This window comes from Phoca vitulina, unplaced genomic scaffold (assembly GCF_004348235.1).
Source record: "Phoca vitulina isolate PV1807 unplaced genomic scaffold, GSC_HSeal_1.0 scaffold36, whole genome shotgun sequence".
Lineage (NCBI taxonomy): Eukaryota > Metazoa > Chordata > Mammalia > Carnivora > Phocidae > Phoca > Phoca vitulina.
Genome location: NW_022589739.1, coordinates 10,608,114 through 10,680,202, shown reverse-complemented (window position 1 = coordinate 10,680,202; position 72,089 = coordinate 10,608,114). Strand labels below are relative to the sequence as shown.

The 72,089-nt window shown below is 39.1% G+C and overlaps 5 protein-coding genes across 5 annotated transcripts in view; 1 reads left to right on the top strand and 4 right to left on the bottom strand.

The window, feature by feature from the left end:
• Positions 1-9,481: 9,481 nt before the first annotated feature.
• On the bottom strand, positions 9,482-10,425 carry LOC116646243 (olfactory receptor 56A1-like). Its single transcript, XM_032426835.1, is given in 2 exon segments — positions 9,482-9,654; positions 9,657-10,425. Coding segments are annotated over 2 exon segments (942 nt in total).
• Positions 10,426-22,587: 12,162 nt separating this feature from the next.
• LOC116646564 (olfactory receptor 56A1-like) lies at positions 22,588-23,531 on the bottom strand. The gene is given in 2 exon segments (XM_032427401.1): positions 22,588-22,760; positions 22,763-23,531. Coding segments are annotated over 2 exon segments (942 nt in total).
• A 15,857-nt stretch (positions 23,532-39,388) lies between these two features.
• On the bottom strand, positions 39,389-40,348 carry LOC116646323 (olfactory receptor 52L1-like). Its single transcript, XM_032426927.1, has one exon. The coding sequence runs from the start codon at positions 40,346-40,348 to the stop codon at positions 39,389-39,391; it is 960 nt and encodes a 319-aa protein (XP_032282818.1).
• Positions 40,349-52,773: 12,425 nt separating this feature from the next.
• On the bottom strand, positions 52,774-53,726 carry LOC116646465 (olfactory receptor 52K1-like). Its single transcript, XM_032427226.1, is given in 2 exon segments — positions 52,774-53,634; positions 53,637-53,726. Coding segments are annotated over 2 exon segments (951 nt in total).
• A 17,930-nt stretch (positions 53,727-71,656) lies between these two features.
• Positions 71,657-72,089, top strand: part of LOC116646242 (olfactory receptor 56B4-like) — a 1,928-nt gene continuing 1,495 nt past the window's right edge. Inside the window, 1 exon segment of the mRNA XM_032426834.1 lies at positions 71,657-71,712. Coding sequence (XP_032282725.1) covers positions 71,657-71,712 — 56 coding nt within the window.

Below are 72,089 nucleotides of genomic sequence, written 5' to 3'. Positions count from 1 at the left end.
TACTCAGCCATCAGAAAGGATGAATACCCAACTTTTACATTAACATGGATGGGACTGGAGGACATTATGCTAAGTGAAATAAGTCAAGCAGAGAAAGTCAATTATCATATGGTTTCACTTATTTGTGGAACGTAAGGAATAGCATGGAGGACATAAGGAGAAGGAAGGGAAAAATGAGGAGGGGGGAATTGGAGGGAGAGATGAACCGTGAGAGACTATGGACTCTGAGAAACAAACAGGGTTTTAGAGGGGAGCGGGGAGGGGGGATGGGTTAGCCCGGTGATGGGTATTAAGGAGGGCACGTACTGCATGGAGCACTGGGTGTTATACGAAAACAATGGATCATGGATCACCACATCAAAAACTAATGATGTATTGTATGGTGACTAACATAACATAATAAAATTTAAAAAATAAATAAATAAATAAAAATGGGCAGAGGCTCTGCAGACACTTTTCCAAAGAAGACATATAGATAACCAACAGACACATAAGAGATGCTCGACATTACTAATTATCAAGAAAATACAAATCAGAACCACAATGAGGTATCACTTCACACCAGCCACAATGGCTAGTATCAAAAAAGACAAGAAGTAACAAATGTCAGAAAGAAAATGGAGAAAAAGGAACCCTCATGCACTGTTGGTGGGAATGTAAATTGGCACAGCCACTGTACAAAAGAGTATATGGAAGGTCCTCAAAAAACTCAAAAAAGAAATACCATATAATCTAATAATTCCACTTCTGCATATTTACTCAAGGAAAACAAAAACACTAATTCAAAAAGATAGATGCACCCCTATGTTTATTGCAGCATTACTTACAACGGACAAGATAGGAAGCAACCTAAATGTCCTCTGATAGACAAATGGTTAAAGAAGATGTGGTATATATCTACACAATGGAATATTACTTGGCCATAAGAAAGAATGAAATCTTGCCATTTGTGACAACACAGATGGACTTAGAGAGTATTATGCTAAGTGAAATGAGTCAGACAGGGAAAGATAAATACCATATGATTTCATTCATATGTGGAATCTAAAAAAACAAAACGAATGAACAAATAAGCAACAACAACAAAAGAGAAACAGACTCAAATATGGAGAAAAAACTAGTGGTTGCAGGATGAGGAGGGGGATAGATGAACTATGTAATACATTTGGCTGAGAAAAAAGATGATGGTGCAAAAGGAAAGTGAAGGTGGTGATACTAACCAAAGCAGTATTTGCCCCACAACAGGAAAAAGACATGTAGAGAAGTGTGATCTTACAGTCTCCAAAATATGTTTTAGCGGATAGTAGTTGGCTGGATAAACATATGGTACAGATTTCCTCCAGATTACTCCTCCAAAGGCAGCAGCATACCTGGGAAGTCGAGGAAACTGCTCTCACCCAGCTCTGAGGAAGCACAGCACATGGACCCATAAACAGACCTCTTTTGGCTCCATTTATAGACAAATCAATATTTACTTTTTCAGGAGCAAGCATAGGTCGAAGGAAACTCACAGCCTCTTTCTCAAACAGGACACAGTTCTTAATTCTATTATAAACATCGAAGTGAAGGCAATAAATTCAGTGACTTTGTGGAGGAAATCCAACAAGGTCTGTCCTTCCCTGGAATATTAACTCATCAGGTCCCCCACCCACTGTGTCCTAACAGCAACGTCTCTTGACCACAAGAGCTCTGCACAAACGCAAGGACTGAGCAGAGAATGCACTGCTCATTTAAATCCCATGTCAGACTCCTGATGTCATCCTAGCAAATCTTAAGGCAGCCTTCAGGAATGTATTTGGACAGTCCTGGGCTACAGACTGGGTCTGGAGGGGAGGGCATTCTGATCCCTGTACCCGTCCACTAAGATGCAGCATACCAATGTCCCTCTCTTCATCTTTACCACTGATGGGGGGATGACTGGAAAACATGGAAGGGACTCAGAAAGTCTCCTTTGCTTCTCTCTTATGAGTCTAAAATAAAATCTGATGATCTACTTAATAAGGCTTCTGAAAGAGGCAAACAAGCAGCAGGTCAGGCTGGAGGGCTCACTGTCTCAAAGAGACCAGGGGAGCCACAAAATCTCCAGAGGTCTCCTACAACTTCTCACCCTTCCCACTGCAAAGCTTGGAGTTCAGCTGACAATCAATGTGTATAAATGACAGAGATAAGGCTAAGTTTACTAAACTGAGTTCTTCCTCCTCCTAGACACACAGATAAATTTACATTTTCCAGGCTCACCTATAGTCAGATGGGGCTATAAGACTGAGTCTGGCCAAGGAGATGGCACATACCTCTTCTAGGCAAATCTCCACAGCCTACTTGATGTCCTCTACTCTCTCTACCCACCACTCTGGCCAGTTGCGCTTAATCCACTGAAGACACGAAGCCCTAGAAATGATGGAAATACACAATGGAAGAAGTTAGGTTTTTTAAAAGACAGCATGGAGGAGAACCTCCTCTTCTACATGCATTGGATGGATATCCTCAAAACATAAAGTTGTATGTGTTAAACCCCTAACATATTGGAATTGTTTGTTTCAACAGCCAGCAAGTTATCCTGACTAATGCTGCAGACACTGAGAAAATTAACAACAAATCTCAGAAAGATCACACAACAAGGAAACCTGACATGTCTACTAAATAATAAGTCTAGGGGAAATGGTTGGTTACAGTTGAAAATAATTGTGTGTGTTTGTGATTGTTGATTCCATTGACAAGTTATTATGATAAGTAGATGAGCTTAGCAGAAAGTTGGCTGGTCTTCAAGCAGAAATTAATGATAATAGAGAAAGTCCATAAATGTGGGGTCTTGAAAAACTGTCCTACTGCTTGGGAGGTCAAAGGTTAAGAGAAAGTTTTAGATTGTCTTTGAAAAACACAGACTCACAGAAACCAGCCCTGAGAAGAGTAGATTATGTGTATAGTTGTCTTACTCAAGTCCAGTGGCCTTAGACACCATTACTTAAAAAGGAGTGGCATGGTGAACTGGAAAAGACAATAAAGAAATGAAAGAAAAATTCTAAAATTATGCTTAAGAACATATGTGCATGTGATTACTAGTGCATGGAACTGCCCTGATAGAAATAGATCAGAAACCTGTTTGGTTTTTTTTTTTTTTTTAAGATTTTATTTATTTATTTGACAGAGAGATACACAGCGAGAGAGGGAACACAAGCAGGGGGAGTGGGAGAGGGAGAAGCAGGCTCCCCGCAGAGCAGGGAGCCCGATGTGGGACTCGATCCCAGGACCCTGGGATCATGACCTGAGCCGAAGGCAGTCGCTTAACCGACTGAGCCACCCAGGCGCCCAAACCTGTTTGGTTTTTGAGGGTGTTTATTGACAAAGACACCTGAGCTTGGCTTTTAAAGGAAGTTTTTGATTAAGGATTAAAGCAATTATTGATCTTAATATTTTATGAGCTGGAACAGGCTCCAAATGCAGTAATGCAAAAGAAGTCACATGTTCCAGTGTCTGCATGACATAATGTCGTGGGGGACAATGAAGAAGACATACACCCCCAAAGGCAGAACAAGGGGTCATAGAAACAATGGCAAGTCCCTCCCAGAGAACATAACCAGTGTCAGTTCAGGGAACTTCCACCACTTCAGTGGGTAAAAATGTGGCAGTGCCTGTCCCCCAGAGTATTCCAGCATTACCATGGAAAAGCTCCTGCTGAACAAATTCCATGCCTCACCTCCAAATGGGAATCTGAATGACGGATACCAGTATCTGCTCCACCGTTACCTATGTGGTGAGAGGAGGAAAATGGTCCACGAGGAATCACATCAGGACCTGACGGAGAAGACACTCACTGCTCGAGATCTTGGACTTTGCGAGAGCCTGGGTGGTCTCCCTTGGGAAGAGGGTAAGTATATTTTACATGCAAGAGTCTCTCTTGTATCATTTCTCTTAAGAAATAAATATTCAGTGACCCAGCCTCACCTGTAGGCAGCTGGATTTATGTGAGCACTGTGGCAAGTGGAATGATAGAAAAAGTGATGTAAATCTCTCTCAGATTGAGCCACTAAAGTCTCCTATAAGATCCGGAACAATGGGTGCCTGGGTGGCTCAGACAGTTAAGGCTTTGGCTCAGGTCATGATCCCCGAGTCTTGGGATTGAGTCCCACATCGGGCTCCTTGCTCAGCGGTGAGCCTGCTTCTCCCTCTGCCTGCCGCTCCCCTTGCTTGTGCTTTCTCCCTCTCTCTCTCTCTGACAAATAAATAAATAAAATCTTTAAATGAAAAAAAAATATGCTTGTACATCAGCCAGATTCAGAAATATCTGTCGGATCCCTAAGGGCTTAATACATGGAGGATCCACATATGGAAGAAGCTTGGTTCCCTAAGAGTTGACATGAAGTAAAGCCCCCATACACTGGAATGGGTTTGGATGAGAAGTAAACTAGCATTGTGTAGTTACCGCAATATCTTTGTTGTAGTAACTAACTTTACTCTTGAATTGACTAATTCAATATATGATGGGTTTTGATGTGCATTGCCTCTGCTATCTATAATCTGGAGCACAAAAACTTCAGAAAACTACAAAGCTGTCCAGGTGAAGTCTAAAAATGTACTCAATCCCTAGACAACATGATAGGAAAAATGGATTTAGTTAGCAAACATGTCTGATTTCTCTATTGATTCTGGTCTGTTAGCTGAATGACTATTAGTATTTTACCTTTTTTTTCAATTGCCTAATCTGCAAAATTGGGAATAATGATATTTCATGGGCTATTTTGAGCATAATTTATCTAAAAGTAGTTTATCTCTTGGTAACTATCTATACTAATCATTAATGTGGTGGGCGCCTGGGTGGCTCAGTTGGTTAAAGCAACTGCCTTCGGCTCAGGTCATGATCCTGGAGTCCCTGGATCGAGTCCCACATCGGGCTCCCTGCTCGGCAGGGAGTCTGCTTCTCCCTCTGACCCTCCCCCCTCTCATGTGCTCTCTCTCATTCTCTCTCTCTCAAATAAATAAATAAAATCTTTAAAAAAAAAAAATCATTAATCTGGTAACCACACATAAAGCACTCAACTAACTTTTGGTTGAGGAGATGAATAAATGAATAAACGTTATTACTATATATAGTCCTTAGTCAATACTGCTAATGTAACATCTTACTAAATACCAAGATACATTCTACCCTTATGAATTCCAGACTCATGTCATTGATTTGATATTGATTTTGGATGTCACTGAAGAAAAGGAAATCAGATTATAATTGTTATATCCTTTTCTTTTTTTAATTAATCATTAAATTCCCATGTGCCTTATGAGCAGGAAGTACAGTATCTTCTTGAAGCCACTCACTACTTCTTGCCTAAGTGTTGGAGATCCCAGGAGTTTCATAACAGACTTTTCATAAGAGAGTTTCTGTGAGAAACTGTGAGAAGCTGAGCAAGGAGCCCAATGTGGGACTCAATCCCAAGACCCGGGGATCATGACCTGAGCCAAAGCCTTAACTGTCTGAGCCACCCAGGCAACTCTGTTATTTCATAACAGTCACCTTTCAAACATCAAGCAGAGGTTGAGAACTGACTTCACCCCAATATTGCTATTCCTGTTAGTAGCCACAAGAGAGCAGTGTTGACTTGCTGGCTATGAAGCATTTATTTACTCTTGGCAATAACTCCAGGCTTTATAGACTCCCTGGCTGCACAGTTTGATGTCCCACACGGGGCCTCTGAGGTCACAGCTCTCATGCTAACACCCATTGGCTTAGAATATATCTGAAGAACAAGAGCATATCTGAATGACTATGTACTACAAGGCTCCCAAACTTCACTTTATTATATGTGGAAAATATAGTTTTGCTCCTTCAACAATATTTAGGTCTTTGCTTCGAGCATTGGTCACCAGCATAAACTCCCTTTTTCCTCCAGATAATTTAATTCCAGGAGATTTGGTGCTCTTTCTTGCTACTGGCTCTTCATTTAAATCTGTGCTGGTCCTGAATAGCAGTGTTCAATGATATTCTTCAAAGATACTCTTTTCCAAAAGGCTCTGTGTTCCTCTTGCAAATGTGAGTAACGTGCAAACCAGGGAGTGAGGTGAGTGGCTCTTGGCTGGCCTCTCCCCTCCCCCTTCTCATATTTTTAATACACTCCCTTCCAGTACAATTGGACCACAGTCATGCTGTGTTAGCAAAGTGACTCCACAGATTTTCACTTAAACTGACAAAATATTTTATTTTTTTTCCAGCTTATTGAGATATAATTGACATACAGGAGGATAGAAGTCGAAGGTGTACAGCATAATGGCTTGACTTATATACATATTGTAAAATGATTACCACAACAAGTTTAGTTAATATCTAGTACCTCATATATACACAAAAAAAGAAGAAGAAAATTTTTTCCATGTGATAAGAACTTTTAGGATCTAGTCTCTTAGCAACTTTCAAATATACCATACAGCAGTATCAACTACAGTCATCATGTTGTACATTACATCCCCAGTACTTACTCTTAAAACTGGAGGTTTGTACTTTTAAAATGTCAATTTAAAATGCCTTTAGTTTCTGCTACTTCATTCTATCCATTCAAGACATGTTCAAAGACTGTACTAAGAGGACATTTTTTTGCAATGGGAACTTCACGGCAAAGGTGTGCTTACCCTTCAAGATCTGGCTCTTTGGGTAATCCTGTCCCTCTATCCCCTTTATCTGTATGAGGACTCACCCCAAATCTGTCTTAGAACCACTGTGTCCAGTTCCTTGAGCCACCTGCACTGGGCTTGACAATTCTGTGAGAAACTGTCATCATCTTAACTTGTCTCCCAAGGACCAAAGTGGAGAGCCAACCTCAAGTACATGTCATGCCTGTTCTTATACTTAGGGCTCTACTACTTGGAAGGAAAGATGCATTGTAGACATTACTGGTTAACTCTTAGTCACTTCAATATCATAAGCAAGGGGATGTTTGCTGAGCCCCCTGATGTGCCAGAAGCTGTGCTTGTCACTCTGAGGGATGACAACAGGCATGCTGGCCTCTACATCCCTTACAAATCCCTAACACAAGCTGTAGTTTCTACAACCATGTACTCAGCATCCCTGAGCAAATTTGAGTCAAACTTCTCATAATTATGGTGGCTGTTTGCACTGATCTAGAGAAGCCTAATGCAGGAATTAAGATCTGAATATGACCAACTAACAGGGATTCCTCTTGGAGTCCCTTCTGGATTTGCACCTGGGAGAAGCATAGCAGAGGTGGAGAAAACACTCCTAGAGAGACCAACAGAGTGGACTAAGTGCTGGGCAATATCACCTGACAATATGTATCCTATTCCTATGGATTGCATCCTTTCTGTTAGATGTTTTTAAAACTAATTTTTGTAATCATCCACACAAAGGTCTTATGAAAATTAATGTTATCGTGCACAGATACTGGTATATTGCAAGTGCTCAAAACATTTGAGCTTTTGCTTTCATTGTCATTACCATCACTGTTATCAGTATGGAAGGACGTTGAGATTATTGGTATCATTTTTGGTCATCAGTGTTGAAGTTGGCCCTTCTGTCCTCTGACGGACAGGAGGAAGGTGGTGGTGGATAAACTCTTCCAGCAGCCATGAGATGGAGGGGAGCCCTGTGAGAGAATTCTCCTGTGGAAAATGACAAATGCTGAGTCGCACCTGTGGCTCTGGCTTGAGGAAATGAGAGCCAAGCCTGAGGGTAGTAAGAGCCCCTTCTTGTAGGCAAATGGATGTCATTTTCCTTTCCTGCTGTTACTGAGTGTGGCTTTGGAAGAGTCTGCCCTGGAGCCCACACAGTCCTGAGCTGCACTTACTGTGGGGAATCCCTGCAGTGTGATGTGGTCATTCTGTATTCCAGCTCAGAGCTAACTCCAGACTCTCCCATAGCTATGAAAGCTGGCCCTGTGACATTATGTTATGATGCCATGTCTCTTTGCATACCCGCACAGGAGGACTTGAGTCTGTGTCCAGTCCCCGGGAGCCAGTGTGCACTGCAGGGTGCTGCCTCAGTTGTCCCTCATGTGGTCACAAGCCCTCAGACTCAAAACTGACAGGAGCTGCACAGTCATTAACTCTTGTCTCTCAGCCCCAGACTTACCATCCAGATCTGCTTGGGATGCTGGGACTTGGACTCTGGAACTCTTCTTTGTCAGCTGGCTCCCTTTAATTTCCACCCACAGAGAACAGCTGGAAAAGACTAGAAGGCTAAAGCAGGGCAGGGGATACTTGCTTCTTCCTATCCCTGTCTTGTCAGTATCCCTGAGCAATGACTCTTCATCTGGCAGTGGAGTTGATTCTAGTCTCCGGGATTTGTTGGTTGATTCGTTGGGTGTTGGGTTTGAGTTTGATTTGGGTTTGGGTGTGGAACTCCCAGGATCCAATCAGCCTCACTGAACTTCCTCTGAGGTACCAGCAGCAGCAGGATAGAGATCTTAGTCTCAGCTCTGAAGGCACCTCCTCTGAGCTCCAGGGACAGCAGTACCAGTTGAAGGCAGCACCCAGTCCCGCTCCCATAGCCCCATCTCCAACCTTCTGCGGTCCAATGACCAAATTCTTCCCAAGTGTGATTCTTCCCACAGGTGCGACCTCTGCAATTACTTCAGCATCCCCTGTTTTAGTTTCAAGTTTCCATCATCCATTAAACCATTTGTTTTACATTAAATCTCTGAAAATAACCGGTACAATTTCTTTTCTCTTCTCCTGACTAGACTCACTATTATCCAGAAACCTGACCCTTTGCTATGTCTTCTCACCTCCAACTAGAGCTCTTAAGCAAAGTCAACAGATCAAGTAAGACCTGATTTTCAGTTCACTGGATGTGTAGCTTAAACATTTAGGAGAAGTGGCCAAACCACTGCCCCAGTTTCCCCATTTTCTGAGAAATGGCCTCTCTTCTCCCCACCTCTCTCTCAACCTATCCTCATTTCTAAGACTCTTCTCCTGAACACTCTTCTCCTGTAGGCCTGCAGATGCTTTGTCAGGCAGGAGTCTACCTTATCTGAGAACCTGCTGGTTCTCAAGGAAGTAGGTATAGGCAGGAAATAGATATCCAGAAGGACAAAACACAAGCAAAGTAGATAGAGGCCTGGTATCCAGCTTCAATTGCACTTGAAGGGGCATTTCCGTGGAAGGAGCCCAGGCTCTGGAGTCTGAATTTCCTTCTCCGCCACTTTCCAGAGAATGTGGTCTTTGGCATTTTCCACTCTTGAAAAGCATCTTTTTTTCTACTATGTAAAATGGAAGTAATAACACCTACAGAAATGTTGCAAAAGATTAAATTTACTTAAATAAAGTTGCCTATACTCAAAGTAGTTACTCAAGAAATATGAGTCTCTTCCTCTACCTTCACCCAAACCAGGCGAGGAGAATAAAGGAAGAAATCTGGGTCAATTATGAAGTGAGCTTCAGAGTGTATAATAAATACTCACCGAGATTTTGTCCAATTCACTGCCTAGACAAAATCACTGAGGAGAAGGAAGAAAAGGAATTAGAAATCTATTTTACATATTCACATCCCTCTCCACAGTAATTTCTTAATTCCTTGTTTTATCTCTTTGGTCTGAACCCCATATACAATAGGGTTCAAGGCAGGAGGTATGAGGTGATGAAGGACATTGAGCAAGTTGAAGATGTCCATGGGGACCCTCTTTCTGGCCACATTTCTCAACACAACAACCAGAGGATGGTGCTGAAGAATAGGATGAGGATGAAGTGAGAGCCACATGTGCTCAGGGCTTTAACAGCAGCCCCCTCAGTCTTGAACCTAAGCACAGCTCTTAGGATGAAGGTGTAAGAGAGGAAGATGAGGATGAAATCTGACCCCAGTAAAGTCCAACCAGCCACAAATTGGTAGATTCTGTTAAGGGTGAAATTGTCACAGGAGAGCCTGGACACGGACAAGTTGGCACAGATGCAGTTCTCAATGACATTTTTCCCACAATAATGGAGCTGGGCAGAGAGAATGGGGACAGGTGAAAGCAGCAAAGCATTCTGAGCCACAATGAAAGCACTAGCTTTGACCACGAATCGGTTAGTGATGATGGTTGGATATTGTAGTGGGTGGCAGATGGCCACATAGCGGTCATAGGCCATGACCATGAATGTACAGGACTCCATGGGGAGGAAACTGTTCATGATGAACATCTGGAGGAAGCAGGCTGAGAAGCTGATGGACCTGAGATCAAACCAGAAGATGGCCAGGACCTTGGGGATGACAGCCAGGCAGAGCACAATGTCCAACAGGGAGAGTAGGCTGAGCAGGTGGTACATGGGCTCATGCAGAGAGACCTCCAGCCAGATGGTGATCAAGAGGGTGGCATTGACCCCCATGGCCAGGAGGAAGAGGAGGCTGAGGGGCAGGGACAGCCAGTGCTGCCAACTCTGGTAGTTAGGGAAGCAGCAGAGGAGGAATTCAGAGACTGGAGCAGTGGAGTAGTTGCTGGGTAAGGCCATGGAATGAATCTTGAGGCTTCTCTTGACTATTTGTATGGGCAGATACAAGAGGCAATTTTGTTTTTTTTTTTTTTTTTTTTTTTTTTTAGTTCACTTCAAAAGTGTGCTTCTCACTCTTTAGGAAGCTAATGATATATAGGAGACTCATCCCAAAAGGCAAATCCCAGTCAATATCATAAAGACAGAATGGTGAGATTTGACAAATAATGCTATGGTCTATAAAGGAAAAATGAATCAGTGAAAAAACTAAGATTTTAAAGGTGAATAATGCTAGGGAATAACCTCCCAACATTAAAAATGTGCAACAAATTATGTCAGCATGGTACTAGTAAGGAAAATAAAATGTTAATAGTATAAAAAGATAGGCCAGAAACACACCTAGTTTTTATAATCATCCAGTACTAATATGAAGGAGGCATGAGAAGAAGAATCTTTAATAGGTGTTTTTGAGATAATTATTGACATTGATGTGGGTTGGAAAACTTTTAATTAGGTACTCACCTACTATCATATCCAATATAATTTTAGATGAATGATTTTGTTATATCCCTTCCCCAAACTCATGGTATACTAGAAGAAAATGGAATACAAAATTGTTTAAATCAGTCATTTGCTAAAACTCCAGTCCTATTTGAATACAACCATTCATTTTCCAGGGCCTGCACCTGGTCATACCAAGTCTTCTTAGAATAAGTCTAAAACTACAGAAATGGCTGCTTTTACTATAAGTTTATAGTTACCAACTTTAAATGAGTCCTCAATGCTGCCTGTCCATCCTACAAAGCTTGCCTGATCAACTTTCCCTTCTTCCAAAGCCTTTTTCAAGTCTTCTTCATTCTTTTCAAACCTTGAACTCCACTTCTCCTCTTGGAAGATGGCATCAAACACTACCTTGCAGAGGAAAGAAGTGTCCAGTGATATTTTCTTCAACTTCCCAAGATAAAATTTACCAACCTACTTGTACATTCTCCCATCCTTTCCTTGTTTCCAACCACTGAAACAGAATCTGCCCATCCTCAAAATGTCAAACCTTCCATCTCCTACACTGAATCGTAGCCCTCCTAGCCTTGTAGTTCCACTATCAATTATTTGTTCTAGTTCCCTAACTTGGAGTCATATTTCCTTCTTCACTGGATCTGCCTTGTCTTTCAAACATTGAAACCTTGGAAAATAGCAACACCAAAAGGGTGAAAAAAGAAAAAAAGAGACATAAATGGAGGGTCTGTAAGAGTATGAAAAAAATCAGAAGACTATGGTGACCTAGGAAAAATTGGGGGGAAAACTTCAAGGAGTATATGGCCAACTTGTCAGTTAAGCAGAAGTTCAATAACATGAGAATATGAATAGCCATTAAATTTTACAGTGACCTGGACAAGAGTAATTCACTGGACTGGTGCCAACAGAAACCAGAACGAGGGTGATGAAGTTAGTAAAGGAGGACATGTAAACAGAGAGTGTTGACTACATAGCTAAAGAGCCTCATTTCAAGTTCATAAGTGAAGAGAAAAGCAAGACAGGAATGAAACATACTGCAGCATGCTTATTTGTTTATGGAAAGGTTAAAATTCAGAAGGAAAGTAAGATGATAACTGAAGTAGTTAGTTCATTGAGAAAGTTATTATTATTATTATTATTATTATTTTCTCTGTAACACTTAACACAGATTTTGTACTTCTTTGTCTCCCTCCACCCTCCTGTGAAATATTTGAAGACAGACAAAGTACACTTTTCCATTTATACACATCAACATTATCTAACACCCCACAGATTCTTCATAAAAATCTGTTGAAAAGATTTTTGAATTATTGGGCCTTGATGTTCTACATTGATGGAAAATTCCAAGGAGGGAAAGTGAGAGAGGAGAGTTAGCCAGAGTTTCAATGTGCTGAAGGGGACACTGAGGAAGGGAGAGAAGTCCTGATCCATACTACAGATGGTGGTCACCGAGGGGGCAGGGCAGGACACAAAATGCATGTTGGAACTTGGGGGCTTCTTCATGCCACTGTTTACAGGTGCTCCTCAAGAGCCTGCTCCTGTTAGTGGTAAAACCCTGGGCTAGGTCTCTAACTTAAGAAATCTCTTGCCCTTGCCCTAATTAATACAAACACAAAACAACCCTATTTCTCCTAACATGTTGGTTAGAATTTTCTTGAATTTCCTCCAGTCTGGTCATTACCAACTTATCCATACAAAAATCTATCTCCCTGTACCTGTCTTTCCTCTCCTCCTTGACCCTTATCCTCTCTATATCCTATTTTCTCATCCCTATTGAATGACCTTCTTAGCACTTTGTCCTCTTGTAGCATTGTTTGATATAATCTTCATACCTGTTTATGCTTCTTCTCAAAGGCCACTCACTGATCAATTCTCCTATGTCTCTGCTTCTGTTCTTCACATGTTGGTCATTAACTTGTGGAAAAGCCAAACTTCTATTGCCCAAAACTCATCAAGCCCAGGACACTTGCCTCCAGCCACCCAGTGTTACCACTTCAGCCCAGAGTCTATTCAACTCCATTTCTTCACTGCTTAACATTGGAGAATGGGACAGGGGGAGGGAGGGAGAAATCTGGAATAGGAGAGAAGGAAAAAAGAACAGATTCCTAGATGTCCTGAATGGTAGAAGTACACATAGGAACATAAGTCAGTGATGTGGTACATAGAGTAAACATTGATTTAGGACTCTAAAACTGGATAGACAGTATTAGCTGAAAAATACCAAGTGTCTAGTATGTACCAGGCATTCTTCTAAGTGTTATATGTGAGTGTGTGTGTGTGTGTATACACATATATAAATTTATTTCATAGACATACAATCTCAAGAGCAAAGTAGTTGAGAATCTTTCTCAGCCCTATTCTGGTTACTTCACCTGGAGTATCCTACCCAATTCAGTACATTGTATTAAGTCATATGAGTTACAAGATGATAAAAGTTACAGGATGATAAAAATCTACAAATTATAGATGTGTGGACTGCCAAAAATAAGAACATTAGTGATAACTTCAAAATATAGGAATGGCTATCTTGAGGGAGAGGGCAAAACTAGGACCATCAGAGAGAAATCAGAGAAATGGAGCCTGTTTGAATCTGAAAGAGAGCTTTCTATCAATCTAAAGAAAGTTAGCTCTCTGCAGTTTAAATTGCTCTACTGAGAAAAAGTTGGGGGGAAGCTTCTTCATCAACATTTTTTCCTGAATCTCCATGCCAGGTACCTGGTGACATACTAAAGTCAGCATACCTTCACCCCCTATCCCATTGTAGAATTTATAGATCTCCTTTTTTTCCTGGTCAGGCAAGACGAAGTCCAACTCTCTACATGCACTAGGTCTCCTAACCAAGCAAGGAAATGGGATCCTCTTTTAGAAAGGCAGAGGGAAGAAAGAAAACCTAGCATGCTCCTTACAGAGATGCTTAGGATTTCTGGATGCTAATGCATCCAGAGCCACCACATCTCCCACCACCTCATTGTCTTTTCTTCCTGCTAATTGGAGGTTGCCTATTAGAAAAGATCCCTGCCTGCCTTGTCACTCTTCCCATCTAGAGACAATTCAGTCTGTGCTACCTACCCTCCCTTGACCCTGGAACTTACAGAAGATGTCAAAGGATGAGTCCTTTATGATGTATCAGCTGTATTGGTAACCATGCTGGGACTTAGATGAATAAATATGAAGAGTTTTATGAGCTCCTATTCCTCTCCTACCCTCCCATTTATGGACCCAGATGGGAAAAGGTGGCTTGGGAAACAGACTTAAGGGATGAAGAGCTGAGTCCTTTGGGAACTGTCTTATGGTGCTCCTGCAGGTAGGGAGTTGGGATTAAAGAATGGAGTGGTTTGAAGCTAAGGTAAGAAATTGCCCAGAAGCCAGAAGTCAATGATCTGGTGCACAAACCTGACATGCAAACATGGTCAAATGTGTAGGAAAAGAGACTATAGAGCAACCTCCTTTATTATAATAGTAATTCCTAAAGTTTTGAGGGACCTTTCTGAGAGACCTAAACTACTTAAGTTCTTTTACATTTTTTCTCATTGAATCATCTCCCTTAGATATGAACGGGCAACTCTTTTAAGTAGGAACTATTATCCCCACTCTATAGGGGATAAATAGAAAGATAAAGCCTTGCCCCAAATTCACCGCAATTAGCCTACATTCATAGCCCTATCAATCTGATTCCAATGTCTGTGTTCTAAATGACCCTTCTCTTTACTGATAAATGTGACCATAGTTATTGATATCCTAAACAAAATCCTAGCAAGTCGAGTTTAGCAAACTGTTAACATTTTTTAATATATTTATCTTTTGAAGAATGCAAAGAGAGTTCAATATAAGGAAATCTGTCACCTAACACATCAAAGTTGTGGATAAGGTCGTGGGAATAAAACCATTCAAATCACAAACGGATTTGAATACTAGCCCTGGCATTTGCTATTTGTGTGACCCATCCATTAAACAAATACTAACTACCACCGTATGCCCCACAAACTGTATTAGGCACTGTATACAATGGTGAATAAGGCAAACATGGTTCCTATCTCACCAAGAGCTCACTCTAATTATGTGGTTGTTGAAAGAAAATAGGCATCTCTAAATGTACTTATTTGAATAATTTCTAAGATATATGATTTAGCAAAGAAGCAAGAGGCAAAAACAGTGCATAGAATGCTACACAACATTATTTTAATGCTATAAAAAGAATACATATAAATAAGTGTATATATAAATACATACATTATCATCTATATTCTTATATATAATCAAATTACCTCTGGAAGGATATACAAGAAACTTATAAGAGTAGTTGCTTCTGGGAAGGAAAATTCTGTGCTTGGCAGATAGAATAGAATGGTATCTTAGAGATTGCTGGTTATGTACCCAATGCCCCATTCTTCCTTATTAACAAAAACCATAATTTTATTTGGGTACCCATCTATACTGCCAAAATACTATTCCTCTCAGATTCTGAATGTCATTTGGTGGGGTTTCCAAGAAGACTCTAACGTGAACTAACTCAGTTGAGAAATGAAGGTCATTAGCCCTCACTCCTTTCTCATGGAACGGACACAGGATTGACACCTGAATTTCTAGCTAAAAGCATCAGCAACTTTGAGGACAGAAGTCAGTTTTTAAGTATGATAAAGAATATAGAAACTGGTGAAGCTCTGGTTTCAGCCCTGGATGTCCACCTCTGAAACCCTTCTATATGAAAGGAAAAGAATTCTCTAATTTGTTGGTTACCATATTTGGAGTTTCTATTATATGCAATCAGATATATACTAACTGAAACAAAGAATGAATTACTTTTACTGAATACCTTTTTTAATTTTCAAAATTTTGAACCATGTACATAAGTTACTTTTTTTAAAATTTAAATTCAATTAGCCAAGGTATAGTACATCATTGGTTTTTGATATAATGTTCAGTGATTCATCAGTACTTTTTAATTAAATATTTTTAAAAGGTATTCTTTTGGTAATACAGATAAAAATATAAAACAAATAAGTGTTAAAAGTTTTGGTAATTATACAAAAGAAAATATACAAAATCCTCTCGTGTACCATCATGGAGCATTACTATGGGAGCATTAGGTTAGGTAAGGCAGATCAAAAAGGTCTTAACAAAGAGAGGTATGAATAGGAAGGAAAACAAGGGTAGAAGCAGAAAAGGCAGGAGAAGACTATTATCTGGTCCAGGCAAGCGATGGTGGTGGCATGGACCAGATTAGTGGCAGAGGAAATGACTCTGAATAAACAAATTTTGGAAGAATAGTCAAGTCAATATAATGATGAATTACAAATGAGAAATGAGGTATTCAATGTAGAAATCAAATATGAATCAGGATTCTTTCTTAGACAACTTGGTGGATATGGGCTCATTTACTGTAATGACATCACACATTAAGATTTCTGGGTATTGTTGAGTGTACATCTGAAGTTTGTAATAATAAATTTAATGTGGGTTCCTGGATGGCTCAGTCAGTTAAGAGTTTGCCTTCAGCTCAGGTCATGATCCCAGAGTCCTGAGGTGGAGCCCTGTGTAAGGTTCCCTGCTCAGTGGGGAGTCTGCTTCTCCCTCTCCCTCTGCCCCTCCCCCCTGCTCATGCTCTCTCTCTCTTTGTCTCTCTCTCTCTCAAATAAATAAATAAAATATTTAATTAATTAATTTAATGTGAAATCAGTATGTTTATTTATGGGATTTTTTCCTAGCAAATTTCAATCTTTCACAGAGGAGACAGATATTTAGATTTAAACAGAGTTTGGGTTTTTTCAAGCAACGAAATGGAGGGAGAGAACAAAAGAGGTTAGATTATTTCCAAAAATATAATTAAATTATGGGCTATAGAATCTAAGGCTACACAAAAAATAAAATCAGACAAGAAAGGAATGAATGACAGTATAAAGAGGATTCCACCAATGGCCTGTGACACTAGATGTTCAACAATTGTGACTATACTAAGGATAGTTGAAAATTTGAGCCTGATGGTCAAAGGTGATAGAAAGCAGATGCTTCAAGTCTATATGTTAGAGGTAGATCAACCACAAAAATGAAATAAGTCAAAATTGGACGTGTAAACAAAAAAGTTTAAGTTTTGAGTACAGGCTGATCTAAGTACTCAAATATTTCATTTTCCCAGCAATAAGACTCCACTGAAAAATAAATGCATATACATAAAGTAATTAACAATTATAGGAGAAGATACATACAGTATAGTTACTTAAAGATACATCTGAGAGGAGTTTAGGAAAGGCTTAGACTTCAAGCAAAGAATATGTTCAAGAGAGAAATAATTTGAGATGTGAATTTTTAGCCCATAGTATCTCCCACTGATTTTAGACAAGTTAGGTAATAAATCATTTATTTAATTTTCTTGTTGTCTCATCTGAGCCACCTGTAAACATAATTCACCTGGCAGCTACCTTACATTAGAAAATGGGCAGAAACTTATCTCCTGCTGCCCTTTATAAATTTGTTTGGGATCGGTGTAATTGTAGCAGTCTGGAGCTTCCTGCTGCTTTATATTGCACAGGAGGATTGAGCCCATCTGAAATAGATACAATGAGGAGAACAGATAACCACTCAGCTGGCAAGCAGGGCATGAGCTGTTTCTGCTGGGAATCCACTAACACAGCTCTATTCACTTGCGCTGGGAAGTACACACCTGGAACACAACAGGGCCGTGCAAAGATAGCACCAGAACAGACTGATGGCCAAAACTGAAATTCAAAAGGGATGATACAATCAAGCCAATAAAAAGTGAAAGAGCTGCTTTGTAGTTCCCACTTCTCCCACACTTATTTTTTACTGTTTCTCCACAAGTTCCTAACTAGAGACCTTTAAATGCATCCCCCTTAGTTCACTGACTTCTTACTTTTGTTTTCTACTTATGTAAACTGGTAGTTTTTCTCCCCAGTCTGATACTCATCCTTTGAATTCTCACTCTGAAGAATACAGCCCACCAATGGCAGTTTTTAATCTCCTCTGATAATACACTAACATTCTAACATTCAAATTATATAACATTGTGTATCATTTAAAGTCCAGCAAAATGTCACCCACCAGAAATAACTATATAAGCAATCTGTTGTGTATTTTTCACCTATGTTTTTCTATGTGTATATTAAAGTTATATACATGTAAATGATCTTATATCATATCAATTTAACTTAAATACATGAGCCTGTTATAAACTCTTTATTATATCCCATGCTGTTGCACTAGGCACAACCATTAGATATACAATGAGTTTGTAGTATGTTTTATTATCTGGTAAGGTGTGACAAATCTTTTTAAAAACTCTCTTCCATTTGGTGAAACTTTTACCTTACATATACACTTTACATTTTAGAATAACTGCACCAAACGTCCTCTGAAAATCTTTGCTGGAATGTTTCTTGAAATTGCATTGACTTTACGAATTAATTTGAGGAGAACAGACATCTTTAAAATGCTCATGTGTCCTTTCCATGTACATGGTTTATCTCTACATTTAATCAGGTCTTCATTTAAATACTTTTAAGCATAATTTTAAAATAGAATCCTTAAAGGTCTTGTGTATTTATTATGATGCCAATTTCTACATATTAATAAGTTTTCTATTACTGTAAATGGTATGTTAACTTTATTATTTTTAGATGATTTCTGTTGGTATAAAGAAAACTATTGATTTTTTAAAGTTTATTATATCTGAGCATCTAACTGAACATTAACAGCAAGTTAATTATGTTTGGCTCTAGGGAACCCAGTCGCTGTATTTACTCTTAAGAAGAGAACCTTATGCCAATATTCCTTGAATCACCAAAGACAAAATCCACACAAATATCAGCATGAAAGTACAGTCATCTTTCTCTCCCTCCCACACAACCAACTTGATGAGGGAGCAGAAGGCTAATAATAAACCCTGTTTATTATGTTTACTGATTATATCACATAAAAATAATGATAGTTTAACCATTTCTACTCTGATCCTTAAAACTCTTCTTTCTTCCTTGACTTACTGTGTTGGCCAGGACTTCCTTTTTCGCACTGAACAGTAACAATGATGAGGGCAGGACATTCAGCTATGTTCTTCTAGGGGCATTGCCTTTGGCAAAAGGGAGGTATCTCCTCCAAGGTTTTGCTCTCTCCCTGGGTCAATCCTATCCAAAGACTAGCTGATAAGAGGAAAAAAGGGTCTGTATGGCACACACATCTCTCAACTTAGACAATTCTAAAAAGCCATCCAGAGATCCCTACGTAATTGAGTCTTGTTTTTGTTTTTTGTTTCCTCAAATATTTTTGGATTGTTTCTACACATGCATGTACCCATCTGCTGAATACTTTAGGGGGCCCTCTGTAGATCTTTGGAATTCTCTTTCTATGCAGTTCTCTCTCCTCTCATACTCTACCCTGTGAACTCTGGCTACCTTGGCCTTCCCTGATTCCCATGTCCTTCTCAACACAGGAAGACTGCCAGGCTACACCTAAGTTCACCCTTCCTTCAACATGGCTTGGAATCTCTCTCCAATAAGTTGTAACAATCTTTCTCCAGTAAACAGGACTCACCGCTTTTGTTTCCTATCTCTTAGGGATCATTGTCCTCCATTATCTCAGGCCCAGTGTCCTCAGAACCATTATTTTGTATATTTTGTCCAATGTTTTGTTGTTGTTTTATTGAGAGGCTAAATCTAGTCCTTGTTGCTCATCTTGACAAGCTAAAGCTCCTCTCCAGTGGGTAAAATTATGCTGGACAAGCAGAGGAAAGCACCATCTAAAGTCTGACCCTTCCCTGGGCTCAGGGTAAGATATGTTACTATATAAGCCCCCTACCCTCCCCACAAATCAGGAGAGATCTGTTTTACAGCTGAAGCCTTAGTATCTTAGGAGGACTAAAAGGAAATGCACCTCTAGGGGAACCTGAGGTCAGAGTGATTTGGGGACTTCAAAATTTGCCTAAGGAATTTGCAGAAAATGGATTTTAGGACTGCAGGAAGGACAGTGGTGTACAGAAATGGAAAGTCACACGAGATGTGACTAATTCAGGACCTTAAAGATTAAACATGGCACTTAGATTTATTTTTAAGGGAAGAGTCTATCAAAATGTTCTTCCTTGTGTGTGGAGACAATAGGATGTGTACTCAGAATTAATATGAGCATCTCAGGAAAGACCACATAACTAGGAATCTTTTTTTCACCCTTTAAGCAAGGACAGCTGCATGACCAGGCCACCAAGTTAATTATGTTTTGCTCTAGGGAACACAGTCGCTGTCTTTACTCTTAAGAAGAGAACCTTATGCCAATATTCCTTGAATCACCAAAGACAAAATCCACACAAGTATCAGCATGAAAATACAGTCATCTTTCTCTCCCTCCCACACAACCAACTTGATGAGGGAGCAGAAGGCTAGCTGAAGACGAAGCATAAGCTGACACCCTGCAACCTCCCCCTCTACGGCCACTCCTGGGTGGGATGTGTGACATTCTTCCAGGAATCTCCCAACTATCTTAATGTTAAAACCTTGCTAGAGGGGAAAACAACCTTAACTTGACAATGGCAAGGCCTCTGATATCTTGTAGGTCCTCTTTAGCATTATCTTATAGGTCCTCTTTAGCATATGAAAGCTCTTTTGAAACCTCCCTTTTCCTTACTTCCCCCAACACCTGTGTATATAATCAGCCACTCCTCAAAATCCTGGTGCTGCAACTCTTTCTGCCCACGGGTCCTGTCCCTGTGATTTAATAAAACCAGCATTTTGCACCAAAGACGTCTCAAGAATTCTTTCTTGGTTGTAGGCTCTGGACCTCACCCCACCAAACCTCACCTATATTCCAAAACCACATCAAACTGATAATCAAGTTCTTCTCATTGTTTAAAGACATTCCTCTAAGATACTTTTAACCACTCTTTCATACCCTTTACACTTAAAGGAATCAAGCAGCTCTCCAACTCTCCACCTTTCATCAAGTTTTTTTTTTTTTTTAAATACTCTAATGCCATATAGTATATACCTTTATATCCAATATTTGCAATTTACCAGTCAAGAGATATTACAAAAACAAAGAAGATCATATTTGTTGAAAACAAGAAATTAGTACTCTCCACATTTCAAATGCCTTTTATTTTTTTTTAAGATTTTTCTTTTTTTTATTCATGAGAGACACAGAGAGAGAGAGGCAGAGGGAGAAGCAGGCTCCCCAAGGAGCAGGGAGCCCCATGTGGGACTCGATCCCAGGACCCCAGGATCATGACCTGAGCCGAAGGCAGACGCTTAACCATCTGAACCACCCAGGCACCCTCAAATAATTTTTAAAAATTTGGAATCTACTCACCAGAATCAGTGTTTAAGGATCTCTTAAGAGAGTGGTTCTTAATGTATGGGGATTAACATAACAATAAAAAAATTAAAAAAAAAAAGAAATATTAACATATAAAAAAAAAAAAGAGTGGCTCTTGCTTTCATCCTATAGAATTTTGCAAATAAAAATTATATCTGACCATTGAGTAATGTTATTTGATGAGCCTGAACCCTAAATTCTCTATACCCACATAAATAATGACATCACTCCCTACCAGCTACAATAATATATATGTTTCCTCACCCATTGTTACCAGATTGTGACTTCCAGAATTTTAACAATATGCTATACTTATATTCCTCTCGTTTAAGGTTTTTGGGTGCAGCTCCAGACCACATGGGACATAGTCTTCAGTAAGCAGGATGTCCCCTATACTACCACGTCAGTTTTACCATTTCTTGCATTCTGGCCTTCTCATTCCCACTTCTACCTCCACTTGGGTCCTCAGTGTCCTGGCCTTTCCACAAAGAGTTTGAAGGTGTGTGAGGATTCTGCTGGACATAAACTGGTATTATTATGAAAATTATGCTTTTATAATAGAATCTTGAACAGTCATGATCAAAAAAACATGGTAACTTTTCTGAACTATGTGCCTCTGCTTAGTTCTTCCTGAATCTGAGGGGAACGGTCTATTGGCAACAGCAGGTTCAGAAAAATGACACAGAGGAGCACCTGGGTGCTCCTGTCAGTTAAGCGTTAAACTCTTGATTTCAGCTCAGGTCATGATCTCAGGGTTGTGAGATCAAGCCTCACATCAGGCTCCATGCTGGGCATGGAACCTGCTTAAGATTCTCTCCCTCCCTCTCCCTCTGCCCCTCCCCACCCTGTCCCTCTCTACAAAAAAAAGAAAAAGAAAAAACAAAAATGACACAGAGATCATGGCCTGAACAGCAGAGCTAGAGCTTCAATTGTACCTGAGAAAGGAGTGCTGTGTCATGAAAAGTTTCTGGAGTCGGATAACCTGTACTTGAATTGATGCCCCACCACTCACCAAGTGTGACCTTTGTCAATATTTCTCCATAAATTTTTATTTTCTAATGTATAACATGAGACAGTAACCTCTGTCCTGTAGAACTATTATGAAGATGAGATGATTTAAAAATATAAATGTCTACATACAAAATTAGGTACCTAAGTTTAGGTACCTGAATAGGCAAATGAACTTTGGTCAGGTACTAAGAGATCCACAGTAATTTCTGATACTAGAGGGACAGAAAGTGGGTAGGAAATATTTTCTATCCAAGCATTATTTTTTACTGTCTGGAATAACAAATCCCAGAATAGAAACAAAGGAAATAGTAATAGACATTTCTATAGGGGTGCCCTTCTATGTATTCAAAGCCCCTTCCACAATAACTTCTGACACCCCTGCCTTAACAATTTGGTTCGAAATCCATATACAATAGGATTCAAGGCAGGAGGTATGAGGTGATGAAGGACATTGAGCAAGATGAAGATGTCCATGGGGACCCTCTTTCTGGCCACATTTCTCAACACAACAACCAGAGGATGGTGCTGAAGAATAGGATGAGGATGAAGTGAGAGCCACATGTGCTCAGGGCTTTAACAGCAGCCCCCTCAGTCTTGAACCTAAGCACAGCTCTTAGGATGAAGGTGTAAGAGAGGAAGATGAGGATGAAATTTGACCCCAGTAAAGTCCAACCAGCCACAAATTGGTAGATTCTGTTAAGGGTGAAATTGTCACAGGAGAGCCTGGACACGGACAAGTTGGCACAGATGCAGTTCTCAATGACATTTTTCCCACAATAATGGAGCCGGGCAGGGAGAATGGGGACAGGTGAAAGCAGCAAAGCATTCTGAGCCACAATGAAAGCACTAGCTTTGACCACGAATTGGTTAGTGATGATGGTTGGATATTGTAGTGGGTGGCAGATGGCCACATAGCGGTCATAGGCCATGACCATGAATGTACAGGACTCCATGGGGAGGAAACTGTTCATGATGAACATCTGGAGGAAGCAGGCTGAGAAGCTGATGGACCTGACATCAAACCAGGAGATGGCCAGGACCTTGGGGATGACAGCCAGGCAGAGCACAATGTCCAACAGGGAGAGTAGGCTGAGCAGGTGGTACATGGGCTCATGCAGAGAGACCTCCAGCCAGATGGTGATCAAGAGGGTGGCATTGGCCCCCATGGCCAGGAGGAAGAGGAGGCTGAGGGGGAGGGACAGCCAGTGCTGCCAACTCTGCTAGTTAGGGAAGCAGATGAGGAGGAATTCAGAGACTAGAGCAGTGGAGTAGTTGCTGGGCGATGTCATGAGATAAATCCTAAACAGGATATTTCACCTGGGTTTATGTACAGTAAGACACAGGAATTAGGTTAATAGAAAACAAAACTGTCAAAATGCTAACACTTACTCATCCAGAAAACTGTTGAATAGAGAAGAACAATCCCAAATGAACGCAAAGTTCAGTGAAGATATATGTGAATAGGGAGGGAACTTAGCAAATTATTTCTAAAGTTAATTCGGAAAAACAAATAAGACAGACTACCCACAAGGTTTGGAAGGAAAATGAAAAGAATTACCTCATTAAAACATATGTAAAGCAACACAAATTTTTCAAGGGAGACTGACATGTGATACTGATAGAGCAAATTTATTAATTATAGATCCCACAGGTCAGAAATGTTCACTAGATACAGAGTAATCTAGAATAGTAAAGATGTCATAAAGTCATATTTAACTGTGGGTTTTTTCAATATGTATTGCTGACATGATTTGTTAGTGGTAAATTAGTTTTTCCTCAGTTTTTATCACACATCAAAGTCAATTTGAGATGAAAAAAATTTATGATATACTTCCAACCCTATAATAAAGCAGAAAAAATAAACCTTGATTAAATATAAAGAAAGTCCCATAAAATCCTCTATCATTCTGACTTACTGTACTACAAGCACAACTCATCCTGGACATGCTTAATTCAAGCCTGCACAAATACAGTTCAATGTTCCTATAGAAAGTTATGCTCAAAGGCAGGCTGTTTTCATCAACATTTATGACCATGAACCTCAAATGAGTGCTTAATGAGCAAGTCCATTATAATAACCTCTGGTTAATTTGCTCCTTCACTCATTGCAAGCAATTTTTTACATTTTCTAAATATTTTCTAAATGGTAAATTCATCTTCTCCTCTCTTAGAAGATCACCTCCCCAACAGCATCACAAAGACAGGAGAGGCTATCAGATGCAAGTTCCTCAGTATCTATGATAGACTCATAAACTCATCAATACCTATACCTTGCTCTTTTCTTTGCATCTAGCCAACTCAAAGATCTATCCATCCTCCTAGTTACAATCCCCCCACCTCTGATATAGTGTCTATCCATCTCTGATCTTCTTAGAAACTTTGACTTTTTAATTATCCATTCCATTTCCTGTGTAGTCAACCTCTCCATGGATCCTTCCTATGGATATTCAAAATGCTGAAGTCTCTTGTGTCTTAATAAATTTCTATATCTATCCCACATCCCCATTTGTTGTAAAGACCGTGATTTCAGTTTTGAACAAAGATACCAAATCTCTCTTATTCCTCTTTCTTTTACACCCAAACTTAAGGAACCAGAAGAGACAAAGGACTTCTAAAAAGAGGCAACTGTTGGCTTCAGTAGTTCAGTTGAGAAGTAATCACTGTGTAAATAAATGCCTCTAGAATGGCTCTAAAGATGTAGAAAAGGAGCATCTTTTAGAGGTATAAATATAATGGCATAAGCAAAGATTAGACTGAGTAGTTCTATAGAAGAAGAGAGGTTAGGAATTCTTAAGTTCTCCCATCTCTTCTGGATTAAATGACTGAATTTCACAAGACAGGCTGTGAAAATATTTGATGTATGTTGTAGAGGTAGAGATGATGGATCCAATTTTGAGATGTTGAATTTATAGAGTCTGTAAGCTATCAAAATGTACACGAGTCTGATTTCTACAGAAAAGAATTTGAATTCATTTGAAAGCTTAAAGGAAGAGAATACAGAATATAGTTCAAACCACTGTTACTTTTATTTCTCACCCTGTACTTACTATCTTTTCCTGCCTATTCTGCCACCTCTGAAAGACCCCTTCCTTGGCTCTTTATTCTTTTTCCTGCCCCTTATGTGTAGCCCCTATGCATGAACATGCTTCACAAATCCTAGTCTCTTATCCATCCAGCTCCCTGTCCTCATTCTTTCCTCATACTGTAAAGAATGGATCTAAATTAAGTTCATCCTTCTGCTACCTGGATTTCACTAAGAGTGTACTTAATATAAAGGATAAAAAAGGAGAAGATACAGAGGAATAGGTACAGAGAAAAAGGGTCAGATGCCTGGATATATTGCCAGATAGAAGTTTGGACATAAATATGAGTCAAAGTTTTGACATATTCAGTTAATAAAAATTATTAGAAACTGACTCTCTACTAAAGGAAGTAACAGTGATCAGAGGGAAGGTAATTATTCTTCTATTCTTCTTTGCTTTGGTTCAACCATGCTTAGAATAGTGTCCAGTTCAGTGCACCTTGATTTCAGGAATATTTTTTGAAATTTTACCACCTAGAAGAAGATGTCCAGGATAAAAAAGATCCTTAAGAACTCGTGATGAGGAACAATTTAGGAAAGTGAAGATATTTTACCTAAGCAATGCCTCCCAAATATATGACTGACTTTCAAAAAGAAGAGATAAAAACTAGGACCACTGGGAGAAAATCACAGAGAGATCCATTTCTGTTGAATATGGATCCTATATAATAACCAGAGGAGACTTGCTCTCTTGTTAATACTACTCTGCTCAAACATGCTGGGGGAAGGCAATAACCAAATTTCTTCACCAGTTTTTTCCCTGACCCTAATGGACCTGGGTGCTCAGTGTCATACTAGAACTCAAAACACTGTCCCTGTCCCAGAACCATACTTCCACTCTCTGGAACCCCTACACTGCTTTTCTGGGCAGGCCGGAAGTATTTCACTCATGTACTTGCATGCAATTTCCAGCCATATAAAATATGGGATCTGTTGTATTCAATGATATGGAATTGCTGAGACTCTAGATCTTTCTCTTCTGAATGTTCATGCATCTGGTACCACCACCATGGCCAACTTCTAGTATCATGAGAGCCAATATAAGAATGCAGAGAAGGCCTCATGTTCTGAATATTCTGGCAACTCAGCTGTTGTGGGCCCAGCACAGCATGGTTTTCTTCCCTTAGCCCTGAAACTCACCAGTGATGCAACATATTGAGTCCTGCTTAAGGAGTCAGCTGCCTGCATCCAGTAACCAGAACAAGAGCTGCTTCCTTGACTCTGATGAAAAAATCTAGAGGGTTTTATGATCTACAGTCAATTCCTCACACTGTCCCACCCCCTTCTCCACACCATCTGGGAACAGTCCTAGTTTGGGTTACTAAAACTCTGGGGCTGATGAGCTGATCTCTTGGGAACCTTCATCTCACCTTATGTTATGGTGTTACTGGGTGCCAGTAGTTGCGATGTGAAGGACAGGATTTGAAACTGACTTGAAATTCAAATCCATATCTATCAGCTTGACTCCACAGACCATCCTTCTAAACATTATACCACTTTCAACATCCTGAAATGTTATATTGAACCTTTCCAGAATTTCTTAATAACACTATCCTATTACCCGTTTTTTTATATTATCCTGAATTCAACTCTGCTATTTGATATCTGCATGGATGTGGACAACTAATTTACCCTATGTAAATCTCAGTCATTCAATAAATATTTACTTATTATTATCAACCATATAGCCAGCACTAGAATAGTCATAGGCATAAAACAGTGAATAAAGTAGTTAAGGTCATTGCCCTTATCGAGATTCCTTTACAGTTTTCACATTACATTATAGTATCAGTAGCTTCCCGTTGTTCATTAAATAAAACTAGCTTTCTTAATCAGAACTACTCAACATTACACATGAACTGGGTGGACAGATCCCTGTCAGTTTTGTTCCCCATTAATGTGGTGTCTCACACAGTGTTTAGAATATAGTAGGATCAACACATTTTTACCTAATTAATGAAATCCAGGTCATACATAATCTGACCCCTTCCTACCTCTCCAGTGTATTTAGAACAACTTCTCTTGAAAGAAGTCACTGTGGCCAATGACAAAGAGGCTACTGCTTATGTTCTCTAGGATTTTGATGAATTCCTGTCTCACATTAAGGTCTTTCATCCATTTTGAGTTTATCTTTGTGTATGGTGTAAGAGAATGGTCCAGTTTCATTCTTCTGCATGGGGCTGTCCAGTTTTCCCAACACCATTTGTTGAAGAGACTGTCTTTTTCCACAGGATATTCTTTCTTGCTTTGTCAAAGATTAGTTGACCATAGAGTTGAGGGTCCATTTCAGGGATCTCTATTCTGTTCCATTGGTCAATGTGTCTGTTTTTGTGCCAGTACCATGCTTTCTTGATGATCACAGTTTTGTAATATAGCTTGAAGTCAGGCATTCTTTTTCAACATTCCCCTGGTGATTCAGGGTCTTTTCTGGTTCCATACAAATTTTAGGATTGTTTGTTCCAGCTCTGTGAAAAATGTCAATGGTATTTTGATAGGGATGGCACTGAATGTGTAGATTGCTCTGGGCAGCATAGACATTTTAACAATTTTTGTTCTTCCAATCCATGAGCATGGAAGGTATTTCCATCTCTTCGTGTCTTCCTCATTTATTTCATTATTGTTCTGTACTTTCTAGGGTATAGATCCTTTACCTCTTTGGTTAAGTTGATTCCTAGGTATCTTATGGGTTTGGGGCTATTGTGAATGGAATCAATTCCTTAATTTCTCCTTTGTCGGTTACATTGCTAGTGTATAGAAATGCAACTGATTTTGTATCCTGCCATGCTGCTGAATTGCTGTATGAGTTCTAGCAATTTTGGAGTGAGTCTTTTGGGTTTTCCACATAAAGTATCATGTCACCTGCAAAGAGAGAGAGTTTCACTTCTTCTTTGCCAATCTGAATGCCTTTTATTTCTTTATGTTGTTTGATTGCTGAGGCTAGGCCAGTATTATGTTGAGCAAAAATGATAAGAGTGGGGATCCCTGTCATGTTCCTGACCTTAAGGGAAAAGCTCTCAGATTTTCCCCATTGAGAATAATATTTGCAATTGCTTTTCATAGATGGCTTTTATGATATTGAGGTATGTTCCCTCTATCCCTACACTGTGAAGAATTTTAATCAGGAAAGGATGCTGTATTTTGTCAAATGCCTTTTCTGCATCAATTGAGAGGATCATATGGTTCTTGTCTCTTCTTTTGTTAATGTGATCTATCACATTGATTGATTTGCAAATGTTGAGCCATCCTTGCATCCCAGGAATAAATCCCACCTGGTCGTGGTGAATAATCCTTTTAATGTACTGTTGGATCCTGTTGACTAGGATCTTATTGAGTATTTTTGCATCCATGTTCATCAGGGATATTGGTCTATAATTCTCCTTTTTGATGGGGTCTTTGGTTTGGGGATCAGGGTAATGCTGGCCTCATAGAACAAGTTTGGAAGTTTTCCTTCCATTTCTATTTTTTTGGAAGAGCTTCGGTAGAATAGGTATGATTCCTTCTTTAAATGTTTGGTAGAATTCCCCTGGGAAGCCATCTGGCCCTGGACTCTTGTTTTTGGGGACATTTTTGATTACTGTTTCAATTTCCTTCTGGTTATTGGTCTGTTCAGATTGTCTATTTCTTCCTGTTTCAGTCTTGGTAGTTTATAAGTATCCAGGAATGCATCCATTTCTTCCAGGTTCCCTAGTTTGTTGGCAGATAGCTGCTGGTAATAATTTCTAGTAATTGTCTCTATTTCCTTGGTATTAGTCATGATTTCTCCCCTTTCACTCATGATTTTATTAATTTGGGTCCTTTCTCTTTTCTTTTTTTTTAATATTTATTTATTTGACAGAGACAGAGAGAGAGCAGAGGGGAGGAGCAGAGGGAGAAGCAGGCTCCCCACCAAGCAGAGATCCTGATGCGGGGCTAGATCCCAGGATCCCGGGATCATGACCTGAGCTGAAGGCAGATGCTTAACTGAATGAGCCACCCAGGCACCCCTCTTTTTTTTTTTTTTTGATAAGTCTGGACAGTGGTTTATCGATCTTATTAATTCTTTCAAAGAACCAGCTTCTAGTTTCATTGATTTGTTCTACTGTTCCTCTAGTTTCTATTTCAAGACACGTCTCTAAAGGCAAGGGAAGCAAAAACAAAAATGAACTTTTGGGACTTCATCAAGATAAAAAGCTTCTGCTCAGCAAAGGAAATAGTCAACAAAACTAAGAGGCAACCCACAGAATGGGAGAAGATATTTGCAAATGACGTTACAGATAAAGGTCTGATATCCAAAATCTATAAAGAACTTCTCAAACTCAACACCCAAAGAACAAATAATCCAGTCAAAGAATGGGCAGAACACGTGAACAGACATTTCTCCAAAGAAGACATACAAATGGCTAACAGACACATGAAAAAATGTTCAACATCACTAGCCATCAAGGAAATACAAATCAAAACCACAATGAGGTACCACCTTACACCAGTTAGAAAGGCAAAAATTAACAAGACAGGGAACAACAAATTTTGGTGAGGATGTGGAGAAAGGGGAAACCTCTTACACTGTTGGGAGGAATGCAAGCTGGTACAGCCACTCTGGAAAACAGTATGGAGGTTCCTCAAGACATTAAAAATAGAGCTACCCAGGGTGCCTGGGTGGCTCAGTTGTTAAGCATCTGCCTTCAGCTCAGGTCATGATCCCAGGATCCTGGAATCGAGCCCCACGTCAGGCTCCCTGCTGGGCAGGAAGCCTGCTTCTCCCTCTCCCACTCCCCCTGCTTGTGTTCCTGCTCTCGTTATCTCTCTGTCAAATAAATAAATAAAATCTTAAAAAAAAAAAAGTGCTACCCTATGACCCAGCAATTGCACTACTAAGTATTCAACCCAAAGATACAGATGTAGGGAAAAGAAGGGGCACATGCACCCCAATGTTCATAGCAGCAATGTCCACAATAGCCAAACTGTGGAAAGAGCTGAGATGCCCTTCAACAGATGAATGGATAAAGATGTGGTTCATATATACAATGAAATATTACTCATCCATCAGAAAGGATGAGTACTTACCATTTGCATCAACATGGATGTAACTGGAGGGTATTATGCTAAGTGAAATAAGTCAGACAGAGAAAGACAATTATCATATGGTTGTACTCATATGTGGAATATAAGGAATAGTGCAGAGGACCATAGGGGAAGGGAGGGAACACTGAATGGGAAGAAATCAGAAAGGGAGACAAACCATGAGCGACTCTGGACTCCAGGAAACAAACTGAGGGTTACAAAAGGGAGGGGGTGGGGGGACGGGGTAACCGGGTGATAGGTATTAAGGAGGGCATGTGTTGTGATGAGCACTGGGTGTTCCATGCAACTAATGAATCATTGAACACTACATCAAAAACTAATGATGTACTATATGTTGGCTAATTGAACATAATAATAAAAAAAAGTGAAAGGCAAAAAAAAAAGAAAGGAAGAACAACTTTTCTGAGTGAGTGATTATTCAGTCACAGACATTGTCGAATATCTCTTGGGGGTTTGTGATGAGAAATTAAGGTAAAACCAGTCAGATTCATTTTGTGTTTTTTTTTCTCCTTTACCAAACAAGAATAAAAAGGAAGAAAAGTGAAGAAAAGACTCTGTTTAGTTTTTTTTAATCATTTCTTTGCTAATATTTCTTTGCTAATATTCTCATTTTGTTCATGCATTGTTAACCTAGTTTTATTTGGTTGTATGTCTATGTGTTCTTGTAGTTCACTGAACTTCTTTAAAAGGATTATTCTGAATTCCTTGTAAGACAATTCCTACATCACCATTTTCTTATTGTAGTTTTATTAGATTCCTTTGGTGGTGTTGTGTTTACCTGAATCTTTGGCCCCCTCGTATCCTTGCATTGCTATCTGTGCATTGGAGTAAGCAGTCTCCTTTCCATACTCTACAGGTTTGTTATTCAGCTCAGCTTGGGGTATTGAACAGGACAGCTGGTAGCAACAGTGGCAAAAGGCTTGCTATTGTGGTCAGGTGGAGCCACTGTCCAGGCTTCCTGGTTGAGTAGGTCCACAGGCTATGTGTTCTTTGATTAGGCAGGGTTACTGGCTGGGCTCTCTGCATAGGCAAGGCCATGGGCTGTGTTCAACAATCAGGCCAGAACTTAGGCTGACTGAGATGTAGGCTAGGCTCCAAGGTTAGACAAGATCCAGGGTCACTGTTAGGTTATGCAGGCTAGAGGCTATGCTCAACAGTTGCACAGGGTTGCTGGTTTTCAGTTTGTTTAGGGTGGAGTGTTTCTTATCATTTTTTTCTCACTTTATTATTTTATCATTCTTTGAAAATCATTTTTTATCGTTTGACCAGGACAAGGCTTCCTGGTCAAGCACAACCAGAGACTATGCTCAACAGTGAGTGGGGCTGTGAATTTGTTTCCCTGCCTGGATGGCATCATAGAATAGACTCCAAGGCTGGTAATGCCTATTGGCTGGGGACTCAAATCAGGCAGAACTGCCAACTGAGCTCACTGGCCAGATAGATCCATGAGCTCAGCTCCACAGACGGGGTGAACCACAGGCTGAGAACTCAGGTTCTACTACAGCAGGAAGGCTGTTCTCCAGCATTTGAGCACTGGTTGTGGTAATAAAGCCCTAGCCCTGTTTTCCATCCCTATATCATTCCCAGTGCTCAAGCCATGCAGATTAACTCATGATCCCTATGAGGCAAGACCTGAGTAGGCCTCCCAGAAAGCACCCTGCAATGTTGGTGGGCCTGGATGTCCATACGAGGCTCTCCTTTCTCACTGGAGAAACTGGATAGGACCTTTCAGTGCAGTGCTGTGCTGTCCTGGGAGAGGGGCAAAGCAGGCAAAGTGAAACCTCTCCTCTTACTCTTCTAATGCAGTTTTTCTGGGTCTCTGTGGTCCAGGAGGATGCTACAGCCTCCCCCCGTGGTTATGGGATTTTCACAGTAATGTCTTATCTATGGATAGCTGCTAGTTGGTCTTCTTGTGAAGGGGACTAACGTTGGGCAACTTCTGTTACCATCTTGATGATATCATCCCATTTTCTGTTTGTCCTTGGTAAGTGTTATTAGGTCTTTGTTGATTTTATTGATCTTTCCAAATAATCGACTTTAAGATTTCTTGATTTTCTTTATTCTCTATTTTATTGATCCTACTTTTATCTTAATTAATTCCTTACTTTTTTTTACCTTAGGCTTAATTTATTTTTCTTTTTCTGAATTCTTGTCAACTTAGAAAATTTATACTAAATATTTCTAATATAAGCATTTAAAAGTATAATTTTTCCTCTAATTTCTCTTTACTTGCATTCCACCACTTTTACTAATTGTCATTATCAATTAGTTTGAAATATTTTCTTACATTCTCTGTAATTTCTTATTTAAGCCATGAATTATTTAGATGTGTGTTATTTAATTTCCAAGTGTTTGGAGCTTTTCATGACATCCTATTGTTATTGGTTTCCAATATAATTATGTTGGTTAGAGAATATACTCTGTAAGTTTTTATTCTCTCAAAATTTATTAAGACATAATTTATGACCCAACGCAAAAAGAGTGTCCTCCACCTCCCCACATTTTCCAACCCCCATGTAACATTATCAGTCTTACCCAAAGAATGTGAAAGGAGCCATCTGCAGCCTATTAGGGAAGAACTTTACTTCTTCTACTCCACTTCCATAGAGGAAGGCTTTTGCTCCTCTCACCACAAGAGGGAAATAATAGGAGTGAAACTTCTGCTCTATTTTTCCCCCTCTCCTCTCCCTTGTTTGTTTTTCCATACAGGAAGAAGGATCACTAATACAATTGAGCAGAGATGGTTGGGAGCACTGGTGGGGTTAATGCATCTCAAACGTAGGAAATATGTTCTCTCTGTTTCACTGCCTGTCTGGAGGATCTGTAAGTATAGTAGTGGACTCTATTTTGCTTTGTATATAAGTATCATAAACTCACCTGGATAAGAGCCTATGATCAATTTCACAGAAATAAATCTGAAAAACAACCATTCTTTTTGCATTTTTTTTTTCAAATTTTTATCGAAATTCTAGTTAGTTAACATATAGTGTAATATTGGTTTCAGAAGTAGAATTTAGTGACTCATCACTTATATATAACACCTAGTGCTCATGACAATAAGTGCCCTCCTTATTCTTAATCTCAGGAAACAAACTGAGGGTTGCTGGAGTGGGGGGTGGGGTGGGAGGGATGGGGTGACTGGGTGATGGACACTGGGGAGGGTATGTGTTCTGGTAAGCGCTGTGAATTGTGCAAGACTGTTGAATCTCAGATCTGTATCTCTGAAACAAATAATGCAATATATGTTAAGAAAGAAAAAAAGAAGAAGAAGAATGTAGCAGGAGGGGAAGAATGAAGGGGGGGAAATCGGAGGGGGAGAAGAACCATGAGAGACAATGGACTCTGAAAAACAAACTGAGGGTTCTAGAGGGGAGGGGGGTGGGAGGATGGGTTAGCCTGGTGATGGGTATTGAGGAGGGCACGTTCTGCATGGAGCACTGGGTGTTATGCACAAACAATGAATCATGGAACACTATATCTAAAACTAATGATGTAATGTATGGGGATTAACATAACAATAAAAAAAATTAAAAAAAAAATAAGTGCCCTCCTTAATACCCATCACCCACCTAGCCCATCCCCCACCCACCTCCCCTCCATCAACCCTGTTTTTTCTCTCTAGTTAAGAGTCTCTTATGGTTTGCCTCACTCCCTTTTCCCCCTCCTCCATATTCACCTGTGTTTTTCTTAAATTCCACATATGAGTGAAATCATATGGTATTTGTCATTCTCTGACTTACTTCACTTAGCATACATCCATGTCATTGCAAATGCCAAGATTTCATTTTTTTGATGGCTGAGTAATATTTGATTATATATATACCACATCTTCTTTATCCATTAATCAGTCAATGGACATTTGGGCTCCTTCCATAATTTGGCTACTTTTGATAATGCTGCTATAAACATCAGGGTGCATATGCCCCTTCAAATCAGTATTTTTGTATCCTGTGTGTAAATACCTAGTAGTGCAATTGCTGGGTCATAGGGTAATTCTATTTTAAACTTTTTGAGGAACCTCCATACTGTTTTACATTCTGCTATAGCTCCAAATTCTCCTTACAAATTACTGAGTATTTGTATTGTAACCAAATTTTCAAACAAAATCTCGCCATATCTGGGCACAGAAAGGGAGTGGGTTGGGGTTTTAAGACCTAAAATTAAGGGAATTAAATTGATGGCCTCCTCTTTGTCTTCAGATCTCACCTTCATTTTCCAATCACGACTTACCAGAGAGCCATGCATATGCAATTTACTAGGTTCTATTTTCACTCTACTCCCTCTTTAATTCCTTGTGGGCATTCTCTACTGCTATGAATGCAGAGGGGATAAACAGTGAGAAATCTGCACTTTCAAACTCCAACAGCACTCCTGAGCTTCCTACTCTCAGGGAGGCACCCTGTCTCTCTCAGGTGAGGAGCAGCTAATCTTGGATGGAGAATCTGTTCCACTAGTCCTAAACAGAAAATCACATTAAAATTTAATAAAAGGAAAAAGAGAGCACTCACTATATCAAGTTTGTGTATTAACTGAATCTAGTATCACAAATAATTATTGAGGATGTTTGTTGTGCTGAGGAGTAAGTCAGACGCTTGGCATTGAGAAGTAAATGAAATATATAAGACTCCTGCCTTCTTGGATTCTAGTCTAGCATGGGATATATACAACAAAGTAAAATCACAAAATTTAGCTACAGTTATAATAGTTTTGATTCAAGATGCTGGACTGACAACATGATTTACTTCTCTCTTTCAAAGTTACCTTTTTTTTTTTTTTACATCTTCAAAAGTTATTTATCTTATAACTGGAAGTTTGTACCTTTCACCACCTTCACCCATTTCTCCCATCCCACTCCCATACCCTGCCTATGGAAACCACCAATTTGTTCTCTGTTTCCATGAGTTTGTTTTTGTTTTAAGATTTTACATATACTACTTATCTTTCTCTGACTTACTTCACTTAGCATAATGCTCTCAAGGTCCATCCATGTTGTTGCAAATGACTGGATTTCCTTTTTTATGGATGAATAATATTCTAGTGTGTGTGTGTGTGTGTGTGTGTGTGTGTGTGGTATTGTGGAATATATGTATATATTCCATATATATATAAATATATAACATATATACTACATATACACACACACACACACTATATATATATATATATATATACCACAGTTTTTTATTCATTCATCTGTTATTCATTCATCTGTTGAGGAACACTTAGGCTATTTCCATGTCTTGCTATTGTAAATTATGCTGCAATGAACCTAGGGATGCAGATATCTCTTTGAGATATGGATTTCATTTCCTTTGGATATATTCCTAGAGGTGGGATTGCTGAATCATATGGTAGTTCTACTTTTACAGGTTTGAGGAACCTCTATGGTGCTTTCCATAGTCGCTGCACCAATTTACAATAGCCATTAACCAATTTACCAATTCCCATTAAGAGTCCACAAGAGTTTCCTTTTCTGGGCCACCTGGGTGGCTCAGTTGGTTAAGCATCTGTCTTCAGCTCAGGTCATGATCCGAGGGTCCTGGGATCAAGTCCTGCATCAGGCTCCTTGCTCAGCAGGAAGCCTATTTCTCCCTCTCCTTCTGCTGCTCCCCCTGCTTGTGCTCTCTCTCTCTCTGACAAATAAATAAATCAAATCTTTTTTTTTAAAGTTTCCTTTTCTCCACATTCTCACCAACACTTGTTATCTCTTGTCTTCTTGATGATAGCCATTCTAACAGATAAGTGATACCTCATTGTGGTTTTGATTTGCATTTCTCTGATGATCAGTGATGTTGAACACCTTTTCATGCACCTGTTGGCCATTTGTACATCTTTTATGGAAAAATGTTCAGTTCCTCTGCCCATCTTTAATTGGACTGTTTGGTTCTATGCTATTAACTTGTATAAGATCTTCATATAATTTGGATATTAATCCCTTATCAGATATATGGTATGCAAATATTTTCTCCAGTTCCATAGTTGCTCTTTCACTTTGTTGATGGTTTCCTTGCTATGCAGAAACTTCATAGTTTGATGTTCTACCACTTGTTTATTTTGGTCTTTGATGTGTTTTCTTACGATATCAAATCCAAAAAAATCATTAAGAAGACCAATGTCAAAAAGTTTACCTCCTATGTCTCCTTTGAAGAGGTTTATGGTTTCAGGTCTTACATTCATGTCTTTAATCCATTTTGAGTTGATTATTGTGTATGGTGTAAGATTAGGTCCAATTTCATTCTTCTGCATATGGATATCCAGTTTTCCCAACACTAAATATTGAGGAGATAATCCTTCTCCCACTGCATATTTGTAGTTGCTTTGTCCTAATTAAATTGTCCATATATGCATGAGTGTATTTCTGGGGACTCTATTCGGGTCCACTGATCTGTGTGTCAGTTTTTATGCTAATACCATATTGTTTTGATTACTATCATAACTATTACTATCACTATTACAAAACTATTAGCTTTGTAATATAGTTTGAAATCTAATGACTAAAGAGGTATAAAAATAATAATTCAATAAAATTTCTAGAATATGGGGAAATGTTCTAGGATTGGGTCGTATACTTTCAAATACTTCTGGAATTTATAAATTGACTGCATTGGCTTTATAGAAAAACCAGAATGAGGAAATCTATAAACTGATGTAGGTATGTATGTGTGGAGGGTAGAACTATAAGTTAGGGAAAGGACTGGGGAAAGTTAAAGCTTGATGCAGATGTGAGAAATGTTCTTATTAAGAGATTCAGGAAATAATCCAAGTTTAGAATCATAAGAACTGATAACAGAAATTGAAAAGAATCCTTTAGTGAATTGATGAGGGAATTGTTCTTGTATTGCCAGAGCAGCTGGGTCATACAGTCCTGTCTGTGCAAAATGTGACAAGAAAAGTTAAAGCTAAAAAGCCAGTGCTAACATTAAGTTAAATGGATATAAGTTTAAACATTTAAATATTTTCATACTATTGATAAATGTTTAACATGGATAAGCAAGGAAATCAGGGATGGCACAAATAAACACTGCTAGGAATGAAACAGGATATATGGGATAACTATAGTCACAGTAGAAAATAAAACAGTAAGAAAATGACATAAACATTTTCTGATAGTAAATTTGAATGAGAGTAAAATAAACAGGTTTTTAGACAAGCAAGAACTGAAAACCTTTTCAAAAGGAAATTCTAAAAGACAACCTTCAGGCGGAAGACATATCCCACCTAGATGATCTGAGATGAAAAACATCTACTCCTTAGGCTATAGGTTAGTCAGCTGCAAAAAGATTCCCCCAAAACATAGTGGCTTAACCCAGATACACGCTTCTGTCCCAGGTTTAAGTCAGGGTTGGTGGCCCAGGCGGCTTCAGGGACACAGGTTCTTCTACAGTGTTGCTCTGCCAGCTTCAGCACACGTTTCCATCTTGTGATCCAAGGAAGCTCTTCAGATTCCACCATCATACCCACATCCCAAGCATCAGCAAGTGGTATAAATGGGAGGAGAGAACAAAACGTACTTTGAATAACCTACCTAAACTAAGTAGCTCTAGGGCCAAGACAGTTTTCCCATGGATGTGATACAACATACACCACATCCTGGGCTTCCCCAAGACAACTCACCAGAGTTCAAGTCCTAGGCCTACAACCAAGGTGATGAGAATGTGTAATTGCTCCTGCAATAAGAGCTCATATGACTCCTCCCTAATTCACCCATGTGTGCCAACCAAACTGAAGACTTCGTACTGACTCTGTACCTGAAAATTATTTATTAGGAGAAAAATTTACCAAGAAAGAAGAAACTGGAACACTAACCCATCCATTCTACCCTTTTAACCACTATTGAGTGGTTAGGACCCTCTCAACACCAGAGCACCCTACCGCAAGGCAACAGTGACTTTCTTCTTCTAGGGCTGAACAAAATGTACTACTTTTTAGGATTTTAGGGCAACATCCAACAAACAGGATGCAATATACCAATTGTGACAAGTCTCTTATAAGCTTTACCCAGTTCATGTTACTAGAAATGGGGAGGATCTAATTGACATCACTCCCCATATCCACGTTTCAGAAAGAGAAATTCTTTTTTCAAGTGGCATAACTAGTTCTATATTTATTAATAAATATAATAATAATTTATAAATTCAATAAAAATTTACCAACACCAGACTAGCAAATATTATGCTTATTAGATCATAACAATTACATGATTACTTTTGTTTTGTTAAGTTAATACTTAAAAACATACATATATTCAATACTGGGTCTTATTCCCTCTTTATCCTAAGCAAAACACATAAATAAATTAAAATATAATAAATCCAAAATCCAAATAGACCTTTTTAAAAAAGAAATCCACTATATACATATAAATTTATATTTTGAAAATAAGAATCATAACATATTATTCCTAGAGCCTATTACATTACCTGCCCCACTTAGGTCTATTTTAAATAAATGAGTAACACCCATATTGTAATAAAAGGCATTTTCTCACATAGTGGACATCTCAAATACTTTGAGAGACACTCTCTTACTACAAGGGAACCCAGAGACCTAGAGCTCATGGAATTTTAAAGGTTTGAAGGCACTCTAAAACTAAAACCATGCAAAGGTTGGGACTTCCCACTCCTTTACTAGATGATGATCCACAGTCATTGGGTGAAGGCAGGAAAAAAATGGCATATCCAGAGGTATCATCTATTGATCTTATCTCCAAGTCCCATATCACAAGGAGTAGAGAAATACTGGGATCAAGAGCAAAAAAAGGATGGTAAAAATAATCACAAATCCTGCTATCTAAGTAACCCATTTACTGATGAAGCCAATTTCCCAGGTATATTTTTTGCCATGAGACTAGCAGGACTGGAAGAACTCCTCACTGTGGAATGGTCTCTATCCACATAGCCTAGACTAGCCTGGGCCTCCTGGCAGTACATTTGGCAGGAGCCTCAGAAGAAAATAACTGGGATGTGTTCAGATCTATCCTTTTAGGGAGACAACCCTAAGTACTCACTGGCGGATCTGCCGGGTCTTCATCCCATAGACAAGAGGACTGAGTGCAGGTGGCACAAGGAGGTAGAGGGTGGCCAGAAGAACATGAACATGATGGGGTACATGGTGGCCAAAGCGATGAGTGAGGAAGGAGAATATTCCAGGAACATAGAAGATCAGGATGACACAAATATGAGACCCACATGTGCTAAAGGCCTTAAGTCGGGCCTCACCCCCTGGTACCTTCAACACAGTCTGGAGGATGAGGGCATAGGAAATACCAATGGCCACAACATCTAGCCCAACCACAAGCAGGGCCACTGCCAACCCATAAGCTCGGTTCACTGTGGTTTCTGAGCAGGCAAGTTTTACCACAGCCATATGTTCACAATAGGCATGGCCTATGATGGTGGCCTGGCAGAAGATGAGTCTCTGCAACAGGATAGGGAAGGGGAGGAGAAGGACCAACCCCCATACCAGCAATGCCAGCCCAATGCGCCCTATGATCCCCGGATGCAAGATGGTAGAATGGTGCATAGGGTGACAAATGGCTCCATAGTGATCCAGAGCCATGGCCACAAGTACACCTGACTCCATGGAAGAGAAAGCATGGATGAAGAACATCTGGATCAGGCAGACAGTGTACCCAATCTCATGGGCATGAACCAGGAGCACTGCGAGGGTTTTAGGCGCAGTGGAGGAGGCCAGCACCAGGTCAATGCCAGATAGCATGGCCAGAAAGAGGTACATAGGCTGGTGCAAGGATGGGTCAGTCCAGATGATGAAGATGATGCTGACATTGCCCATTACAGCAAGGAGATAAAGGACACACAGTGGCAGTGCTATCCAGTGCTGGCTTTCCTCCAAACCCGGGATGCCCATCAGGAAAAAAGAAGGATGGAGTGGCCTCCAGCTAGAATTACTAAGGGCCATTGTCAATGGCTTGCACACAGAATAGAGAAAAGAAACCAAAATCATGATCTCTCCATTCCTGGTGGGTTATCCCAGTGTCTAGATCTGGCTACCACCTTCATGAGAAGAAAGAAGCTGAACGTGAAACACAAGCAAATAAAGTGAGAAGCCCCTTTTCTTGAGATAATGTCTTCAAGGTGAGACATCCACATGTCTGAATTGCAAGAGGTCTAGTTTCATTTACAGATAAGAGTAAACATGCTGCTTTTAGAGAGATGTTAAACTCTACCATTCAATTACTTCTCACTTGGAATGTCCACCTGAAAGGATCCTCTGTATCCCCTCACTGTAAATCAATCTGATCTCTTTTAAAGTATTCTCCCTCAGTTTCCAAAGCACAGCAGCCTACAGTTGTTCCTCCTATGTCTCCCATCCCACCACTTTCTCCGTCTACCTCTCCCTTATATGTTTTTGATTCCAGGGTCCCATTCTCTCCTCCCTTCCCTGTTCTGTACATTATCTCTGATTGATTTCATCCATTTATTAATATTTTAACCAATTATATACTTTAATTTCTTCCAATCTAGGTTTCTGAGTTAAATACCTTTCTGAAACCCAGATCCATTTTGCATTTATCTATACCTAAATATCTATACCAATGCTCAATGATTCAAGACTGAATTAACTTGCTTATTCTTCCCAAATCCACTCTACCTCCTTCATGCTCATATTTTTTTTGAGTTAAATCACAATTTGTACCTATCCAACCAAATGTAGAAATTTGAAATGATCCTTACTCATTCTTATCTCTCCTCCCTTTTACTTGTCACCAGTTCTTATTGACTGCAGTTTAGCCCCTTTTGACCCACTCATCCTTTTCACCCCCAAGTGTCACTGCCTAGTGCACACTCCTAACTTCTATCACCTGGATTATTTCCTTAGATCTTTCTGGCTTTTCCATTAACCCCTTCCTATCCACTGTGCATTCTTAAGGCAGAGGATTATAAAATACATCTAAAATTCACATGTCGTCATGTCACTTCTAAGATTAAAATCTGTTAGTCCATTTAATCCATGGAATAAAATTACACATTCAAGACTAGCAAACAAGGCTTTCAAAGGCTATCTTTTGTATTACTTTGACTTATACTTAACAAATTTCCACATACATGTCTTGCTTGAACTATTCCAATGTTCTCGTAATTATATGAGTGCAGCAACTTATTTTACATGTGCCTTTTGCATATTCTTTCTTCCTTCTCTTTTATCTGGACTTGGGCTTTCTCATCCTTCAAAATTCAGAGTCCACTGGTTACTGTCTCTTAGAAGGACTCATTAGCTGTTGAACCACACTAATCATGTTAAGAGCACTTTATTTTGTGATCTTTTTTTGTTCATCCACAATTTCTGTTTTATCTAATTATAGAAATCCTTTCAGTGCCTTAATGGTTTGTCTCAAGTAAAGTTCATAATTTCTCATTAAACTTCATAATTATAAACTAGCTGGTAGAGGCTTCACAGTACAGGGGATAAACATAAGCTTTGTAGGCAGACAATTATGCTTAAATTCTGTCCCCTTCATATTCAACAAATGAAACCATGGTGGGATACTTAAACTCTCTGAGTGTAGATTGCCTCACCTGAGAGTAGAGCAAATAATATAAATCTTACTGATTTATTATAAATATTAATTAAATGATATGTATAAAGTCCTGATATATAGGTTATTCTATAAATAATGCACAAATTTATACCTAGTTTTGTAATCCTACCATGAAAGATAAGTCCATTCTTGATACTTCCCGCAGGTAGGTCCAGTGACTGTGAATAAGACACTGAGCAGGCAAGATGTTATTACCAATTGACAGGTCCCAGAGGACACACAGACACCTTTGGACAGGGCTAAAGTTAGCATCCAGATTGGCTGGAGGCCCACAGAGCTAAGTCCACTGCCCCAGGGATAGCTAGTTAGGCAGAGAGGCAGAACAGAAAGTGGCACCTGCACCTGACCAGGTGGTTCATGTCTGTCCAGTGTTGGTCATCACCTCTAAGCCTGTCTACCTTGATGGCTGTCATATAGGAAGCTGCATGCTCAGTGAGCTAGGAAACCTCATATTTCTCTGTAAGCTCAGATTTCTCATTCTCACAGGTCAAACTCAGAGCAATAAATTCTTCAGTGGACTCTGTGGTGAAACTTGTTCATTCCTCCATCTGCTGAGAGTATTGGCTGCTAAAAGCTCATTATTGAGTCATCTCCCTTGGACAAAGAGAGTTGACTCACCCATGATTAGTTTTCCTTTCTGAGTGAAGCTCTCACCCAATGACTCATTAAGTATAAATACAAAGACCTGAACCTTTGTCTTTTGAAACAACACTGAAGGACCATCTCAGCTCAAGAGCACCCCCATGGAAGCAGTGCAGGCATTTGGGGTAACTAGATCATAGTTTAACTTCTTCCTCTTTTCCACCTGCTTCCCTCACTCCCTGACAGGTGTCATTCCCAAGTATATTTCACAATAAGCTTCCTGCATGCAAATCTTTGCCTCAGTATCTGTTTCTAGAGGATCCAATCTAAGACAAACACCACCTCTCTCAAGTGAATTAAGCACTCTGCTTCTCTTCTGAGAAATTGCAATAGGTCCATGGATATCAACTCCAATACCATAACAAGTATGGGATAGATACTGATTCTCAGACAGTCCATCCAAGCAAGTTCCCATTGAGATGGCTCAGACCTCCTCTATCATATCTCCCCACTACCAAACAGACCCTTCCCTAGGCCACATCTCTGCTAAAGCAGCTACAGTCCACCCCAGTGGCCACATTCTCCTTTGGAATGATGTTTCAATTGCACAGTCTTTTCATTTATCCAGGCAACAATGTATTTCATTCATAGTTGGTGAGAAGCCTCATTTATTCATTCATTCATTCATTCATTCATTCATTCAGTAGGTATTAAATATCAACCAAATCCATATACTCTACTAGATGTTAAACAAAACAAGCAATATGATAAACAATCCTTGTCATCATGGCTCATGGGATGGTGATCATGTGATCACAGAAACCTAATAACGGTTATAAGTACTATAAATTAAAACTACAGGATGTCAAGCATGTAATAAGAGAAACTTCTCATTCCGGAAAATGCAGGAAAGCCCCCCTAATTCAAGTTAGTGACCAGAAGAATGGGTTAAGAGTGAAAGGAGCTGTGGGGGTAGGCTAAGTATACAAAAACCCTGAGGCAAGAGGGAAGGGAGCTTGGTATTGCCAATGACTTGAAAGAATCATGAAATTTGGGGATGTAGTACTCAGGAACTAAGCCTGGTGTATAAGCAGGAACCATAGGAGATGTTTTAGGTCATGTTAAAGGACAGTGGGAAGTGGAAATCATGAAGATTTTAAGCAGAAGACTGAGACATGAGCAGAATCTAATTATCAAATATGCTAGGAGTATGCATAAGAGGTGAAGCACAGATGCTGGGAGATGTGTTGGAGACAAACACAGCGATCTCCAGAGAAGTTCAAGGATATGTCATGGGAATGGGTAAATGAGGTAGGGATCTTGGGAGAAAGAAATCAAAAATATGAAAACACAGAGTGTTCAATGGGTTATTCGCATAAATCCTGAAGTCTTGCACCAGGATAATGGGGGGGGGGGCAAAAAATAGAGAACACATCCACTTAGTCATCATTTAATGAAGAATAGCAACAAGGAGAGATACCAGTAACTGGGAGTAGTAGAGAATGATTTGCATGAATGACATGAACAGCAAAGCACCAGTCCATGCTTACTTGTTTGCTAGTCTGTTTTTCCAGGGGAAAAAAAACCCTGAAAATTGCTTTGGGGAACAGCAACAATGAACTCACCACCAAATCAGAGGTATGAAAAGTGTAAGAAAATGAATGGTCCCCACTTAGTAGAAGTATAACATTTTTGTCAGGAAAAAAAAAATGGATATAACGAGAGTACCAGCTTCATATACATTTTGTAGACATTAAACGAGAGAGTCTATGTGCAAAGTTTTTTTTTTTTTCTCAAGGGCTCAAGGTACCATGGAGTAAGAGCTGAGCAACAGGAGATACTCACATCATCAAGATTTTACACTAGGGGCACCTGGGTGGCTCAGTCGGTTAAGCATCTGCCTTTGGTTCAAGTCATGATCCCAGGGTCCTAGGATCAAACCCTGGAATCTGCTTCTCCCCCTGCTTGTGCTCTCTCTCTCTCTCTCTCAAATAAGTAAATAAATAAAACATTTTTTACATTAATACAGCATATTCAGACTAAAATTGTTTAAAACAAGTTTAACTAAAGCACATAAAGAAGTCTACACCCATTGGTACTAAATGTCACTCATCCTCCCACTAAGGAATCCTCCTCTGCAATCTTATAGCTACTGTCAATCTCCAGGAGCCCTTTCTTCCACTCCGAGCTATGGAGCAGAGATAGGAGAAGAAGGAGGTCTCCACTTTTTGCCTTTTCTTTGAAGAGCTATCTTCTTGGGGGTGTTTTTGTTGTTGTTGTCATTTTTTATTGTGGTAAAATATATTTAACACAGTATTTATCATTTTAACCATTTTTAAGGTATAATTCAGCGGCATTAGGTACATTCACAATGTTGTGCAGCCATCACCAATATCTATTTCCAGAATTTTCCCATCATCCCAAATACAAGCTCTGTGCCTATTAAACAATAATTCCCATCCCTCTCTCCTCTAAGCCCTGGCAATCTCTGTGCTACTTATGTCTCTTATGAATTTGCCTATTCTAGGTACTTCATATAAGAAGAATCATAGAATATTTGTCATTTTGTGTCCAGCTTATTTCACTTAGCATAATGTTTAAGGTTCATCCATGCCATAGCATGTGTCAGAATTTCATTTCTTTTAAGGCTGAATACTAATATGTGTATACTACATTTTTGTTAATCCATTCATTAGCTGATGGACACATGGGTTGTCTTCACCTTTTAGCTACTGTGAATAATGCTGCTGTGCTATCTTCTTACTAATAATATTGAAGATTAATATTTAACAGAGGAAACATGGGATCATTGAGCATGGCATAGAGCAGAAGCCACTTAAGAGAAAGACTGAAGCAGATTCCCCTTAGGGACCATCAGTTTAGCCCTAACCCTTCATCCACCCTCTTGACAATGTACGCTCATACTCTTCTAAACCCTGGTCATTCATAGCATCTCTTTAACCTAATCCAACCCATGTCCCTTTCCTGCCCCTTACCTCCCATGGAGAATTAGTCTCAGTGACTTGGAACCAACATCCACCACAGCACTATCACATTCTATCATAGTTTCTATATTTTCAAGTTCATTTCATCATCACACGGAGAGCCTGGAAAATACTCAGGATGAGGAAGAAAATAATGAAGAAAAGAAGAGCAAATGAAGATAAAGAGGAAGATAAATCCCATTTTTCTGCTTCTTCTATGTTTATACACAGCAGTGAGATTGCCTTATAAGATACTCACATTCTCCAGTGCATCTGCACAATGTCCAAAATATCACCAGTTGAAACCTTTTTAAAAAATGAAATTACAGGACAGAACTGGGGGGGAGGAGCAAGATGGCAGAGGAGTAGGAGACCTGGATTTCGTCTGGTCCCAGGAATTCAGCTGGATAGGGATCAAACCATTCTGAACACCTATGAACTCAACAGGAGATCGAAGAAAAGAATAGCAACAATTCTCTGAACAGAAAAGCGGCAACTTTCTGGAAGACAAAATGACAAGACGGAAAAAATCACCTCAACAAAAAGAACAAGAGGCAGTACCGACTGCCAGGGACCTAATCAATACAGACATTAGTAAGATGTTGGAACTAGAGTTCAGAATGATGATTTTAAGATAATAGCTGGGCTTGAAAAAAGCATGGAAGTTATGAGAGAAACACTTTCTGGAGAAATAAAACAACTAAAATCTAAACAAGTCGAAATAAAAAAGGCTATTAATGAGGTGCAATAAAAAATGGAGGCTCTAACTGCTAGGATAAATGAGGCAGAAGAGGGAATTAGTAATATCGAAGACCAAATGATGGAAAATAAAGAAGCTGAGAAAAAGAGACATAAACAACTACTGGATCACAAGGGCAGAATTCGAGAGATAAGTGATACCATAAGATGAAACAACATTAGAATAATTAGGATCCCAGAAGAAGAAGAAAGAGAGAGAGGGACAGAAGGTATATTGGAGCAAATTATAGCAGAGAACTTCCCTCATTTGGGGAAGGAAACAGGCATCAAAATCCAGGAGGCACAGAGAACCCCCCTCAAAATCAATAAAAATAGGTCAACACCCCAATATCTAATACTAAAACGAGTCTCAGAGACAAAGAGAAAATCCTGAAAGCAGCTCGGGACAAGAGATCTGTAACCTACAATGGTAGAAACATTAGACTGGCAACAGACCTATCCACAGAGACCTGGCAGGTCAGAAAGGACTGGCATGATATATTCAGAGCACTAAATGAGAAAAATGTGCAGCCAAGAATACTATATCCAGCTAGGCTGTCACTGAAAATAGAAGGAGAGATAAAAAGCTTCCAGGACAAACAAAAACTAAAGGAATTTGCAAACACAAAACCAGCCCTACAAGAAATATTGAAAGGGGTCCTCTAAGCAAAGAGAGAGCCTAAAAGTAACATAGACCAGAAAGGAACACAGACAATATACAGTAACAGTCACCTTACATGCAATACAATGGCACTAAAATCATACCTTTCAATAGTTACCCTGAATGTAAATGGGCTAAATGCCCCAATCAAAAGACACAGGCTATCAGATTGGATAACAGAACAAGACCCATCGATATGCTGTCTGCAAGAGACTCATTTTAGACCCAAAGACACCCCCAGATTGAAAGTGAGGGGGTGGAAAACCACTTACCATGCTAATGGACACCAAAAGAAAGCTGGGGTGGCAATCCTTATATCACACAAATTAGATTTTAAACCAAACTATAAGAGATGAGGAAGGACACCATATGATACTTAAAGGGTCTATCCAACAAGAAGATCTAACAATTGTAAATAGCTATGCCCCTAACATGAGAGCAGCCAATTATATAAGCCAATTAATAACAAAAGCAAATAAACACATCAACAACAATACAATAATAGTAGGGGACTTTAACACCCCCATCACTGAAATGGACAGATCATCTAAGCAAAAGACCAACAAGGAAATAAAGACTTTAAATGACACACTGGACCAAATGGACTTCACAGATATATTCAGAACATTCCATCCCAAAGCAACAGAATAAACATTCTTCTCTAATGCTAATGGAACATTCTCCAGAATAGATCACATCCTGGGTCACAAATCAGGTCTCAACTGGTACCAAAAGATTAGGATCATTCCCTGCCTATTTTCAGACCACAATGCTTTGAAACTAGAACTCAATCACAAGAGGAAAGTCAGAAAGAACTCAAATACAAGGAGGCTAAAGAGCATCCTACTAAAGAAGGAATGGGTCAACCAGGAAATTAAAGAAGAATTAAAAAAATTCATGGAAACAAATGAAAATGAAAACACTACTGTTCAAAATCTTTGGGATGCAGCAAAGGCAGTCCTAAGAGGAAAGTATATAGCAATACAAGTCTTTCTCAAGAAACAAGAAAGGTCTCAAATGCACAACCTAACCCTACACCTAAAGGAGCTGGAGAAAGAACAGCAAAGAAAGCCTAAACCCAGCAGGAGAAGAGAAATAATAAAGATCAGAGCAGAAATCAATGAAATAGAAACCAAAAGAACAGTAGAACAGATCAATGAAACTAGGAGCTGGTTCTTTGAAAGAATTAACAAGATTGATAAACCCCTGGCCAGACTTATCAAAAAGAAAAGAGAAATGACCCAAATCAACAAAATCATGAATGAAAGAGGAGAGATCACAACCAACACCAAAGAAATATAAACAATTATAAGAACATATTATGAGTGACTATATGCCAGCAAATTAGATAACCTGGAAGAAATGGATGCATTCCTAGAGATGTATCAACTACCAAAACTGAACCAGGAAGAAATAGGAAACCTGAACAGATCTATAACCACTAAGGAAATTGAAGCAGTCATCAAAAATCTCCCAAGAAACAAGAGCCCAGGGCCAGATGGCTTCCCAAGGGAATTCTACCAAACATTTCAAGAAGAATTAATATCTATTCTTCTGAAACTGTTCCAAAAAATAGAAATGGAAGGAAAACTTCCAAACTCATTTTATGAGGCCACCATTACCTTGATCCCCAAACCAGACCAAGACCCCATCAAAAAGGAGAATTACAGACCAATATCCCTGATGAACATGGATGCAAAAATTCTCACCAAAATACTAGCCAATAGGATCCAACAGTCCATTAAAAGGATTATTCACCACGACCAAGTGGGATTCATCCCTGGGCTGCAAGGTTGGTTCAACATCCGCAAATCAATCAATGCGATACAATCCATTAATAAAAGAAAGATCAAGAACCATATGATCCTCTCAATCAATGCAGGAAAAGCATTTGACAAAGTACAGCATTCTTTCTTGATTAAAACTCTTCAGAGTATAGGGATAGAGGGTACATACCTCAATATCATAAAAGCTATCTATGAAAAACCCACGGCGAATAGCATTCTCAATGGGGAAAAACTGAGAGCTTTCCCCCTAAGGTCAGGAACGTGGCAGGGATGTCCACTATCACCACTGCTATTCAACATAGTATTAGAAGTCCTGGCCACAGAAATCAGACAACAAAAAGAAATAAAAGGCATCTGAATTGGCAAAGAAGAAGTCAAACTCTCACTATTTGCAGATAATATGATACTTTATGTGGAAAACCCAAAAGACTCCACCCCAAAACTGCTAGAACTCATACAGAAATTCAGTAAAGTGGCAGGATATAAAATCAGTGCACAGAAATCAGTGGCATTCCTATACACCAACAACAAGACAGAAGAAAGAGAAATTAAGGAGTCGATCCCATTTATAATTGCGCCCCAAACCATAAGATAACTAGGAATAAATCTAACCAAAGAGGCAAAGAGTCTGTACCCAGAAAACTATAAAATACTCATGAAAGAAATTGAGGAAGACACAAAGAAATGGAAAAATGTTCCAAGCTCATGGATTGGAAGAACAAATATTGTGAAGATGTCAATGCTACCTAGAGCAATCTACACATTCAATGCAATCCCCATCAAAATACCATCCACTTTTTTCAAAGAAATGGAACAAATAATCCTAAAATTTGTATGGAACCAGAAAAGACCCCGCATAGCCAGAGGAATGTTGAAAAAGAAAAGCAAAGCTGGCGGCATCACAATTCCGGAATTCCAGCTCTATTACAAAACTGTCATCATCAAGACAGTATGGTACTGGCACAAAAACAGACACATAGATCAATGGAACAGAATAGAGAGCCCAGAAATGGACCCTCAACTCTATGGTCAACTAGTCTTTGACAAAGCAGGAAAGAATGTCTAATGGAAAAAAGACAGTCTTTTCAACAAATGGTGTTGGGAAAATTGGACAGCCACATGCAGAAGAATGAAACTGGCTCATTTCCTTACACCACACACAAAAATAGACTCAAAATGGTTGAAAGACTTCAATGTGAGACAGGAGTCCATCAAAATCCTAAAGGAGAATACAGGCAGCAACCTCTTCGACCTCAGCCACAGCAACTTCTTTGTAGAAACATCACCAAAGGCAAGGGAAGCAAGGGTAAAAATGAACTATTGGGACTTCATCAAGATAAAAAGCTTTTGCACAGCAAAAGAAACAGTCAACAAAACCAAAAGACAACCGACAGAATGGGAGAAGATATTTGCAAATGACATATCAGATAAAGGGCTAGTATCCAAAATCTATAAAGAACTTCTTAAACTCAACACCCAAAGAACACATGATCCAATGAAGAAATGGGCAGAAGACATGAACAGATATTTTTCCAAAGAAGACATCCAAATGGCCAACAGACACATGAAAAAGTGCTCAACACCGCTTGGCATCAGGGAAATCCAAATCAAAACCTCAATGAGATATCACCTCACACTAGTCAGAATGGCTAAAATTAACAAGTCAGGAAATGACAGATGTTGGCGGGGATGCGGAGAAAGGGGAACCCTCCTACACTCTTGGTGGGAATGCAAGCTGGTGCAGCCACTCTGGAAAACAGTATGGAGGTTCCTCAAAAAGTTGAAAATAGAGCTACCATATGATCCATCAATTGCACTAGTGGGTATTTACCCCAAAGATACAAATGTAGTAATCCGAAGGGGTACATGCACCCTGATGTTTATAGCAGCAATGTCCACAATAGCCAAACTATGGAAAGAGCCAAGATGTCCATCGACAGATGAATGGATAAAGAAGATGTGGTACATATATATAATGAATATTATGCAGCCATCAAAGGGAATGAAATCTTGCCATTTGCAACGACGTGGATGGAACTGGAGGGTATTATGCTGAGCTAAATAAGTCAATCAGAGAAAGACATGTATCATATGACCTCAGTGATATGAGGAATTCTTAATCTCAGGAAACAAACTGAGGGTTGCTGGAGTGGTGGAGGGTGGGAGGGATGGGGTGGCTGGGTGATAGACATTGGGGAGGGTATGTGCTATGGTGAGTGCTGTGAATTGTCTAAGACTGTTGAATCACAGACCTGTACCTCTGAAACAAATAATACATTGTATGTTAAAAAAAAAAAAAAAGAAGAAGATAGCAGGAGGGGAAGAATGAAGGGGGAGAAATCGGAGGGGGAGACAAACCATGAGAGACTATGGATTCTGAGAAACAAACTGAGGGTTCTAGAGGGGAGGGGGTGGGGGAATGGGTTAGCCTGGTGATGGGTATTAAAGAGGGCATGTTTTGCATGGAGCACTGGGTGTTATGCGCAAACAATGAATCATGGAACACTACATCAAAAACTAATGATGTAATGTATGGTGATTAACATAATAATTTAAAAAAATGCATTACATTTGAAAGTTGAGATAGTGTTCATCACAATCATAGCAGTAAAGATAGTAGTGTTAATAGTGATTATGACTGCAATGCTAGTTCTGTGACAACTTATTTCATTTCTTCAATAAAAAGTTATCGAGTGCCTATGTCACAATTTGAGACTTATGTATTCATTTAATCCAAACTATGCATAAATCAATGTGACTGATGAGGAAATATGCTAGCAATGATACAGTCCATTAAAATAAAAAAATTTATTAACTAAACATTTATTTTTTAAAATTTTTTATTGTTATTTTAATCACCATACATTACATCATTTAATTAAACATTTATTGAGTGCCTATCATGTGCCAGGTACTATGCTAAGGATACAATGCAATTTATCATTTAGTAGAGATGGGGGACAGAGATCATTCAACCAATCATTTTATATATATATATAATTTTATATATATATATATATATATATACAATTTTTAAAGATTTATTTATTTATTTTAGAGAGAGAGCATGAGTAGGAATAGCAAGGATAAAGACAGGGAGGTGCATTCCCATTAGGAAGATCCCAGACTACCCATGTGTGGAGGAAGCATGGACTTGAGGAACTAGAGAAGGATACTTATGTATATTAGGAATACAAAGCACTCAGTCAACACTACATACATTGCAAGGATATGTAAATACTTAAGAACATATAAGAAACACATTAAAAAGGGAGTGCCAATAGTAGGAACTGGAAGAGAATGGCCAAAAGCATTACAAATGAAGACAAAATAAACAATATTTAGAACAATAATTATTGTGCGCAATAAACTTTAACTCAAGGCTCTGCACTTGAGACTAAAAATGAAGAAATGAAAGAAAAATTATCATTACTCTCAGAGGTTAAAAATACATAATAGAGTCAGAGAAGGTCATCCATCTCAAAAACAGGATGAAAGCATGTGGACTAAAGCACTTCTAGAATCAGGTGGAACATGAGTATTTTAAAGAGTTTCTCTCATGAACCTGAAACTCTAAAGAACTTCCATAGTTTGCCACCCTTACTTCTATGATGCCAAAGTTTTACTGATAGAGAAGGCCTATCAGCTCCCACAAACTGCCTATGTGTCAGTGTCATGATGGTGGGAAGTGGCCCATGTTCTCATATGTACAAATAGGCACCCAGTTCATCTTTCCCTGATCTTCTAAGTCACTTGTTCCAGGTCCACAGATGTCCTCATTGTTTCTTAATTCCCTGATGCATTTATCTCATCAATACAAGTAAATCACAAACTCTTAGAAGAAAGATGTATTCAAAAAATTACTTGCTTGAGATACCTCAGGACTTCTGTTTTCCATCCCAATACCTAAACACTATATAGACCTCAGAAGAGATTTCCCAACTTCCAAACACAGAAGAAAACTTAATTTGCTTTCTCTTGACTATCCCTACCAGGTAAATGACCTGGGCTGTGGGGCTCCCACCCCATAGGGGAGGACCACCGTTGCCCTGAGATCCAGCTGATGAGAACTATACTCAGGTGGGATCAATCTGCTTGGGCCTTAACATTTTAAACAGCTGCTCCTGGATCTGCTTGGTCTTGACTCCATAGACAATGGGGTCTAATGCAGGGGGAAAGAGCAAGTAGAGATTGACAAGGATGACCTTAGCAGCAGAGGCTGTGGGTGGGCCAAAGTGCTGCATGACCACAGAAAGAAAGCCTGGTCCATAGAAGAAGAGGATGACACAGACATGAGCCGTACATGTGCTGCCTGCTTTAGCACGTGCCTCAGGTGAAGAAAAATGAATCACAGTCCTCACAATCTGTCCATAGGAATAAACAATAAAGGCTACATCACCCAGACCAAGAAAGATTGCTACAGCAAAGGCATAGAGATTATCCACAGTGGTGGCCCCACAGGCCAACTTTACTACTGCCATATGCTCACAGTAAGTATAGGCAATTGTGTGAGAGCCACAGTAGGGCAGCCGATGGGCCAAGCTTGGAAAGGAGATGGTCAACCCCACACCTCGCAGCACCACTTGGCCTCCAATCTTGGCAACAACCGGGCTAAGAATGGTTGCATAATGTAGTAGGTTACAGATGGCCACAAAATGGTCCATGGTCATGGCCACCAGCACTCCTGACTCCATAGCAGAGAATGTATGGATGAAGAACATCTGGGAAAGACAGGAGTGGGAGCTGATAGCTGTAGCACCAAACCAGAAGATGGCCAGCATCTTATGCAGAGTGGAGAGGGAGAGAACCAGGTCAACAAAGGAGAGCATGGCAAGAAAGAAAAACATGGGCCGATGAAGGCTGCGCTTGGTCCAGATAAGAAAAAGCAGAACACAATTCCCAGTCACTGCCAGGAACAACATGAAGCAAAACGGAAGAGTGAGATCCAAATGTGGGCAGCAGTCAGTCCTGGTATGCCAGCCAAGAAGAAAGTATGTGGGAAGTTATGAGAATTATTGGAAAGAATCATGGTGATCATCTCACTTAGAAGAGTGAAGGGCTACTGCAAAGAAAGGAGGCAGGTTAAATTCAGTGCATGTGGAGATCGGGAGCTCCAGATATATGGTCCCACTAACAACACTGTTACCATCACTCTTCCCCCATAGGTCTCAATAAACAGTCAAAAATAATTTTCAGTTTAATTAATATTTCTGCAAGATCTTCAAACACAGAAGAGGCAAGTCAGCTTGGTCCCGTGGGAAATGCATTGGGCAAGAAGTTCAGAAACCAGGTTCCAGAATTGAATATGCTAATAAATCTATGACCTGGAGCAATTTGACATAACCAGATTTAAGTAGATGCCCAGAAACTAATGTTAAATAAAAATCCTTCCCATCATGCTCACATTCCCAAGTTCTGAATTCTGGACTGGATTCAATCAGCACTGACCTCACATGGTCCTTTAGTCTCATATCACTAACCTTTATCTGAAACTGTCAAAAATCCTAACATCTGGAAACTCCAAACTAAGGGAGTTTCCAAACTCCCTTAGTTTGGAGATGTCACACTCCTCCAAACTTCACTTGACTGCCATGTTACAGACTAAATGGTCCCTGATGATGCCAAAATTGATTAGGTTCTTCCTGCAATTATTCTGCAATCATTTCACAAATATGTATCTTGTTTCTCTCCCCAGAATCTCAATCCTGTATCTCCCTCTCCTTCAAGGTAGTGGTGTACAGAGGTAGAAACAAAGTTCAGATTTGTGGTGATCTGTAAAAAACAGAAGCTCTTGGTAATAACTGTCATGTGAAAGCCAAAGAATTCTAAATCATGCCAAATTAATGAGAACAGAAGAAAAAATGGGCAGACATTCCCTCCAGTTCCATTTCTCATGTAATCACAAAAAGTATACAAAATTATTCAGATCCACAATATATCCTGTGCCCAATACCATTGTTTTGTAGGTTAGAAAATTGAGGTCTAAAATGAAGTAAAATGGCCGAGGGTCACAGATCAATTTAGTGACAGAATCAGACAAGAGCTCACATCAAACCGATCCCTGATTCCCTAGCTAGGAAGTCATCACCCTCTCTGTGTGTTAGCAGTGACTGCTGCCGGGCCAAGGAAGAACATCCAGGGCTGGGTGGCCAAGGGTGTGCAGTAAAGGGATCAAATAGCAGGGCAGATAAAGAACAATTTAGGGAGTACAGGTCTTCCCAACACCCCTCAATACCTCCAGTGCCACAATTCTCTCATGTGAAAGAAAAACACAAGGAAACAGAGAGATCTAGGTCTAGGGTCTAAGAGGGCTTAGGATCATAAGATAAGTGATTCACATTCCAGGCAGAAAAGATGCAGCTGGGTTGATCTCACAATTCCAATGACAGAAATAAGTGGTCTCTAAGCATGAGGGAAAGAAGAGAAGTCAGCCAGGAGCATAATCCAAGAAAGAAGAAACAGCACAGCTTAAAGTGGCCAAGAATGTTTTGCTTTTCTCTCCAAGAGAAACTATGTGATTATTGCCCATACAGTCACTACCACCACTAAGGAGACTGTGTAACCTCAGCAGAAGGCATGAGAGCTGGGAAGATGGAGATTAGAGTAGACCAATAGTCCTCGTGTCCTGGAATAAACTCTGGACCAGGAGTCAAGGTCCTGATTTGAGGTACTATTTCTGCCATATGTCAGCTCTGTGACTTGAAGGAAATCATCTAACCATTTCCAAGCCTTGGTTTCCTCACATGTGTAATGAATATACTAAAACCCATCTCACAGGATCATTGTGAGAATCCAATGAGATATAATATGTGAAAATCCTTTGTCAAGAGCTGAAAATAGTATATTATTTTCACTGAATTATAAAAAATAAATAACACATTTGGAGGAATCTGCTTATGAGCAACAGAAACTTCAGAGATTCAGAAGCAATGCATTTGATTTGACAAGGGATGATATATTCATTCAATGGGTGGCTATTATATAACCAGGACTAGGTTACTAACCCAAAGGCACATAGTCAAAAATACCATATCATCTCCAATATTGCTTCCCTCTTCCTTCCTAACCCCTCAGCAACCCCAGGGAACACTGCTGTGTGCATTGGTGGTGGGGGAGGAGGGGTTGAATGGTGTCAAGAAATGTGGCTCTGACCACCTGAGCATCTGCTTCACATGATCCTCAAAGCTGCCCATCCTTAAGCCTCAGCCAGCCTTGTGGAACATGACCTGGAGCTCAGAACAGTTTAAGAAATAATTACCTCTAATGCCCCTCAGGACCCAGCAAATGTCCCTCATTATAACCTTGTACCTCAAGGAAAAGTATGACCCAGTAAGCTCAGCTCCTTTACTTCCATAAGGGAAGGTTAAGGGAGGGAGGGGGTCCTGGAACCAGAAGAATCTAGGACACAGATTGAGGTGTCTCCATAAATGTGTCCCTATGACTCACTCTGTGGGTTTCAAAGAGGAACAGACTTACAAATAGCTTACCATTGAGCCAGGACTAGAAAGATGTTTGCCTGCTTGGGAGTAAGTAATTCTCACACTCCTGATACTTCCCTTGCCTGTGTCCGTATAACACAAAAGGCCCAAATAGACTTTTGATGATCTACACATCATCAGTATTGGTGGTATTTCCAATTTTTCCCAGTGATATCAAGACCATGCATTTCCACCCCAGACAGTCTATCAGATTATCCAGATCTGGGAAGGTTGGTGAAAAGTTAATTTGTGGATGAAGCCTGTATGTATCTCTCTTCCTTGGGCCTACCCTTAGCCACTACTCACCAAAGAGCTGCACTGTTTAACCTACAGAAGGATGAGAAGAAGTTAAGCTACCAGTCAAGTTCCAAAAACAGGGTATTTAATGGGCACCTTTTCAGGCATTGCCTATAGGGATCCAAAATGAAGCTCCCACCACCCAGACACCAATTAGTACTTCTGCCTCTTCTTCAGACAAAGGTTCAACAAGGTCTCTTCTTCTTACTAGGACCCCAGGGAACAGCCCCAGCAGAGAATATTTTGAATAGCTTACTCCAGGGTGCCATGTCAAGAGAGGCCTTGCATCCAGAAACAAGGTAAAGCTTCCTGCCATAGGGAGTGGGGACTACCTGATTTGATGGCAAGCATGATCTGATCTAGAGTGAGTGAGAAAGAAGGCAGGGATGGGGAGGGCCAACACCAGGACCAACATACAACATTACCTAAATGACCCCCCCCCATGATATAGGTGGAACCATGAGAGGAAGAATGGATTAATAAGTAGAAGACTTTATGAGAAAGGATAACCTGCCCAGGGAATAAGAGTGAAGATAATGTCAAATACCTGAACTCAAAATGGTAGGTACAAGGGTAGGCCAAGTCTTGTAGGTACTACCATCCATATATTATCTCACCTTAAGTGAAATTACCTACAACTCTGTCCCTTCTTAACCAATCTCTCTACATTTGATTCTCATCTCAGCCACCAAAATCACTCTTGAAAATGGTGCCAGGTTAATCTATGGGAGGATATTCAAGATTATGAAGGATCTGATTGAGAGGGATTTGATGGATTAAGAAGGATTCAAAAAATTGAGTGTGTACAGCTTACACAAGAGAACACTTGTGGTGACATGCAAGATTTTTCATGGATTCTTCAAGTCCAGGAAGAAAAATTATTTGTTTTGTAAAGCCAAAGGAAAAAAAACAAGAACAAACCCATGCATATTTATGGTTCAGGACTCAGTAAGACCTGTGTCTTTAGAATGATGCTCCCTTATCAGAAAGACAAAGGGCAACATAGGCTATATGGGAAGGGAACAGCACAAGGTTTATTGGTAAGGGTCAGTACCCAAATCAGGTCATCCATTTCTGAGAGCCATGCTCTAAGGGTACCAAACCAGTTCCAGAGGGAAGAAGAAGACATAGCAGGTGTCATTTCAGGTAGAGCCAAGATTAGGAATCCTAATATGAAACACTCAGTTTCCTAACACAGAAGTCAAGTTGGATAACAGTGAGCTTAGAGCAGAAGATGCTATGATGTCTCTGAAACTGCAGAGAGGTATTATGAAGCAGAAAATACCAGCCCAGAGCCCCAGCGGAGGAGGAAGGAGTAGGCAGAACAAGTAGCAAGAGCAACACAAAGTCCAGTCTAAGAGGCACTGGTAACAGACACAGTAACTCAGGCCCAGAAAATAAAGAAAAGTCTCAGAATTAGAACTCTAGATTAGTGTGACTATGGACTGCTTGACTGAAACTCTGAACCTTCGCCTAAAGTCAGAAACCGTGTAAAATATCAAGAGAATGGAATTGGTTAAAGCTCCAAAAATAGTCAAGAGGACTGGGATCAATAATTTGTATCAAAAAAATATATTTCCTGAGTTCCCCTTAAGGTTGTGGAAAGAAATTCAGAGATTTTAAACACGGTCAAGTGGAAGATACACATCAAACCAAGGCGAAGCACCACCAAAGTCAAAGCAGAGGCATACACAAGGATTTGTGGCCACACCATGGAGAGATGGGAACACCTGGAGAGAGAGCATCTAATTATACCTGTGGGGATCAGGGAAGGCTTCACAAATAAGGTAACATTAAAGAGGAATGTTGAAGGGTGGAATAGAATATTCCAGAATGACTCACTAGCCCTAAAAGGGACTCCAAACTCATAAAGTATGGAATTTTGGATAAACAGTTAAGAGATCAATATTGAGGGAACAGGGCAGAGGGATGAGGTTTGAGAGGAAGGTTGGACCCAGACTATGGCAAGTCTTGAGTGCTCTGCCCCACAGCCCTACATGTTAATAAGAGGGGAGTGGCACAGATTGATTCATGCTTAAATAGATTTCTTTCACAGTGTTCTAGGCATAAGAAGATGATATGATATTAGAGTGGGTAAGAATTGATGAAAATCTGGAAGAAAGCAGTGGCAATGGGGTAAAATGGAGGAAATTGGATCAAGTCTTTACTGGCAAATTCTATCAAACTTTTAAGAAAGAAACAATGACAATCCTTACAATAGAAATAGCAATGCAAACATGTTTTAGAAAACAAGGGAAGAGGGAACACTTCCCAACCCATTTTATGACAAAATCATATAGACAGTACAAGATAGGAAAATCCAACCCAAAATCCCTCATGAACACAGATATAAAAATCCTTAACAAATGATTAGCAAATACGATCCAACAACATATAAAAAGAATATTATATCATGAATAGATTGGGCTTTCCCAAAAATGCAAGATAAATTATAATTCAAAATAAATTCTCGTCACATTAACAAAATAATGAAAAGCATACATATCCCTCTTATTGGAGACAAAAGTAAAATCATTAGACAAAAACCAACATTCTTTTATGATAATAATAGAAAAAATGCTCATCATACTGGAAATAATAGGAAATTTCCCAAACATGATAAAAAGTATCAGTGTAAACCTTTAACATCAAACATATAGTAAAAAGTTGAGGGCTTTCTCCCTAAAATCAGGATTATCAAGGATACCCACTCTTACCACTTCTATTCACCCTTGTACTAGAGGCCCTAACCCTTGAAATAAGACCAAAAACTAAAATCTTATGGATTGGAAAGGCATAAAATGGTTATCACTTGCAGACAACATGACTATGTAGGAAAGTCTAAGATCTGTACTAATAAGTGAATTTAGCAGGGTCACAAGATACAAAGTCAATACAAAATTGATTTTCTGCATTTCTACTAACTAGCTATGAAAAAACTGTAAAATCAAATTCATAAAGTTATAATGCATGAAGGTATCAAAATATATCAAATACTCAGGTATAAATTTGATAAAATATTTCTGAGTTCCTGAAACACTACTGAGAGAAACGAGAGAAGATTTAACTTAATGGAAAGAAATGTTATATTCATGTATTTGCATCCTTGATAACCACTCTGGCTCTGGGAAGGGTGGGCAGAACATATATTCCAAAAATGGGGTGGGGTGAGGAGCCTCTGATTACCTGGGTCAAGCTTCCAGGTCAACCAGAAGTCATGTCCTCTCAATGACCTCCAGCAATCTTAGACCTAATGTAAAAGCTAAAACTATAAATTTTCCAGAAAAAATAAATAGGGTAAAATCTTTGCAACTTTATGTTAGGCAAAGATTGTTTCAATAGGACACAAAAAGCTATAAAATTAAAATTGATAAATTTGAGTTTGCCAGAATTTAAAAATCTGCTACTTGGAAGACACTATTAAGAAATGAAAAGGCAGGGCGCCTGGGAGGTGCAGTCAGTTGGGTGGCTGACTCTTGGTTTTGGCTCAGGGTCATGAGATCGAGCAGCTCAGAGTCTGCTTCAGATTCTCTCTCCTTCTCCCTGCCCCTCCCACTTGTACATGCTCTCTCTCTCTCTCCCTCTCTTAAGTAAACAAATATTAAAAAAAGAAAGAAAGAAATGAAAAGGTAAGCCGCAGGCTGAAAGTATTTGCATTGCATATATCTGAGAAAGGACTTGAATCCAGATTATACAAAGAACTTTTACAAAGCAGTAAGGCAAACACCCCAATTAAAAACAGTAAAAATATTTGAACAGACACTTCTCAAAGGAAGATTTATAAATGGCCAACAAACCAAAAGCATGTAAAAAGATGTTCAATGTCATTAGTCATCAAAGAAATGCTAATTAAAACCATAATGACCTACAATGATAGACATAATAGAATGGCTAAAATTAAAAGTAAGTGCTGAAGAGCATGCAGAACAACTGGGACTCTCACATATTGCAGTTGAGAATGGAGAATGCTACAACCACTTTGAAAAACAATTTGGCAAATGTGTTTTAATAAAATTAAATGTATACTTACCACGGAACCCAGCAACTCTATGCCTAAATATTTACCCAAAAGAAATGAAAGTTTTTCATTGAAAAATCATCTATTTTATTGATCATTTCCTTCAAGTAGCCAAACAACAACAGATTTTAGATAAGGTTCAGAATTGTCAATTTGATCCATGTAGACTTAGGTCTTCAAAAATTGCCTCTAGACTGGACCAACAGTCTGACAAGTAAAAAATATGTCAGCGGGGATGCCTGGGTGGCTCAGTTGGTTAAGGGTCTGCCTTTGGCTCAGGTCATGATCCCAGGATCCTGGGATTGAGTCCTGCACTGGGCTCCTTCCTCATTGGGGAGCCTGCTTCTCCCTCTGCCTGCTGCTCCCCCTGCTTGTGTTCTCTCTCTCTCTCTCTCTGACAAATAAATAAAATCTTTAAAAAAATAAAAAAGGGGGCGCCTGGGTGGCTCAGTCGTTAAGCGTCTGCCTTTGGCTCAGGTCATAATCCCAGGGTCCTGGGATCGAGCCCCGCATCGGGCTCCCTGCTCTGCGGGAAGCCTGCTTCTCCCTCTCCCTGTCCCACTCTCCCTGCTTGTGTTCCCTCTCTTGCTGTGTCTCTCTCTGTCAAATAAACAAAATCTTAAAAAAAAAAAAAAGGGAAATTAAAAAAAATAAAAAATAAATAAAAAAGTACGTCATCAATGCCTGTATCTGAGAAAGGGACATAAATCATGTATAGGAGTTTGCTAAGTAGGTGAGGCTCATGTCTTCCAACAGTAATAAAAATGGCACTAATCTGAAGTCTGAACATTTGACTGAAGGACTGTAGTAAGTAGATTTGGAATGGTTACTCCTAGTAAAGTTCAGGTGATGTTTTTCTTTGATAAACTTTGTTGTGAATCCAGTCACCAAGCTGCAAATTGTAGCTTCAGATATCAGTAGGGCTTTTGGAACCTGTGAATAAAATGCCTTGCAACAATCTCATTAGATAGTATCAGATTCATGAATATTTTGCTGATGGGCAGACACTGGGGTCTCATAAATCTGCCCATTACTATTTCATAAGAAAGAGTCCCTGTTTTCTATTGCCTATAGCTCTTGTGCCAATGAAGGCATGGATCAAGACACATAGCCATCAAATCTTAGCCAGTTTATTTTCAAATTTTCATTATACCTACTGAGTCTGAGTGATATGGATAAGGAGCTACCTTTTAATCTGTAGGGATTAGAAGTTTTCTTTATAATCTGACCTGAAGAATGTGAGCCCCATCACTCAATATCATAAACCTTGGAACAGAATATATTTCCATAGTACTCACATAAAAAGTAGAAGAATAAGATCTTTTACAAAAAGTCACTATCAGCCATAGTACCTTATCTTTAAATATTTTATTTTTATTATTTTTTAAAGATTTTTATTTATTTGACAGAGAGAGACACAACGAGAGCAGGAACACAAGCAGGGGGAGTGGGAGAGGGAGAAGCAGGCTTCCCGCGGAGCAGGGAGCCCGACGTGGGGCTCGATCCCAGGACTCTGGGATCATGACCTGAGCCGAAGGCAGACACTTAACGACTGAGCCACCCAGGCGCCCCAATAGTACCTTATCTTTAAAATTTCTTCAAGACATTATTAAACTCACCTTCTCTGCTACGTGCTCTTAGCTTTTCTAATGGCCTGATCCTTCCTCTTTTAGAACTTGTGTCATGTTCTTCTTAATCTTCACCATCCAGCCTGAATTTGTTTTTCTAAATAACCTTAACACTTACATATGTACAAGTTTTAGTATCTGATTTCCAGCCTCATGAACAATTTTGGCCCTTCAAGGAACAAATGCATAAGGCCAACCTTCGATAAGAGAAAGAAAGTGAAAAAAAATTAATATATAAATACACCTCTAACAAAGTTGTAAATGATAGTTTTGGGTTGATGTCCACTGGCAAAACCTCAGTAGTGGATATCACCCAAGGAAATAATGTAGACTATGAAGAGATCGCTTGAGGAAAGAACACGGGGAAGTACAAGCATTAAACATAGGACACAAAAAGAAAATTCAGGACACTGAAAATATGCGGCACTGAAGTTGAATTAATAAGAGTTGACTAACGTAGCTGGATTTGATACTGATACTTTTACTATATATTAATATACATAATGGAGTACAGAAAGTATGGTGTTATAGCAGCAGAGAGAAAAAAGATTCAATATAACATTTGTTGAACATCTATTATCAGCCAGCTACCCTGAGAGATATGAGGAATAAAATAATGGATAAAATAGGCACAGCCCCTGCTCTCACAGAGTGTAAAGTAATGGAGAGAAGAGACACACAATGGCAACTATAATGCTATCCAAAGATTGATAAAAGGGGAAGTTTTGGGCATTATGGTAGTACACAGGAATGGGATCTTAAAAAGACTTGGAAAATCAGGGAAGGCTTCTTAGAAGAAGTGATACTTAGGTGAGAAGCCAAAGACTAGTAGAAATTACCCACATGAACATAAAAAAATATTCATAAAGAAAGAAAAACATCTCTGAATGCTAAAGGTGAGAGTTTAAGAAATGTATTTGAGAAACCAGGTTCAAGAAAGAGAAATACTAAAAATTTCTCATTTGATTGAATAGTGTGAAGTGAGGTAGGTACACAGGTGGACTGCACAGATCCCTCTTCAAGGAAGGACTTTCTGTCAGCTAGTAGGAGAGCAGACATCCTCCGGCTGTTACTCTCAGGGACTCCCTTGGCTATAGAAAGCCCAAGGTCACACCCACCCTTAAGAAGCCCCCATGCAGTGACACTGTGAGATGGGGATATGACAGCTGGGACACTTTGGTCTTCTGTGGATTAAACTGTGGTGGGCACTGTTCCCTCCCCCGTGATAGTTAGCTGAAGCTTTGTCATGCATGCATTGCAGTTTGATTTAACAGATACATTCAGAACATTCCATCCTAAAACTGCAGAATACACATTCTTCTCAAGTGTTCATGGAACGTTTTCCAAAATAGATCGCATGTTACACAAAACAAACCTCTACAAATTCAAGAAGAATGAAATCATACCATGCATATTTTCTGACCATAATGCTATGAAACTAGAAGTCAACCACAAGAAAAAATCTAGAAAGTCCACAAATACATGGAGGTTAAATAACATGCTACTAAACAATGAATGGGTCAACCAGGAAATTAAAGAAGAAATTAAAAGGTACATGGAAACAAATGAAAATGAAAACACAATGATCCAAAACCTCTGGGATGCAGCAAAAGTAGTTCTAAGAGGGAAGTTTATAGCAATACATGCCTACTTCAAGAAACGAGAAAAATCTCAAACAACCTAACCTTTCACCAAAAAGAACTAGAAAAATAACAAACAAAACCTAAAACCAGCTAAAGGAAGGAAATAATAAAGGATAGAAGAGAAATAAATTATACAGAGGGGTGCCTGGGTGGCTCAGTAAGCTGAGCAGCCGGCTCCTGGTTTCAGCTCAGGTCATGATCTCAGGCTCCTGGGATCAACCCTGCATTGGGCTCTGTGCTCCGCGGGGAGTCGGCTTCAGGATTCTCTCTCTCTCTCTCTCCCCACCTCTCGTTGTCACTCTGCCCCTCCCCCTGCTTGCTCTGTCTCTCCCTCGCTCTCCCTAAAGTAAATAAATCTTTTTTTAAAAAAAGAAATGATATAGAAACTAAAATAAATAAATAATATAACAGATCAATGAAACCAGGAGATAATTCTTTGAAAAAAAATCAACACAATTAATAAACCTCTAGCCAGACTTGCCAAGAAAAAAAAAAGGGAAAGGACTAAAATATATAAAATCACAATGAGAAAGGAGAAATAACCAACACCACAGAAATACAAACAATTATAAAAAAATATCATGAAAACTCAGCAAATTTTCTATTTGCCAGCAAATTGGACAACCTAGAAGAAATGGAGAAATTTCTAGAAACATATAGACTACCAAAACTGAAACAGGAAGAAACAGAAAATTTGAACAGACTGATAACCAGCAAAGAAACTGCATCAGTAATCAAAAAACTCCCCACAAACAAAAGTCCAGGTCCAGATGGCTTCACAGGTGAATTCTACAAAACATTTAAAGAAGAGTTAATACCTATTCTTCTCAAACTATTCCAAAAAAATAGAAAAGGAAGGAAAACTTCCAAATTCATTCTATGAGGCCAGCATTACCCTGATACCAAAACCAGATAAAGACTCCACTGAAAAAGAGAACTATATAGGTCAAAATCCCTGATGAACATAGATGCAAAAAATCCTCAAGAAAATACTAGCAAACCAAATTCAACAATGCATTAAAAAAAATCATTGACCACAATCAAGTGATTTATTCCTAAGTTGCAAGTGTGGTTCAATTCTCGCAAATCAATCAATGTAATACATCACATCAATAAGATAAAGGATAAGAACTATATGGTCATTTCACTAGATGCAGAAAAAGCATTTGACAAAGTCCAACATCCATTCATAATAAAAGCCCTCAACAAAGGAGGTTTAGAGGGAACGTACCTAAACATAATAAAGGCCATCTATGAGAAACCCATAGCTAACATCATCCTTAATGGGAAAAAATTGAGAGCTTTTCCCCTAAAGTCAGGAACAAAACAAGGATGTCCACTCTCACCACTTTTATCCAACATGGTACTAGAAAGTCCTAGCCACAGCAATCAGACAATGTAAAGAAATAAAAAGCATCCAAATTGGTAAGGAAGTTGTAAAACTTTCACTATTTGCAGATAACATGATACCATATACAGAAAACCTGAAAGAATAGCAACAACAACAACAAAAAACGAAAGACACCACCAAAAAACTGCTAGAGCTGATAAATGAATTCAGTAAACTCGCAGGATACAAAATCAATGTACAGAAATCTGTTGCATTTCTATACACCAATAATGAAGCAGCAGAAAAAGAAATTAAGAAAACAATACCATCTACAATTGCACCCAAAATAATAAAACACCTAGGAATAAATCTAACCAAAGAGGTGAAAGACCTATACTTTGAAAACTATAAAACACTGATGAAAGAAATTGAAGAGGACACAAAGAAATGGAAAGACATTCTATGCTCATGGATTGGAAGAACAAATATTGTTGAAATGTCTGTATTACCCAAAGTAGCCTATACATTTAATGTAATCTCTACCAAAATACCAACAGCATTTTTTACAGAACAAGAATAAACAATCCCAAAATTTGTATGAAACCACAAGACCCCAAACACCCAAAGCAACCCTGAAAAAGAAAAACAAAGCTGGAGGCATCACAATTCTAGACTTCCAAGTTCTATTACAAAGCCATAGTGATCAAGACAGTATGGTACTAACACAAAAATAGACACATAGATCAATAGAGCAGAATGGAAAATCCATAAACAAACTCAAAACTATATGGTCAATTAATCTTCAACAAAGCAGAAAGAATATCCAATGGGAAAAAGACAGTCTCTTCACCAAATGGTGTTGGGAAAACTGGACAGCAAGATGCACAAGAATGAAACTGGACGACTTTCTAATACCAAACACAAAAATAAATTCAAAATGGATTTGAAAATGACATCTTCAATAAAGGGTTAGTATCAGGAGCGCCAGGTGGTTCAGTCATTAAGCGTCTGCCTTCAGCTCAGGTCATGATCTCGGGGTCCTGGGATCAAGCCCTGCATCAGGCTCCCTGCTCCACAGAGAGCCTGCTTCTCCCTCTCCCACTCCCACTGCTTGTGTTCCCTCTCGCTCTGTCTCTCTCTGTCAAATAAATAAATAAAATCTTAAAAAAAATAAAATAATGGGGCGCCTGGGTGGCTCAGTTGGTTAAAGCGACTGCCTTCGGCTCAGGTCATGATCCTGGAGTCCCAGGATCGAGTCCTGCATCAGGCTCCCTGCTTGGCAGGGAGTCTGCTTCTCCCTCTGACCCTCCTCCCTCTCATGCTCTCTGTCTCTCATTCTCTCTCTCTCAAATAAATAAATAAAATCTTTAAAAAAATAAAATAAAATAAAATAAAAAAATAATGAAACAACAAATGTTGGAGAGGTTGTGGAGAAAGGGGAACCCTCTTACACTGTTGGTGGGAATGCAAGTTGGTACAGCCACTCTGGAAAACAGTGTGGAGGTGCCTCAAAAAATTAAAAATAGAGCTACCTTATGACCCAGCAATTGCACTCCTGGGTATTTACCCCAAAGACACAGAGGTAGTGAAAAGAAGGGCCATATGCACCCCAATGTTCATAGCAGCAATGTCCGCAATAGCCAGACTGTGGAAAGAGCCGAGATGCCCTTCAACAGATGAATGGATAAAGAAGATGTGGTTCATATATACAAATGGAATATTACTCAGCCATCAGAAAGGATGAATACCCAACTTTTACATCAACATGGATGGGACTGGAGGAGATTATGCTAAGTGAAATAAGTCAAGCAGAGAAAGTCAGTTATCATATGGTTTCACTTATTTGTGGAACACAAGGAATAGCATGGAGGACATTAGGAGAAGGAAGGGAAAAATGAAGGGGGTGTGAATTGGAGGGAGAAACAAACCATGAGAGACTATGGACTTTGAGAAATAAACTGAGGGTTTTAGAGGGGTGGGGGGTGGGGGGATGGGTTAGCCTGGTGATGGGTATTAAGGAGGGCACAAAGTACATGGAGCATGGGATGTTATATGCAAACAATGAATCATGGAACACTACATCAAAAACTAATGATGTATTGTATGGTGACTAACATAACATAATAAAATTAAATTAAATTTAAAAATAAAATAAATAAAATAAAGGGTTAGTATCCAACTTACATAAAGAACTTACAAAACTCAACATCCAAAAAACAATTAATCCAATTTTAAAAATGGGCAGAAGACATGAACAGACATTTTTCCTAAGAAGACATAAAGACGACCAACAGACACATGAAAAATGCTCAACATCACTCATCATCAGGGAAATACAAATTAAAACTACAATGAGATATCACCTCTCATCTGTCAGAATGGCTAATGTCAACAATACAAGAAACAGCAAGTGTTGGTGAGGACATGGAGAAAAAGGAACTAGTGCACTTTTGGTGGGAATGCAAACTGGTGCAGCCACTCTGGAAAACAGTATGGAGTTTCCTCAAAAAGTTAAAAATAGAGCTACCTTATGATCCATCAATCACACTACTGGCTATTTACCCAAAGAATACAAGAACTAATTCAAGGGGATACATGCAACGCTATGTTTATAGCAGCATTATTTACAATAGTCAAGATACAGAAGCAACCCAAGCATCCTTCAATTGATGAATGGATAAAGAGGATGTGATATATATATTCTTTTTTATGGTTGAGTAATATATAATGGAATATTACTCAGCCATAAAAAAAAATGAAATCTTTCCATTTGCAACAAAATGGTTGGAGCTAGAGTATTATGCTAAGCAAAATAAGTCAGTCAGAGAAAGACAAATACCATATAATTTCACTCATATGTGAATTTAAGAAACAAAAGGGAAAAAATGAGAGAGAGAGAGAGAGAAATCAAGAAACAGACTCTTAATTATAGAGAACAAATGGATGATAACCAGAAGGGATGTGGGTGGACAGATGGGTTAAATAGGTGATGGGGATTAAGGAGTGTAGTTGTCATGATGAGCGTCAAGTGATATATGGAAGTGTTGAATTACTATATTGTACACCTGAAATTAATATAACACTGTATGTTAACTACCTGGAATTAAAATAAAATTTAAAAAAAGAAAAAGTAAATGGCTAACCTAAAAATTTTAAAAAGACAGAGGGACCACATAATAGTGCTTTCCATGGGACTGGGGGCTGACTATTTCTATTCCCTGAAACAAGCTTGACATATGTCTAAGATCACTGGGGGCCATTTGGGGCTATGGCAAAAAGACACCATGCCTTGGTTCACACAAGAAAAAAGATTACAGAGAGCCTCATGGAGGACCTAGGGAGTAGCCAAGAAGGTCTAGGGCAACTCTGTGCTCCAATCTGTGCAACTGCTCAGGCCCCAGGGGAGAGGAGAAGGTGTACTGCCAGCAACAAAGGCATAAAAGACAGGTGTAGCCAAGCGAATAGAAGCAGCTATAGAAGGCAGTTCCATTTGGAAAGGATCTCTACAGGACCTCCTAGCAGGGAGTAACCAGGGGTCAAGGGGAAGGAAGGGGAGGGGAGGGCACCGTTTTCTGGTTCTATGTTTCTAGCTCTGGGTTCTGGTTGCCCTGCCTCTCTTTCTCTGCATCTTTGGCTTTCTCACTTTGCTTCCTTCTTTTGATCCTTCTGACTTTGGCCCTCTTATTCCTCAAGACCTTCCCTAAAGAGACAAAAGCCTGAGGTCTGGAAAACAAGTGAGAAAAATGAGACTGAGCAATTCTCTGGAGAGTAGAAATCCCTGCCTAACAAAAGAGCAACCAAAGGCTGCCTCTCGGAGCCTGACACTGGGGAGGCATGCTGTCAAAGCTGAAAGAATGGTGCCAACAGGAGATCCTCCCATTTAAGTTACGGATCCAAGATCCTGAAAAGAGATAGTGATTGAATTTACCCATTTCTGATTTTTTTTAACACCAAGAACTAGAAATAGACATCAAATCATCAAAACTAATAGAGACCATTCATCAGAAAATCATTAGCCAGTGGCACACTGAAGGGAAAGTTCTGGAGATATTCTACTTCAAGTCCAGACCTAGACACAGATATTGACTATCACTGTTCCCTTATATCGTTTAGAAATGTATAAACATTTTAATATGATGCAAAATAAAAACTTACAATAGTCAAACTTATCTAACTGTAGGAAATATATTCTTCTACCAAAAACAATGTGAAACAGAAAATTTACTAAAACACCGTTAGCTTTGGAAAGCAATAGTGTAAAAGAGCTATATTTTGGAAAGTGTCTTAAAAAACAATAGTCATCAGGAGTTTTCTTAGGTAACAGTAGCCAATTAGGAAATACAAAGAGGGGTGCCTGGGTGGCTCAGTCAGTTAAGCGGCTGCCTTCGGCTCAGGTCATGATCCCAGGGTCCTGGGATCGAGCCCCGCATCAGGCATCCCGCTCGGCGGGAAGCCTGCTTCTCCCTCTGCCTGCCACTTCCCCTGCTTGTGCTCTCTCTCTCTGTCAAATAAATAAATAAAATATTTTTTTAAAAAAAGGAAATACAAAGAGAGACAAAAGTAATAATAGTAGAAAAAATTCAAAAATATCTATGACAAAAAAGGAAAAACATATAGATTTCTGAATGGAAAGAATCAATGGATAAAGACATCAATTCTTCCATAATTAATTTGTATTTTAATATATAATATTCCAAAGAATAGCATTTAAATTAACATTAATTTAAAACATTTTTTGAAGTTATTACTAAGAATCTCCCCTATTGTGTGGTAAATACATGATTCAATTGGTAATGACACTAACAACAGAAAAGATTGTCCTGGGAGGCAGTGATCTTTGAATATAGGTTGTAATTTAATATGTGACCAAAAAAGGACATTCAGAATAATGGGAAAAAAGAAGTCTCATTTATTGAATGGTGCTGAAACAATTGTTTAACTATTAGTGGGGAGAAATTAGATACTTTTTCACTCCATGTGAAATTTCAAATTCTTTTTTTTTTTTTAATTTATTTATTTTAGAGAGAGAGAGAATGGGATGGGGAGGGAGAGGCAGAAAGAGAAGGAGAGAGAAACTCTCTCAATCTCACAACCCTGAGATCAGACCTGAGCCAAAACCAAGAGTCATACACTCAACCGACTATGCCATCCAATCGCCCCTGAAATTTCAAATTTTTTTTAAAAATTAAGTTAAAATAGGGGCACCTGGGTGGCTCAGTCATTAAGCGTCTGCCTTCGGCTCAGATCATGATCTCAGGGTCCTGGGATCGAGCCCCACATTGGGCTCCCTGCTCGGCGGGAAGCCTGCTTCTCCCTCTCCCACTCCCCCTGCTTGTGTTCCCTCTCTCACTGTGTCTTTCTCTGTCAAATAAATAAAAAAAATCTTTTTAAAAAAATTAAATTAAAATAAATTTTCATAAAGAATATGCTATTAAATATTTATTAAAATACTGATTTTGCAGTATTAAAAGTTTAAAAGTCACAAAATAATATAAAAACTACAATTGTTATGACTATATAAAAGTTTGTGTATGCACGTGTATAAATCATTTTTTAGAAAAGATAGATAGAATTTAATGGAAAATGAATTGAAGCAAGTATTTCCAGAAAATTCAACAGAGGTAATATCCTTAAGATATAATGAAATTAAAAAAAAAAAGATAGAGTGAAATCCATACAAATTAATAAGGTTGTACTGTTAAGACTCCACACTGAGCATTTGAAAAACATTATTTCATTTAATACTATGAGATAAGTTGCACATAAAGACAAAAGAGAAAATTAGTGAAGAAGCACGTAAGTGGAAAATAAATCTTTGAAAATGTCGAAGTTCAAAAAAAAGAAAATGTCAAAGGTCACTCAACAGTGAAGTGAAAACTGAACCAAAATTGAAATATCAATTTTTACTTACTCTATTAACAAAGATTTTTAAATTAAAATTCCTAATTCGGGATGTGATGAAATGGATGGATGTAGTAACATAAACACAATCCTGAGCAAACTCTGGGTATGTAAAGTTCTACAGTGTATCTATGAAGCAACATTTCAGTATACATCAAGAGCATTTAAAATAGCCATATTCTCATACAGGGGCAGAATAACTTTTTTTTTTTTTTTAAGATTTTATTTATTTATTTGCGAGAGAGAGAATGAGAGACAGAGAGCATGAGAGGGAGGAGGGTCAGAGGGAGAAGCAGACTCCCCGCTGAGCAGGGAGCCCAATGCGGGACTCAATCCCAGGACTCCAGGATCATGACCTGAGCCAAAGGCAGTCGCTTAACTGACTGAGCCACCCAGGCACCCGCAGAATAACTTCTTGAAAAACAATTTGGCAATATCAATCAAAATCTTTCTTTTTCCATTCACCCCCCAATTCACTCTTAGAAATTTTCCTATAAACTTACACATATGCATAAAGATATATGAACAGTACATTTAGTACATCATTTTTTACAGTAACAAAATACTTGAAACAAATTGAATGTTAGAAGTTCTCATTAAATTATCAGATATCCATGTGGTAGAAAATCATGTACTTAACAGTGAGGCATATCTAGTTTGTGATATGGAGCAGTCTCAAGATAATCAAGAAAGAAAAGGAAAGGAAACAAAGGATAAAGGGTATGATGAGTATGCTAACATTTGCTTTTGTCTTTTATAAGAAAAATATAGGTAGATTCTTGTTCATACAAAAACTATCTCTGGAAGGATTCCTAAGAGACTGGGTTACTGGCTGCATCTGGGGAAAAGGAAGGGATTTAGGAGACCCAAGCACAGAAGTCTTACTGTCTGTTGTTTATATTTTTTATTTTATTTGACTTTTAACCATGTACATTTATAACACTTAAAATCAAAATATTACTGAAAATAAAATTCCAAGATGGCTATGTTCTTTGTATGTATCACTTTTGTATCATTTTAAAAACTCTACTTAAAGGAAATAATCTGAAAATAAGATAGTGGTGAGTAAATTATGGTACAGCCAAATTTAGAAATAT

Coding starts and splice junctions, on each gene's coding strand:
- LOC116646323 (XM_032426927.1), bottom strand. CDS start 40,348: ATGATTTTGGTTTCTTTTCTCTATTCTGTGTGCAAGCCATTGACAATG.